This window comes from Suncus etruscus, chromosome 1, assembly GCF_024139225.1.
Source record: "Suncus etruscus isolate mSunEtr1 chromosome 1, mSunEtr1.pri.cur, whole genome shotgun sequence".
In the NCBI taxonomy this organism is placed as follows: Eukaryota; Metazoa; Chordata; class Mammalia; order Eulipotyphla; family Soricidae; genus Suncus; species Suncus etruscus.
The window spans coordinates 176428302-176493257 of NC_064848.1; the positions used below are offsets into that span (position 1 = coordinate 176428302).

The following is a 64956-nucleotide window of genomic DNA, read 5'->3' on the forward strand; positions in this document are numbered from 1 at the left end:
TGCCTTGCCAGCACTAGCCTAGGACAGATAGCAGTTCGATCCCCTGGCGTCCCATATGGTCCCCCAAGCCAGTAGCAATTTCTGAGCACATAGCTAGGAGTAATCCCTGAGTGTCACCAGGTGTGGCCCCCCAAAAAAGTATAATACAGGGGCCAGAGCAATTGCACAGTGGTAGGGCATTTGCCTTGCAAGTGACTGATCTAGGAAGGACCTTGGTTCAATTCTCAGCATCCCATATGGTCCCCTGAGCCTGCCAGGAGCGATTTTTGAGTGAAGAGCCAGGATCAATCCCTGAATGTCGCTGGGTGTGCTTCCCCCCCTAAAATAATTTCAGGATGGATAAGGTACTTGCCCTACATATCCTCGACCCAGGTTCAATCCCCAATATCCCATATAGTCCTTCAAGAACTGCCACAAGTAATTCTTGTTTTTAGTGTTTTTGTTTTGTTTTGTTTTGTTTTGTTTTGGGGCCACACTTGACAACGCTCAGGGATGGGTTACTCCTGGCTTTGCACTCAGACATCGCTCCTGGCAGGCTCGGATGCTGGGAATAGAACCCAGGTCAGCTGCATGCAAAGCCTCCCACTGTGCTATCACTCCAGCCCTTGCCATGCGTAATTTTTTTTTTTTTTGGTTTTTGGGCCACACCCGGCGTGCTCAGGGGTTAGTCCTGCTGTCTGGCTCAGAAATAGCTCCTGGCAGGCACGGGGGACCATATGGGACACCGGGATTCGAACCAACCACCTTTGGTCCTGGATCGGCTGCTTGCAAGCAAGGACAACGCTGCTGTGCTATCTCTCCGGGTCCACCATGCGTAATTTTAAAGTGCAAAGCCAAGAGCAATCCCTGAGTACTGCTGGGTGTGACCCAAAGATAAAAACAAAATTTTTATTCAGGGTTGCCCTTCAAGCCTGTGTTCTCCCTTGAACACATATCTTGCTTGCTTTTCTCTAATTTCTTTGCTTGCTTCTTTCTACTCCGAAGAAGCCTGTGTCCTCTCTTGAACACATATTTCCCCTCTATCTCTTCCCTCACAACTTTTTTTTTTGGGGGGGGCCACACCCTGTGACACTCAGGGGTTACTCCTGGCTATGTGCTCAGAAATCACTCCTGGCTCTGAGAAACATATGGGATGCCGGGGGTTCGAAACAAGGTCCGTCCTGGATCAACCGTGTGCAAGATAAATGCCCTACCACTGTGCTATTGCTCTGCCCCCCCCACCTTTCTAAGCAAGTTTCATTCAATAAAGCAACCTTGCTTCATTAAAATATGTTAATTAAATGTCCTTTACGTACCACCCACCTGAAAATCGAAAGAAAAAAATCAAAGGAAGCAGGAATAAAATGAAGCAATATATATATATATATGGATGGATAAGGTATTTTATATATATATCAGGTACTTTATAATGATAAGAAAATACCATCTGCCTTTTTGGGTTTCCAAAAAAATAACATATATTGAATACTAAAGAAGCTGATAAGAACAGGAAAACATAACAATGCAGAATCATGTAATGTACTGTCGAGATGAACAGACAATACTAAAGAGTGCAGAGGGAGAAGTAAAGAAAGTAGATCTGAATAATCTAGAGTTGGGTTTTATAAATCACACACAATTCTATACCAAACATCATTGTGCATTTTCTAAAATGCCAATGAAATTATAAAGATTAGATTCTCAAAACATTCATCAATTTCACCTAGAAAAATAAATCCAGAGGGGGGCCGGGCGGTGGCGTGAGGCGCTGAGTAAGGTGCCTGCCTTGCCTTGCACTAGGCCTAGGACGGACCGCGGTTCGATCCCCCGGCTTCCCATATGGTCCCCCAAGAAGGCCAGGAGCAACTTCTGAGCGCATAGCCAGGAGTAACCCTTGAGCGTCACAGGGGTTGTGGCCCAAAAACCAAAAAAAAAAAAAAAAAAAAATCCAGAATAAGAAGACATTTATCTGTAAGCAGTAATATTGGTATGACAGTAACTCAAGGAATGATTTAGTCTCCTACTCTCCAGACACAGACCACCCATGGCTACTGAGTTACAATTAGTTTCAAAAGACAGACTGTGGGGCTGGAGCTCTATCTAGTACAGAGACTAGGGTTTTTACCTTATATTTAATTGATTGGGGTTCGATCCCTAGCATCCCATATGGTCCCGACACCCGCCAGGAATAATAATTCCTGAATGCAAATCCAGGAGTAAGCCCTGAACATCACTGCATGTATGACCACCATCCCCCCCCCAATAAAAACTGAAAGAGGGAAATAAACGAACACCAGAGACCAAATAAGATTCAGTATGAAAAACTATAAATTATACCACTAAGGTTTCCAAATCCCCTTACATTTGAAACTATACTGGGTTGCAAGCAATTTAAAAATTAATCTTTCTTTTTCCTTTTATGAATCCTAAAAATATAAATTAAGCATGTGGCTTACAATGCTTTTTTTTTTTTTTTTTTTTTTTTTTTTTTGGTTTTTGGGTCACACCCAGCAGTGCTCAGGGGTTACTCCTGGCTCAGAAATTGCTCCTGGCAGGCTCGGGGGAGACCATATGGGATGCCAGGATTCAAACCACTGTCCTTCTGCATTCAAGGCAAACGCCTTACTTCCATGCTATCTCTCCAGCCCCTTACAATGCATTTCTACTGGACAGTATTGGTATAGAAATAGATTGAGTCTCTATTTCCTATTCTTTCTGACATTTTCCAGTGAAGACATAGTTTTCCTCTTAGATCATGGTCCTCATAGATTATAAATGTTAATACTTTGTAGGAAAAAAAAGCTACAAGCTTCAGGACAGATAAGACAATATTAATAGGTTAAAAACATGCTTTGCAATTCGCCAATCCAGCTTTGATTCCCAGAACCACATATAGTTCCCTGAGACCCACCAGCAGTGATTCCTGAGCATAAAGCCAGGAGTAAACAATGAGCAGCCCAAAAAACCAGAACAAGAAAAAAATAAAAGATGCTACAGTGGGCCAGAGAGATGGCATGGAGGTAGAGCGTTTGCCTTGCATGTAGAAGGACATCAGTTCCAATCCCGGCGTCCCATATGGTCCCCCGAGCCTGCCAGGAGCAATTTCTGAGCCTAGAGCCAGGAGTAACCCCTGTGCACTGCTAGGTGTGACCCAAAAACAAAAACAAAATCAAAAACAAAAAATAAATAAAAAAGCTACAAATTTCTCCTGGCTTCATTTATATTACTTAAAACTTGATTTTTCATATAAGTAAAAGAACTAGTACTCCTATCATAGTATGTTTTTCACTTTATTTTTTCTTTTCTTTTTTTTTTTTTTTTTTTTTTTTTTGGTTTTTGGGCCACACCCGGTTGACGCTCAGGGGTTACTCCTGGCTATGTGTTCAGAAATCGCCCCTGGCTTGGGGGGGACCATATGGGACGCCGGGGGGATCGAACCGCGGTCCTTCCTTGGCTAGCGCTTGCAAGGCAGACACCTTACCTCCAGCGCCACCTACCCGGCCCCATGTTTTTCACTTTAAATTCCAAAAATCTCTGTGAGCTGATCTATTTAACTCAGGGGTCCTCAAACTTTTTAAACTGTCCTTCAGAATGTTGGAGGGCCAGATTATAGTAAAAACAAAAATTATGAACAAATCTCTATGCACACTGCATATATCTTATTTAGAAGTGAAGAAACAAAATGGGAATAAATACAGTATGTGGCCCACGGGCCATAGTTTGAAGACCCCTGCTTTAACTGATATGGCATTTATTTGGAAATATGAATAGAGTTTCAACCAATTCTCATATTGTTCAGAGGCAGTGGTTAAGATAACTTAGCCTGGAACAATAGTTTTTTTTTTTTAACTCATTAATTCCTATCTCTGGGATAGATCAAGCCTGCCTCACTGGGCTGTCATGAGGCCCAAGCACTATCTATTGTATTAATTAGTCCAGTTTCTGACAGCTCTCCACAACTCTTAATTATAAAGCTTGCTTTATCACAAGTCTAAGAGGGCTATGTGATGCCCATGTATAGCTAGTGAGAAAAAGTAATGCAATAAATCCAATCTCCTGCCTCCATGCTGAGCCCTCTCTACCCTGCAGGATTCCGGGGCACAAGGGAAACTAGTCACAAAACAAATACCTCCAGCCTCCTGCCCCAGCATCTCCCCTCCCTTCAGAAGCACATCAAGCAAATTGTCAAATCTGCAGCATCTGCTTCTCTGGCAAATTTCAAACTTGCTCTTGTTCCATGTCCCAGAAGTAATTCAAAGAATATGTTTAAAATTTACCTGCTGTATTACAGACATCTGGAAAGCTGGTGCTAGGTTTCTAAATCCTCTTTCCCATAAAAGCAATAAGATTAACAGTAAAGACTAGGGAATGTTGGCTCAGCAGGAGAGCACCTGCCTTCCAAGTCTAAGGCCCTGGGACTCTTGGTCTCTGTGCTCAGGTCCTGGCAGGCTTGGGAGACCATATGGGATGCTGGAAATTGAACCCAGATCTGCCCTGCGTGCAAGGCAAATGCCCTATGACTGTACCATCTCTCTGGCCCCAACAAAAAATTTTAACATTCAAGAGTTTGTAAAAGATCAACACTAAAATGGTCAAAATAGACTTTTTCAAGGTCAGGAATATGGTTAATGCAAAGTTTCAGTTTAAGCTCTGCTCACATATGGTCACTAGCATTGTCAGATTGTAACCTCACAATTAAAAAAAAAAAAACCTCAAAAATCTTATGTTGAGGCCAGAGAGAAGGTAGTGGATAGGGCACTTGCTTTGCATGCAGCCAGCCAGATTTGATTGCCAGCATCTCATGATACTCTGAGCCCTGACAGAAGTAATATCTCAGAGTAACTGCTTTGCATCTCCAGGTCCCAAAACAAACAAGCAAAAAAAAAAAAAAAAATCTAGGGCCCGGAGAGATAGCACAGCGGTGTTTTCCTTGCAAGCAGCAGATCCAGGACCTAAGGTGGATGGTTTGAATCCTGGTGTCCCATATGGTCCCCCGTGCCTGCCAGGAGCTATTTCTAAGCAGACAGCCAGGAGTAACCCCTGAGCATCGTGGGGTGTGGCCCAAAAACCCAAAAAAAAAAAAAATCTACTTTTCAGCATAAGTAATCCACAGCTAGATCCACAGTCACCTGAGAAGCATGTATTCAGGCAACTTCCAATGTGCCTTCCTGACATGCTCCCAACCTCTCATCTCTTCCCTAAAGGTGCTGACTAACCCAAGCTCTTGTTAACCTTTGTTGATAAATTCTCAAAAATAAAATTGTGAAAAAATAAAGGCCTGAGACACCAGGAAAGCCCCAAAAAGTTTCTCATCTCCCGCCCAAATTCAAAGATTCTGAACTGCTGCTTGTCATGTCTTGAGGACCACCTCTTCAAACCTCCTTCCTACAACCAGAATCTCCTGATTTCCACTTTTTTTTTTGTTTTGGGGCCACACCCGGCAGCCCTCAGGGGTTATTCCTGGCTCTGGCTCCTGGCAGGCTCAGGGACCATATTGGATGCCAGGAACCAATCCTGGGTCAGTCATGGTTGGCTGCATGCAATGCAAACACCCTGCTGCTGTGCTATATGGCTCCACCTTCCTGATTCCCACTTTTAAAATCCCTCAGCAGGGGGCCCGGGGAGATAGCACAGCGGGTGTTTGCCTTGCAAGCAGCCGATCCAGGACCAAAGGTGGTTGGTTCAAATCCCGGTGTCCCATATAGTTCCCCTGTGCCTGCCAGGAGCTATTTTTGAGCAGACAGCCAGGAGTAACCCCTGAGCATCGCCGGGTGTGGCCCAAAAACAAAAAAACAAACAAACAATCTCTCAGCAGGGACCAAAACTATAGTATAGTCAGTAGAGTGCTTACCTTGTACACAGCTGGCCTGGGTTTGATTTCCCACATTCCATCCACTAGGAGTGGATCCCTGAGCATTCCCAGGTGTGGCTCAAAAACAAAACAAAAACAAAACAAAAACAAAAACTTCAGCAGCTTTGTGAACACTCTGCCCCAAAGTTAGCTCTGTCCCGAAAGAGGAAAACAGGACCTCGGTGTTATGGCTTCTATTATCTTTTAACAAGTGCTATACCCCTTTGTCACTGAGAATATGAGGGCAGAGAGCACTGTGGGCTGAGCCACACTCTGGATAAGCTAGAGCCTTTCCAGAACCTTGTCTCACTGCTGTGCTTTGGTAAAACTGCCTGACCTGATGTGGAGGAAAATAGGAATAAGGTGTATTTCCATCTCCTCAACTGCACCTATGCAAGGATAATGGGTGCCTGTAAGGTTCAGTGAGCTCAAAGGCAACATGAGTGGGACTTGGGGGATGATCCTCTATAGGGGAGAACTCCACCTCTTCAGGATAAAGGGGCCCTGAGCCACCCAGTCACCCAGAGTGAGAAGGGTTCATCTCGGCCCTGAAATCAGCATTCGGGCATGTTTGAGTGGGCATTTCTTGGAATTGGTTTCTTTGGCAATGGTCAGGAGACTCTCCCTACACAGGGTGGGACTAGATGGGGACAGCCACATGCAAGGCTTCAGCCCAGCATTTCATTCTCATCACTGACCATCATGTTACTTTCTAGACGTCCAGCACCACCACCACCTCCATTTGTCTGCTGTGAGGATCCAACAATAGAAACTGCCCACAAATGTAAATGACATCAGGACAGTGCAGGACTGTGAATGGGGCTGCAGGTTCAGAAGTGACTGTGGGCAATAACAATAGCCTCATGTCAATATCACCCTTGTGGGGAGGATCCAGTATCGGCTCTTTCACCAGCATCCCATTCTCAGGCACTGGTGCTACCATTGACTCCACTTCCCAGGGCACCAGGCTCAGGCTCACAAGGGAGAGGGGTGACTGGGGGCACGGCTTGGGTACGAACCCTGCAGTGTGCATCCAGGACTGCGTAGTGAGCTGCTCAAGCATGGCTTACTCCAGTCATTCCATTGCCCCTCCCTTCACAGCCTGCATACTGCTCACCTGCCCTTGTAGCAGGAAGTACCTCTGGGCAGCCCAGATCCCCTCACATCGCCTGACATCACTGTGCATGAGCTGGCCCCTTCCACACCACCCCCTGCAACCCTGCATGAGACCAAGACCGGAAGTGTGGTCCAGTGGGCCCTGGCTCCCAGGTCCAGCAGCCCCAGGCAGTTGGAAGTGGGGGCTGTGACTTAAATAAATGTAGACTACTCATACAGGCTAGGCAAAAGACCTCAATTTTCATATTGAATATATTGAAATTATATTGGTTTTCAGTTATCTTTTTTTTTTACCCCCTTCAGTTATCTTTTGAAATGAAAAAGAAAAGGGAATGAACAAAAAGGAATTTATCAAATTGATTCTTGAAATAAAACTCAAGACATTCAAATATCTCAATAGAAGGAAGTCCAGCTGCCACCATGAACAGCAAAAAGAGGGATGAGGGCCCGGAGAGATAGCACAGCGGCGTTTGCCTTGCAAGCAGCCGATCCAGGACCAAAGGTGGTTGGTTCGAATCCCGGTGTCCCATATGGTCCCCCGAGCCTGCCAGGAGCTATTTCTGAGCAGACAGCCAGGAGTAACCCCTGAGCACCGCTGGGTGTGGCCCAAAAACCAAAAAAAAAAAAAAAAAAAAAAAAAAGGAAAAAAAAAAAAAGAGGGATGAGACGCCAGATGGAAATTTCCACAGATCTCCTTTGGCTGAAATCCCCTGCCCCCGATCCCCACCCCACACCCAATTTTTTCACCATAGAAAAAAACGGACTCAAAGCTATAGTGTATACAAGTTGAAGATTTATATAAGTTTTAAATTACTTATTTTAAATAGCACAATGCTGAAGCCAGTCTAAAAAAGAATCAGACACACCACTGCAAGGTAATTCAACAAGTTGCCTTTTTTTTTTTTTTTAAACAAATTTGTACAGGAGGGGGGAGAAAAAAAAGAAAGAAAAGAAAACAAAAAAACCCAAAACCCACCCTGGATCACAAGTTATAACCACATGGCAACCCTATTCAGTCAGCAGGACGGGCTGGGCTGAGCTGGGAAGCTGCATGCTGCAGAAATCACTTCTGCTCAGGATGACATGTGCTATGAAGTCTTTGAGTTCCCTTTGTTTTCCAGTGTATCTTGTACAAAATATTACATTTTTTAAAATATATTTACAGTTTGCACAAATAGAAAATGGTTACAAATTACAACCTATCAGGCTTGGCAAGATAATAGTTTCCCTTCCCCATGGACCAAGGCCAGAGGTGTGATTAAAAGGCCGGCCTTCTTAGAGACCTTGATGAAGTTTATAAAAACTGGTTAAATACTATGAATTCATTTTTTGTAAGTTCAACAGGAAATCAATACCAGTCACTAATCTTGTCTTGCTCCTTGAGGAAAGATTTTTCAAGTAAAAGAAATACTTTCAAGCAAGCAACATATTCCTTGGCCTATTTGTTAATTGATCTATTTTGAATGGGGAAGAAAGTTGGAAGGGAGGGAAGACTGGGTTACATGGGGAAATGGAACACCTAACTGGGTGGGAGTTTTTCTTCCACTCAACAGCTTAGAACCACTTTAAACCCACTGGTTTGTAATACCAGGAAAGCCCTCTGGCTTATAATACACCATCCCTTGTTCCTTCCTTGTCTCATAGACAGTTTCTCCACATCACTACAATATACTATTGTTCTTTTTTCTTTTAAAAAAAAAAAAAGGACTTTCTGGGGAGGACAACGTTTGTTATTATGATGTAAATTCTTTGCCTTGAGTGCCAAGCCCAATTTCAACAGTGCAAAAAAGACAAGAATTGGCTGTGAAGGACCAGGAGTCAAAGGCTTGCATAGTAGCTGTCTACCCATTGGGCAAGTCCTCGCTCCACCAGTGACCGGTTTATCAACACCACCTAGAAAAGAAAAGTCCTTTGAGAGCTTTGTTCATGGCATGGAGGGACTATTTCTCAATCCAATGTGTGTTCTCCCTCTTACAATCCCAAGTGCCATCCCAGCCAACAGTACTAACCCAAAGGTAAAAATATGACACCTAAGACTTCCACTTAATTGTCCAGTTGGCATGAGGAAAAGCTTGTCAAGAGCATGAAGAAATATAAGCCTCAATACCATGAAATGGAAAAAGAAAATCTAACAAGTATAAGTTGAGGAAGATCTACAGAAGATGCACTAACATTGTGGGCGTCTGTCTTGTATAATGTAGAGTGTCTAGCAGCACCCCTAGACTCTAGCCCCCTGGGTTATGACAACATCACCACCCACAAATGTGAACAGACACCTTTAAGTGTCCCCTGGAATGCACTGGCTCATAGCTTTTTCCTTTCGTTTTTGTTTTTGTTTTTGGGTCACACCCGGCGGTGCTCAGGGGTTACTCCTGGCTGTCTGCTCAGAAATAGCTCCTGGCAGGCACGGGGGACCATATAGGACACCGGGAAGCGAACCAACCACCTTTGGTCCTGGATCGGCTGCTTGCAAGGCAAACACAGCTGTGCTATCTCTTCGGGCCCGCTTTTTCCTTTCTTTCATTAGCTCAAGACAAAAAAATGTCAGAACCAGCTACAAATCAATGTATTACTGCCAATCAGGAGCCTAGGAGGAAAGGGACAGAACTTACTTCATCTCCAACCACACTCCATAGCTGAATCAGAGGAAGACCAGTTGCACTGTAATTTGTCACCTGGAAAATAAAAACCACCAAGCATGTTTATTAGCTACTCCTTCTTCAAAAGCTACCACAAGCCAAGTGAAGGCCTAGCTCCAGGAAGGCATTCAGAAAGCCCAGATTCTGACTGATAAGGTAAGCGCTTCCTCTGAAAGGTCCTGTGTCAAGCTTCCCCCAACCTTCCCTGTCAAGCCTTCCCTGACCTCCTATCCACCAGGCACATACCTGAGCTAGCAGTGCTGTGTTTCCCGTCATCTCACTCATAGCTGCATCAGCTTCCGGTGAAAAGTGGTCATCATCTTAGGGAGGACAAACAGCCATTAGACCCTCACCAAAGCCAGCCATCTTGTCACTTATACAGTTTTATAAGATTACAACTGCTGATGTTTCAGGGGCAACATCATTTGGGAGACCCTCCAATGACAAGTCACAGCCCTGGACTCCCCAAGACTCCAAGCAGATACAGTCAGGTCCCTGTGCCACATATTGCTCACTGGAGAAGAGAAGACCAAATGGACAGATTCTGCCTTCAATGAAGACGTCTCCTATCTAAGTGAGAGCTGATTGCACTGTAGGTGCTTCATTGAATTGGCAGCACCTTAAGAGAGTGCAGGTGTTGTGAAACACAAGAGGAAAATGCTGAGGGCTGAAGGGCTCAGGGGCTTCCAGGGCTGGCCACAGAGCCACTCTCTGGTGGACAGGGCACTGAGGCAGCACTCTTGGTCAGAATATAATAGTCATGTACAAAACACATCCATAGCAAGCAGTGGGAGAAGCAGGTTTACAAAGATCTTATAAAGGAAGTAACACTTCAACTGGGTCTGATCAAATTATCACAGAAATGGAGAGGAAGGTTAGACAAGAGTAGTAAAAGAAAACAAAGCCAAGACCTTTGCCCACTGTCCCAGGGCATGACTCCAACTAAATATGCTCCTCTGCATTTCGCCAGACTAGTAAGAAGGGTAAGACAGGAAGAAGCATGGAGAAGCAGGGAGTGGATGGACTGGTGTCTAACCAGAGTAGTAGCCATGTGCTTAGCACTGGGTTCAAATAACTCCCTCACCTACTCTGAAAAACAAGTCCTACACCAGAGAGGGAGGCTGGGATGAAGGCTCAGGAACTTTTCCAGGATTAGATACCAATTCCCATCCCTCTGATAATGTACTCACAACCTCCAACATCAGGGTCAGAGTGACTGATCCCTTGTTTCCATCATGTTCAGGAAAGCTAAGGCCCAGTTGAGCAGTGCCAAGGGTCTCAAAGCCTGTCCCAATCTCAGCTGTGAAGATCTGGCCTTTACAACTATATGGGAAGAGCTTGGGTATAGTGTCGTACTATGGACCTACAAGCACAGCCCAAGGACCAGCAAGCTGGATAACAGCTGAGTTATAAAAAGAGCAGAAATTGTGGTCTGCCCCCCAGATCCATTCAGTCAGCAATCTACATTTGCTTAAGTCCTCTAAGGAAGAAGAGAAGTTCCCACATAGCAAAGCCTAGTCTAAACAACTGCTCCCTGCCAAGTTCCCCATTTGTTACCTGACAGGGGCATCACACTGTCCAGAAGGACTTCAGCTCCCTGGAATGGCAGGGTCACAAAGTCAGACCTAGAAGGGCCAAAAGGGAACAAGCTTAACCTGGGCCTGAAGGCTAACTGCACTTTAGGCTGCTATTTACCTCTGGCTTAGCTCCCTGACCCAACACCCAGGTTGAGGCCTGATACTTGAGAGGTCTAGGGATGGGCAAACAGGCCACAGAGCCAGATGTGCCTAAATGCAGGCAGCCCAGCCAGCCACACCTGCCATGCCCCCGCCCTGAGAGGCCTCCTGTATCCAGCTCCCACAGCAGCTTCATTCTGGCCATATGACACTTCCATGCAACAGGCCTTCTCTCTGGTTCACTTTGGCTGAGACAAGGCAGGGAGTTTGTTCCTATGAGACTCTTCTAAAACAGAGTAGGCAGCAACAGGAAACATTAACCCACATGCCAAGCTTGGGAAAACTGAGCCAGCCAAGCTGAAATCGCAGTCTCCTGCTCAGCAGGTGTGTGCAGGGTGTATGTGTGGTGGGGTGTGGGAGTGTGTGTATATGTGTGTAGTCCTGACTCACCGGATCTGCCGGAGCACATCGACTTTCACTCTCTTATAGCCACCATAGTCCACATAACGAATCTCAACCTCGTTGGTCTCCTCATAGGAGGCCACCACTTGGGCTCGCCACCAGGCACCATCCACGCCAGGAGCCGCACAGATGACTGTTACTGCAGGGAGAAAAGTGAGAGGCCAATAATAAGCAATAAATGGTAAGTCCTGCCCAATATCATCCGTCTCCTTGTTGAACCTCAGAGGCAAAGGTCAACAGTTCCCAAAGCTTCTGCACAGGTGGACTGGACCAAGAGGCTGGCACATACTGGGCATGGGCTCATATTTCTTTTGTTTGTTTGTGTTTGTTTTTGGGTCATACCTGGCAGCGTTCAGGGGTTACTCCTGGCTCTATGCTCAGAAATCGCTCCTGGCAGGCTCAGGGGACCACATGGGATGGTGGGATTGGAACCACCATCCTTTTGCTTGCAAGGCAAATGCCCTACCTCCATACTATCTCTCCAGCCCCGGGCTCATATTCCTGGTCCGAGGTTCTGAGAATACTCTCCAATACTCTCCCCTGGGCAGCCTACAGGGCCATAGAGCAGGTGCCCGGTGACTACTAATGACACGCTAGGACAACAGTAAGAGGAGCAGGTAGAACCACTGGATAAGGTGACCCAGCGGCTCTCTTAGTAGTTATACCAGACAAGGTGGTATAAGGCCCTGCACTCAATAGGCCCCTGTGCCCTGACCTGTCACTGCTATCTTGTAGCCTACAGTATGGTCTTTTTTGATGAACTGGGGCAAAATACAAGTGAACTCCTCTGAGGAAAAAAAAAATAAAAAAAAGGGCCCGGAGAGATAGCACAGTAGTGTTTGCCTTGCAAGCAGCCCATCCAGGACCAAAGGTGGTTGGTTCAAATCCCGGTGTCCCATATGGTCCCCTGTGCCTGCCAGGAGCTATTTCTGAGCAGACAGCCAGGAGTAACCCATGAGCAATGCCGGGTGTGGCCCAAAAACCAAAAAAATAAATAAAATAAAATAAATTAAAACAAAACAAAACAAAAACAAAAACAAAAAACCCATGCAAAAGGCTACAATAATGTCAAAGGTTTCCTATCTGCCTAAAAGTTAGTTAACTTTGTATGAGGGAGTGGGTGAGTAGAAATGGAGCTCGGGTCAGAAAGTCCTTAAGTGGGTGAAGACGGGGGAGATGTTTTGACCTTGGATACCCACTAACAAGTCCAATAAGTTAATAGTAACAAAGGACAAGCTCTAGAGAGTGATTGGGGTTGGTTCCCAGCTCCTATCTGGAGGTCACTGGGCAGATCACCTGGACTTAATGGAGATGAACTCAACTACCATAAAGGTCTGATACACTTAGTGCCATGGCATTGGCTATCTGGCACACACAGAACTTGAATTCATGGGACAAGTGAACAGTGAACTCATTCAGCACATAAATGGTAGAGCGACACCTGAATCTGTGTCCAAACATTCCAACTCCATCCCTCCTGGATCAACGGGCAGACAAAATGGCACCCTGCACTTGCTAGGAAACAGCCCAGAACAACTCAGGGATGCTGTCCAGGGATGCTGTTCACTGGAGGCACTCAGAATACACTTCTCTGGTCAAGACCCCCAACCCCCAATCCCGAGCTTCTCTCTCCACTCCCAGGGCGCGCACTCACTTTCCACCGGGGTAGGCAAGGTGGGAATGCCGGGTTGAGAGTAGCAGTGGTACATCTGCTGGTCCAGATTGCGCAGGGCGTGGAAGGTCGGGTGTGTGTGCTGCTGTACAAACAGGTGCCCGGCATTGACCTGGTTGACTACAATGACCTCCACCATGATGCCATCGGGGAGCATCAGCTGCAGAGAAGGCAAAGAAGAAATAGGCCCATTGAATGCTCAGGAGGAGCCCTGGGGCTTGTGTCCCCCCTCCCCCTACATGGTGCTGATCTGCTCAAAGTGCTGAACCCACTGTGGCCCTCAACCTGCATCATCTCCAGTAATGACCAGTAATGAGGTGTCTCAACCCCTGCCTGGGCACAAAGTCTCTTCAGAGCCATGTGGGAATGAAGCACCTGGTTTTGAGCAAGCCAGGGCCGGTCCATCTCCCAGAATTCACCTCCCCAACCCCAGGTCTTCCCAAAACCCAAGACCTAGGGATAAAAATGGGAATAAAACCTCTAAAAACAAGGAAGCCCAAATTTAGAAGGAAGCAGGCCCCAAGCCCCCAACAGTTCCTTGGATCTCCCACTGACTAGTCCTAGCCACAATGATATGACAGCTCTCCCCCGACTCTCTCTACAATAGCAGCCTGAAGTCAAGTCCATTGTCAAGGTAAAGGTCTGCTGTTGCCTGCGCCCTATTCACTCCTCCCTACACTCACAAGGCAGGTGTCTTCCCAAATTACCCTACTCTGAAGTTTGGATATAGTGTTGCTCAGCGGGCAGATCTCCATGAAGGCCTGAAAAAGGTAAGACTCCCTATTTTGGTGGCTTCGAAAAGACATCTAGGTAGTTTGGATACTGCAGGCAATCTATTTATACCCATACCTGCCCAAAAGCCTCTACCAGTGAGACAAAGCATAGACTTCCACCCCTGGCACTGACATTTGAGACATCTGGAATCAGCTCGAGTCCCAGAGTTCAAAAGAGTCCAACAGAAGAAAGCGAGTCAAAGTATTCTGTCCACACTACAATTCATAGCTCCTTGGTACCAACACAGAGGACAGGTCACCGGTAGTGCTCAATGAAGGTATAGCCAGACAAAGGTCATAGTGGAGCCAAGTAACTTAAAGCATTTTTCTTTTAATTAAAAAATAAATACAGGCCAGAGAGATAGCATGGAGGTAAGGCATTTGCCTTTCATGCAGAAGGTCATTGGTTTGAATCCCAGCATCCCATATGGTCCCCCGAACCTGCCAGGAGCGATTTCTGAGCATAGAGCCAGGAGAAATCCCTGAGTGATGCCGGGTGTGACCCAAAAACCAAAATAAATAAATAAATAAATAAATAAATAAATAATAATAATGATAAATAAATAAATACAGGGGATGGGAGTAGAGAGAACACAGCAGGTATGGCACTTGCACTGGCCAACCCAATCAGGTTTATCCCTGGTATAGTCTCCTGAACACCACCAGTAGTGATTGCTGACTGCAGAGCCAGGAATAACCCCTGATCATAGCCAAGTATAAACCAAAACCAAAATAAAAAAAATTTTTTTTTTTTTTTTGCTTTTTGGGTCACACCCGATAGCACTCAGGGGTTACTCCTGGCTCTAAGATCAGAAATTGTTCCTGTCAGGCTCAGGAGACCATATGGGATGCTAGGATTCGAACCATCATCTTTTTGCATGCAAGGCAAATGCCCTACCTCCATGTTATCTCCCTGGCCCTAAAACTATATTTTTAGATAAAAAATACAGGCCAGATGGGGCTGGAGAGATAGCATGGACGTAAGGTGTTTATCTCGCATGCAGAAGGTTGGTGGTTCAAATCTCAGCATCCCTGAGCCTGCCAGGAGTCATCTCTGAGTAGAGAGCCAGGAGTAACCCCTGAGCACTGTCAGGTGTGACCCAAAAACCAAAAAAAAAAAAAAAGAATACAGGCCAGAGAGAACAGAGCAGATAAGGTGCTCACCTGTGGTAGATACAACCAATATTTTCACTGAGCCCTCCAGGAGTAATAATCCCTGAGCACAGAGCCTTAACCTGCATCAATGGAATATAGGCCAAAACCCAGTAAGAATAAGGGTAGGGGCCGGGCGGTGGCGCTAAAGGTAAGGTGCCTGCCTTGCCTGCGCTAGCCTTGGACGGACCGCGGTTCGATCCCCCGGTGTCCCATATGGTCCCCCAAGCCAGGAGCAACTTCTGAGCACATAGCCAGGAGTAACCCCTGAGCGTTACCGGGTGTAGCCCAAAAACCAAAAAAAAAAAAAAAGAATAAGGGTAAGGGATGTGAATCAGCATTGAAGAGCTTTCCTTTCATGCATAAAACCTGGGTTCAATCAACACACACACACACACACACACACACACACACACACACACACACACACACACACACACACACTGGGTTCAATCAACACACACACACACTCCATTCCTACCCCTAAAGGTAGAAGAATTTGGAGGGGTTGGGGGGTAGCAAGGGAGTCCTATGGGAAGAAAAACTAAAACCAAGAAGCCATTCCAAATAATAACTGGGGATGAAATTCTCTCCCCAATTGATCTTGCTTTATACTAGGAGCCTCCTGCCCAAGAGCTAAGGAAAGAGAATCCTACATGAGGCCCTACTAGATCAGCAAAGATCAAGAAACACTCTGACCAATTACAGCCCCAGACCAGCCCAGTGATGGTCCCCACATGCTATCTGAGGTGGCAGCTATAACCCTGGATTCAGATCCAGCTTGAATGCCCTGCCAATGTAGATAGAAAGATAAGACAGACAGACAGACAGACAGACAGACACACACACACACACACACACACACACACACACACACACACACACACACACACACACACACACAAAATCTTCTGGATTATGACCTTCTCTAGACAGAAGCTTTTTTTTTTGTTTTTTGTTTTTTGTTTTTTTGTTTTTTGAGCCATACCCGGCGGTGCTCAGGGGTTACTCCTGGCTGTCTGCTCAGATATAGCTCCTGGCAGGCACGGGGGACCATATGGGACACCGGGATTCGAACCAACCACCTTTGGTCCTGGATTGGCTGCTTGCAAGGCAAACGCCACTGTGCTATCTCTCCGGGCCCTAGACAGAAGCTTTGAAAAGACAAAGGCTGCTCATGAGATGCGAGCAGGGAAAGAACAGTCCTTTCAGGAGAGGCTGTTGGCTTCTTCCCAGCACTCCAGCCCCACCCTATAAAACATAGCCACAGAGGTCAGCTTCTGTTATAGGACAGTTTAGGGGAAAAGCAGCACCAAAAAGCCTTGGTACTCACCCAGGAAGTCATGGGGAGAGAAGGCAGTGGCAGTGAAGGCAGTGGGGGGGCATAGATATTGGTGAGGTTCAGTTCCTTAAACTTCTTCCCAATCAAGTTCAGCGCTTTGTCTACATGGTGCTGAGAGCCTAAAACAGGGCAGAGAAACAGGCACTGTCATTGTGTATATTATAAACAAATTAAAACCTAGACTTCATTCTACATGCCATGTTCTGACCTCAAATGCATCTTTCATGTGCTTACATGCTAAGTTTGGCCTTGGAAAGGAAGGCACTTAAGTCTGAGATATTCAACCTTTGGGAAGATGACTCCTCCCAATGATCTCTATTTTGGATGCAGAAGGAAGCTGGCAGATGTGAAAAGATCAGAGGGGACCCATATTCATGCTCTGAAGGGGCCCATGTAGACAGAAGGCACTGGAAATGCATCTCCCTTCTCCTGGTTACGTGTGGGTCTAGAGGCAGCCTTATAAAGGATTTTCTCTCATTCACAGGACACAGAGATTCTCCAAGCACCACAACAGGAGATGAAGGCTCACAGAAAGATACTCAATACTGTATGTTTTGTTTTGCTTTGGCTACATTCAGTGCTTCCTTCTGGCTCTATGCTAAGGTCACTCCTGGCAATTCTCATGGTGACTATATGTGATGCTGTGGACTGTACCAGGGTTGGCTACATGCAAGGCAAATGTCTTAACCCCTGTACTATATTCGCAGACCTCAATGTTACCTTGAGATAAAAGGGGTTTCTAATAGATGTAGGTTACAAAAGGAATGCAATTAAGACTTAAAAGTCAACAACAAAAGTGTTTCAATTTTAGGGAAGACATAACAACATCAGCTGCCACTGACCTTCTATATGGCAGATCTGGACATTCTGCGTGTACGGCAGGGTTGAGATGTAGATCTTGGCACCCGATGTTTGCTTCAGAAAACTCACATAGCGACCCTGCTTGCCAATTAGTCGACCAACTAGGTGCTTCCAAAAAAAAAAAAAATGTTAACAGGACTTACCTACAGGTGAGGTCAAGCTCAGACAGTCAACATATTACTGTATGGCATACAACTGCAACTCACTTGCCAGACTGTTTTTCAACTATAGTATTCACTTATTGTATCTAGAAAATGGTTAACAACATTATAGCATCGTACAAAGCGTTAACTAGCCAGAGTCACACAGTTACAGAGCAGATGAAATGGATACTCAGAGGGGCCGGGCGGTGGCGCTGGAGGTAAGGTGCCTGCCTTGCCTGTGCTAGCCTAGGACGGACCGCGGTTCGATCCCCCAGCGTCCCATATGGTCCCCCAAGAAGCCAGGAGCAACTTCTGAGCGCATAGCCAGGAGTAACCCCTGAGCGTCACAGGGTGTGGCCCAAAAACCAAAAAAAAAAAAAAAAAAAAAAAAAAGAAATGGATACTCAGAGGCTCTGCAACTCAGCCGTTCCCATTTCAGCCCTGACCGTGTGGCCAGCATCCAGAAAGCTGCCAAGAGAGCATCTTCTCCAAATACTGGCTCTAAATTTCATCTTGGGTCAATTAGGTCTACAATTCCATCCTCTCGTGTTGGAGAGGGCTGGTTTTGATCCACACCCAGCTCTGTGCTCAGGGATCACTCCTGGTTGGCTCAGGGGACCATAGGGGATGCCAGAAATCCAACCAAGGTCAGCTACATGCAAGGGAAGCACCATACCTGCTGTACTATTGCTCTGGCCCCACCATTCTCTACTCTGTTCTCCTAAGGTCTGAAGACTAAGGGCTGAAGTTTGAAAATTAAGGTCTGGAAAAGAACTTGCAGGCTCGGCTGCCAATGAACAGCATCCAAGCATGAGGCCAGCAGACGTGTCCAGCATGCCAGAATTCACAACACAAAACAGCTGCCAAATTTAGCCATGATGTAAGATAAGCCCTGAAACAATCCTAATGGACTCCACCTTAGCAATTATGGAAGACTAGGTCTCTCTATACCAGAGCTGCCTGGATGTGCCCTTTGCAAAAAAAACAACAACAACAAAGGGGGGGGGGGGACACTAAAAAAGAGGGCAGAAGAGAGAACAGGGTCATCAGGGGGAGGAAGTAACCAAGGGGGCGAACCAGGGGGTCAAAGCAGACCACCTGACCCGGAGCTCAAAGCCAGCCAAAGGCTCCATCCTCCACAGAGAGTTCCATGCCCTAGGAGAATGTAGTGGGCCAATTATTTCTAAGCCCCAGAGATAAACATCAAGATCAAACTAATAAGTTTTAAGTTATAACAGCAAGAAGCTCAAAACCACTTAAGCACCCTAGAACTGAGGACCAGTGAAGTAAACTGACACTCACACAATGAATAATGCAGTTAAAATTACACTTTCAAAGAATAATAGAGGAAAATTAAATTGTTAAATATTTAAAAGCATTAATTAAAGCAACATAATCTCAGTTTTGTTTAAAAAACCACAGGGTGCAAGATGAGAAGGAAATAAAAGTCTTCCTAGTCATTCTCTAGGGTAGCATTAGAGATGGTTTTCATTTTCTTCATATATTCCCATTCCTCAAGTTCTCTGAAATGGACTGATTTTCGCTCAGTTTTACTTGGCACTGGAGGGCATGGATGGAATATGACAAAGGAATTCCTGTGGGGCCCTACCCACAGTTCTTGTTTAGCGATCTGGGACTCAAACCTGAACCTCCAAAGCAATAGTACAGCAGGAAGGCCAATTACCTTGCATGCAGCTATCCAGGTTTCAATCCCTGGCATGCCATATGGTCCTTTGAGCATTCCCAGAGTGGTTCCTGAGCACGATGAATGTGGCCCAAAAAATCATAAAGATAGGTAATAATAAAAAATAAATTCAGGGTGATAGAACATTGGGATGGCTGTTTGCTTTGCATGCAGCCAACCCTCATTCAATCCTCAGCATAACATGTGGTTCCCTCACACAAAACCAGGAGTGATTCCTGAGCATAAAGCCAACACTAAGATCTGAGCTCCACTGGGCATGGACCCAAAACAAAAACAAACGAAGAAAAAAACCTCTTGGCCTTGGTAATTTTTTGGACACACACCCCCTTGACCACTAAGCCATTCCCAGTTCATTGGGTGTTTTAGCATCTTCAAACAGCATATACAAGGAATGTATATATGATGTATATATAAAGATGAGGAGGAAGATAAAAAGAGGTTACTCTGAAGATCCATTTCCAAAGTAGAGTTTCCTTCCTTTCCTTTCATCTTGGCTCACGGGGTTATTTTTTTACCTGATTGACAATTCCTACCCTAAAGTTCCTCCTCCCAAAAGCAATGACCTAGGCCTGAAGGAAACCGTAAGCTTGCAAGCTTACCTTTGGCACCTCAATCTCCCAGATGATGAGGTCGACTTTCTGTGGGCTAGTGTCAGCCTGGGCGCTCTGGAAGACCTCGGTCTTCCTGTGGCCACAGCAACCATCCACCGAGTCCATGCTATTCCCGTCTGAGCCTGCAGGGGAAGAAGCAGCACAGACAGACACACAGACACTGGCTCAGAGCAGCTAGTTGACACTGATTTCCCAAACTCACATCCCCCAGGGAGGCCCTGCCCCACACTGCCCTCAGACTTGGAAGGTGATGGTCAACTGGCTGTAGAGAAGGCTCAGAAAGGGCTGGGATGTAGATACACCTAATTTTAGCCTGTTGCTTACAGCCCCATTTGCTTCATGGGCAGCCCCGCCCCACCACAGCTGCTGGAGCAGAGACAAGTGGTGAATGGGAGAGCAGACACTGGCCCAAGAGGGGTGTCCATGGAAGGGTGTGGGGGTGAGCAAGAGGTTCACGTGGTCCCAAGGGTCAGGTATGAGAAGGCTGTCCTCTATTGGAACTGACCAGTCACTGCTGGCCTGGGTAGGGACCCCACATTGATTCAGCCTAGCAGACTCCTCCAACCTGCTGGCACAGACCTGCTGGACCAAGAAAGGAGAATGGGCCTTTCCGCTACTCAGGCCTCCCTTCTGCAACTCTTAAGGTGAAGCATACTCCTAAGAGAGCAGAGTAGGAAGCAGGAGCCCGACACCAACTTGGGTTGTTCTTTACTCTGGCTATAATTAAAACAGGGGTCCAGATCAGCTTCAGAGAAAAAGTTCTGGCTTTTAAATATGGGCAACTCAATTGCCAAAAATAAATCACTCCTGAGATTCCACTAATTAGGTTATTTTCCACATGGTTTCTCAAAACACTAGACATATTCCTTTGCCAAGTATGTATGTGCTATCTGAATGCAGAAGAGTTAAAGCTGAAGAGAATTTGGGCTCACAGTCAGAATCACTCTTCTCCCTCTCTACTCCAGAGGCTCCAGGCTCTGCACCATCACTGGGACTAATCAGTGTCTCTCACCTATGGACCCCAGGACATGAGACCCTTGGTATGTCCCTGCTGTCCCTCCACCTCTTCGCCTGAGGGAGCACATGCAAAGAAACAGGGCCTTGTGCTAGGGCCTACCCCACCCTCTGCTTCCATCAAAGATCAGAGAGACCTGAACACAGAACTTGCCACATAGCTGAGTAATCCAATTCGTCTAGAGCTGGTGAGCTGAAGGTAGTAGGGGAAAGCAGCTTTATTTGCTGGGGGATGGAGTCATCCATCTAGGTGCCTTCTATTTGTTTTTGAGAGGGGGGTGATGGTTCTGTCTTAGGTATGGTTTTGGGGGATTGGGTTTTGAGATGTTTATTATCTTTAGTTTTGGGGCCACATCCAGAAATGTTTAGGAATGACTCCTCGCTCTGCACTCAGAGATCACTCCTGGAGGGTTTGATGAACAATATGGGTTGCTCAGGATTGAACCCAAGCTGGCCAAGTGCAAGGCAAATGCCCTTCCTGCTGTACTCTCTCTCCGGCCCCAAGAGATGTTTTTGAAAAAAAAAAACCATTCAACAAAACATAAACAATTTGACACCCCTGAAGTTCAGGATGCAGCAAACAGCATCTGGCTTCCCACAATCGTGAGTGAGAAAGAGAGCATCACCCCTGCCTCCTGCTACTTTAGAGGCACACAACAGTAGTTGACTACAATGCATGTGTGGGGCACACTAGATGCTGGCTGGAAACACGGAAATTTGGGCAAGTGTCCCCGCCTTCTAGGAGCTGGCATGGGGACGGGACGAGGCTCCAGACCCCTGCGGGGGTCCAGCCTCATTCTAGAACTCAACAGAAGGAAACACCGGGTGGGGGAAGCTGCCAAGGCAGGGTCCGGAGCTGCTGACCTGTGTGTTAGCGATCTGAACTGTCTACGCGGGGCTCAGCACTCGGAAAACCCAGTGGACACTTCGTTAGAAAAGTACCCCCTTTCCCAGGGTGGGTAGAGCTGCAGCTGCACAGAAAGAAAAGGGCTAAGGCTCTCGGCAAAGGTGACAGCAGCCCCGCAGCAAAGCACCAGCCTCCCCACGGCGCTCACCAGTGGCACTTACCCTGAGAGAGCTCCAGAAGAAAGAAAGCAGGTGAAGACGAACAAGCACACAAGGACACAGAGCTGAAAGGCCCCTCAGCCTTACTTGTTACTCAAGGGGAATCAAGCTAAGGAGATCTCTCTGGTTTCTGAGTTTTGTTTGCCCTTTTTCTTTTTTTAGTTTTGGAGCCACACCCGGCAGCACTCAGGGGTTACTCCTGGCTTCATGCTCAGATATTGCTCCTGGCAGGCTAGGGACTATATGGAATGCCAGGAGTTGAACCCGGGTCCATCCTGGGTTGTCCACGTGCAAGGAAAATGCCCTAATGCTGTGCTATCTGTCCGGCCCTGTCTTTTTTATCTTTTAATGGTGATTTTATCAAGGAGAAGGGCACACGTAGGCTAACTGGTGGCAAGGCTGGGCTTCAATTGGGTTCTTTCGTCAGGGCTGAGGCAGGTCACTGACGACCAAACCAATCACAGACTCTGTGATTCAAAGCAGCCCAGAGGCAACTCACTGGGTCCCCCAGATATCCAGACTGCATCCTAGCTGTCTGCAGACCCTTTGGGGAGGCAGCGTTGACGACCACCATTGTGGAGGAAGCACCTGTGGTGTGAGGCAGGCCGTATGGCTTTACTCCCCAAAGAAAGGGAGACCCGCCCATTACATGAGCAGCCCAAGAGCCTCCTACCTCCCGAGTGATCTGCCTCGGCATCTGGCGGCCATCCATCCTCAGTCCCCAGGTCTGACAGGCCCTTCAGCACCCCATTGCTGAAGGGCACAGTCCTTTCTGGCAGCAGCGGTGGAGTGTTGGCCTTGTCCCTGGGGCTGGAGCTGGTCTCTGCGTAAGAGTCTTCCAGCCCCGAGGTGCTGGCAGAATCTGAGAACTGCCCAGAGGCCACGGAGGGGACACCATGGCTGTTGTCAGAAGTGCAAGTGACACAGCCAGAATCTTCGTTGGGCAACTCTCCCAGGGGGGTGGCTGAGGGAGTCAGGGAGATGTGGTGCACAGAGGTCTTTGGCTTCTTGTCCTTGGTGGGGCTACCCAGAGGGCTGGTCAGGCAGCTCACGTAGGTCTTTGGTAGTAGAGCAGCCTCGGCCTCCAGGGCTGGTGAGGGCAAGGCCTGAAGGGCTGGGTCTGCTAGGCTGGCGGCTGCCTCCTGCAGAGCAGGTGTTTGCTGGCCCATAAGGGCGCATCTCTCCTCCAGCCCCGAAAGCTGGCCAGTAGTCACCTGACCTGTGATCTTGCCCACGGTAGTGGCCAGCACTTCCTCAGTGGCTTCCAAGATCACTTTGGAGATTAACTGGAAAGCAGCCTGTTCAATCGCTTCATTTTTATCCAAGGTCTTCTCAAGGCCCGGCTTCCCTGCCAGGTCTCTGTCCCGGGTTCTGCCTCCTGTAGTGAGCAGTGCAGGGACCTCAGCCTTGCGCAGCTCCGGGTGTGCTGACTCATCGTCCTTCCCCAACTGCGTGTGGGCTGACTCCAGGAAGCTGCTCAACAACTTCCCTGCAGCATCCTCCTCTGTAAGTGGGTGGCTCTGCCCCTTCTCTCCCCCGCCTCTGCCTCCCGAGGGGGCCAGGCCTGATACCCTGATGCTCTGCGACTCCTGGTTCAACATCCCTTCTTCCATCACATTCTCTCCCGGCGGCACGGCATCACCCGTCCCTTCAGTGCCGACCCTCTCGCGTGCCTTCTCCCCAGGGCCATGCTTCTCTGTTGGGGCCCCAGGCTGGCTTTGCTGGCCCTGCCCTGGTGTCCTGCTCAGCAGGGACTCTCGCTTACACATCTCTGCTGCTTCGTGGGGAAACGAGACAGCCTTGGAGGCTGGAAGGTGACATTCTCGAGGAATCGATTTGGCCTCATCACCTGTCAGGACCAGTTCCACCTGCGCGCTGTCGTCTTTCCGGATTCCTGGGCGACATCTCGTGTCAGTGGTGCTAGGAAGGCTGCCCGAAGACTCAGACCTGCGGCAAACCGGCTGTGCCCGCAGCAGGGCAGGGGCTTCCACCAAAGGCTTGCTTGCCTGGGACAGCTCCTTCTCTGGTAGTGTGACACTCAGGGGCATGGACACCACTGGAGCATCCATGTCACCCCCTGGGGACGTTTCTTTCTCAGTGACATGGGTGGCCCCCAACGCTTTGGCATCAGCTTTCACTTGTATGTTGGAGGTGCTGCTGTGTTCTTTCTTACGAGAGAAGAACCACCACCAGCCGAGGAGTGCCAGCATGCCAGGCACTGCCAAGGGGAAGAGAGAGCGGAGTTGGATGGCCATCCTGGAGGCTGGATACAACTACACCTGGAAAAGGAGGAGATGAGAGAGGAAGCGGTGAGCCAGGTGAAGAGATCCCAAGAACCACAGGCTGCTCCCTCCTTGTCCCTACCCACCTGAAGGACACCTCCCTTCACCCACACCCTCACAGGTAGGGGTGACCCCTGTAAAATCAGGAGGTCTTCTCTCATTTCACTACTTCAATGCTCACAAATGCTCCCCTGCAACAAGGCCCTTCTGGAACAAAGCCCTGTCCCTTCTTTCATTTCTGGACACCAAATTTCCCAAGTTTGGATTCCTAATCTCTCAATACACTTTCATCTGTTCCTTGGTGGGGTGGGGGTGGGGGTGGAGACAGTTAAGACCTTATGAAATTTATATGTCCATATGCCTGGCAGGTACCATGGGTTATGGGTCAATGGAACAGTAGTGGGAAGGTGAGAACACTCCAAATGACAGAGGGGCATGCTTGAGGGTGAGGTACAGGAGTAGGATGGGCTATTTGGGATCCACGTATTGAGGGAGTCTCAGGGCCTCCAATTCAGAGTTTGGACTTTACCCTCGAGGCAAAAGAGAACCATTACTGGCACACACCAAACTACTTCCAGGAGGTTCTAAGAGCAAGATAAACAGTGTGCATCAAACAAAAGGAATCAGGAGACCCAAGTAGTTCTCTCCCAGAAAGGAGAAAAGAGGACCTGAAAGAGAGTAAACATGTACAGAGACAAGAAACTCAATCAGGGGCCAGAGAGATAGCATGGAGGTAAGGCGTTTGCCTTGCATGCAGAAGGATGGTGGTTCAAATCCCGGCATCCCATATGGTCCCCCAAGCCTGGCAGGAGTGATTTCTGAGCTTAGAGCGAGAAGGAACCCCTGAGTACTGCCAGGTGTGACCCAAAAATCAAAAAAAAAAAAAAAAAGAAACTCAAACTCAATCACCAGTGCCCAACCCACCCATATCCATATGGACACAACACGCTTTATACCTAATGTCTCCTGTGGCAGAAAATTTTACTTTAAAGCTAAATCTTTCTTAAAACCAAAGGTATGGTTCATAGCTTCTTGACTAATCTCTCAGGAGAGATGTCAAACCATTAAAACTTACAGGTACACCAGTCTTTTTTTTTTTTTTTTGGTCACACCCAGGGCTGTCTCTGGTTTGGCTGCGTGCAAAGCAAATGCCCTATTGCTCTGCTGCTCTCTCTCCAGCCCCAGGTACACCAGTCATCAAGCTGAAAACTCTGGAACTCTTGGGAAAGGGGTGGCTGAGTCCCCCATTCTGCTGACGCCCCGTAGCCACACCTACACACCACAGCTGCTGCCACTGCCATACATGAGGCCCAATTTCACTGCTTCACAAATAAACTCTGCAGGTGCTAAGCCAACGAAACTCCCAGGTAAACAGATACTGGAGTTCCTGGAGAGTGAGCATGTAACATCTCCAAATTCCACAATACTAACAGTCCAGTAGGAGCACAGCAAATTAGATGGGAAAGGCAGCATAGAAGCCAACTAAATCTCAGTAAACAAAAACAAAAACACAGAAGGCTCAGCTAGCAAAATAATTCAGTAAAATCCTCAATACCTTTAATAACCCCTTTGTAAAATGGGGGGAAAAATAACCCCTTTGTGAGAAATAACAATTCTCAGAAACTTTCTTTTTTTTTTCTTCCTTCCTTCCTTCCTTCCTTCCTTCCTTCCTTCCTTCCTTCCTTCCTTCCTTCCTTCCACTCCCCTCTCTCCTTCTTCCTTCCTTCCTTCCTTCCTTCCTTCCTTCCTTCCTTCCTTCCTTCCTTCCTTCCTTCCTTCCTTCCTTCCTTCCTTCCTTCCTTCCTTCCTTCCTTCCTTCCTTCCTTTCTTTCTTTCTTTCTTTTTTGGCTTTTGGGCCACACCCGGGCATGTTCAGGGATTATTCCTGGCTTTGCGCTCAGAAATCGCTCCTGGCTTGGAGGACCATATGGAACACCAGGATCGAACCACGGTTCGTCCTAGGTTAGCACATGCAAGGCAAATGCCCTACTGCTTCGCCACCACTCTGGCCCCTCACAAACTTTCTTTAACTGAACTGTTTTTTGGTAATCCCACTTAACATTTCACCATAACAAGCAATATAAAATAAAATATTTTGTGCCTACCAAGGGGTAGGAAGGAAGTAGGGCAGTAGGTAGGAAACTGGGGGCAAAGGTGGTGGAAAGGTCACCCTTTTGGTAGGATTGGTGTTAGAACATCAAATATCTCAAACAACTTTGTGAACAACTTCATAGACCATGGTGTTTAAAGGAGGGGAAAAGTTGCGGGCAGAAGAGAAAGTACTTAAGGGGAAGATGCACTTATCTTGCATGTGGTCAACCTGAGTTCAGCCAGGAGTGATCTCTAAGCACTGCTAGGTGGGGCCCAGTAACAAAACAAGGATGAATCACTGACACTGAATTATATCCTATGATGGGCTTGGGATTTATGCAGACATAAATGAAAAGGCCTTGACATCTCTTGGTCATTGAATCTGCTTATATGCATAATCTCTAACAAGACCAGAGATGACAGCTCCCTGGCAGGTGCCCACCTCCAGTTGAGGCTGAGGCTGGGTACTGCGACTAAGTACTGCTGAGGCTGGTATTTCAGAGTGCAGTCTAGGGGCACTCTATGTTGGCAGTTATTTAAAAACCTCCAAGAAATAAGGGAGCCCAGCGGTAACCCAGCCCTATCAATCCCAGAGCAGTGGCTTTCAATCCTCTTCCATCTAGCCCAGAAAAGGGCAGGTTTGGGCAATACCAGTCTGCTATTAAAATCCAAGGTCATTGGACTGGCCAGTTGCTCAATACGCTGAATGTTGCCATGCCCAAGTTCAAACCTATGCACCACCTTACATGGAGAAACACTGATTATAGATAAGTTATAGATTATTATATTATTATATTATATTAGTATAGATAAGTGATTACTTATCTATTTTCAATTTTCAATTACTTATCTATTTTCAAGCATAATTTTCATAATGTCCACATTTAGTTATACCACTGGATGGTAATCCCTATCTGAAGATGCTAGGTCCATGAAGGGCCACATGCACTTTAGTGTCTAAAGGAACACTAGGGAATGGGTCCTGACCCCAAGTAAGGGAGATGGGGTTATTATCTCTAGAAAGGTCCTTCCCCCTTAAAGGTTGGGGCCGGAGAGATAGCATGGAGGTAGGGCGTTTGCCTTGCATGCAGAAGGTCGGTGGTTCGAATCTCAGCATCCCATATGGTCCCCTGAGCCTGCCAGGAGTGATTTCTGAGCATAGAGCCAGGAGTAACCCTTGAGCGCTGCCGGGTGTGACCCAAAAACAAAACAAAAAAAGGTAAGCCAGGTTGGTAACATTTGGGGGAGCAATGGTTTTGAAGACAGGAGGAGCTGAGCAATGTCAGGACTTAGAAGATTTTGTCTGCATCCTTCCAAGGAGAAAACTTCAGTGATGCTACTTTAACACTTTAGGTTCAAGCATATAACATCAGGAACACTGCTGGGTGTAACACCCACTCCCTCAAAAAAAAAAAAGTAATAAGAGTAGGCATCATTTTTCTTGGAGAAGCTGATTGATACAAAAAGTACAATCAGTAGGACTTCCATGTGTGATATCAATATCTATCGACTTCCAAGAAAAAAAACTAGCCAGGAATATGAACACCAAATAAGGCCATTTTCGCACATGAATCCTGTGTTCTCATTTATTGTATCTAATGGTTTCTTTCTAGTAGACGCCTTGGAAATTATCCTAAAATTATCTTGCTTCTTCCTTTTAGAAATAGAGATAATTTCTCCAACAATGGTGATACTACAACTCAACAGCATTATTAGCATCGTTTTGGGAAGATTTTAAATCCTAATCCTAATGCAGCAGCCAGATCAAGTAAATCAGAATCTCCAAAGTAAAGATCCGGGACACACCGGGTATTTTCAACCAATGTGCACCCTAGTTGAAAAAAACTACTATTCTGGGGCCGGAGAGATAGCATGGAGGTAAGGCGTTTACCTTTCATGCAGAAGGTCATCAGTTCGAATCCCGGCGTCCCATATGGTCCCCTGTGCATGCCAGGAGCAATTTCTGAGCACGAAGCCAGGAAAAACCCCTGAGCACTGCCAGGTGTGACCCAAAAACCACAAAAAAAAAAAAAAAAGAAAAAAACTACTATTCTATGGCAAAGGACACACACTCCAAAGGTAACAGACCACAGGAGCTTTGGTGAGTGTTCAGTATCCCTTACATAAAATTCTGAGAAGGAAAAAGGCCGAGAGAGGGGCCCGGAGAGATAGCACAGTGGTGTTTGCCTTGCAAGCAGCCGATCCAGGACCAAAGGTGGCTGGTTTGAATCCCGGTGTCCCATATGGTCCCCCGTGCCTGCCAGGAACTATTTCTGAGCAGAAAGCCAGGAGTAACGCCTGAGCAATGCCCAGTGTGGCCCAAAAACCAAAAAAAAAAAAAGGCCGAGAGAGGGATGATGAACTTGGAACACAGCAGCAGGCAGTACAGTGTGCCCAGGCTTCCTGCCAGGGCCCACATCCTATTCAGCAGGTTCCATGCAGCAGACAGTGGGAAGTTGGGATCTGAGCCAAGGTCATCTTCCCAACAGTAAATGGAGATTCCAAGTCAATATTAAATGAATAATTCCATTTCAGAGGAGTTCATAGTTGCAATTTTCATATATTCGACAGTTCTCCAGGAAAAAGATTAAATGGGGACAGGAAGGGGGAAGAGGAATAAAAGCCCTCTTGACAACTCACAGGGGCAGCCTCCACCTTTATCACACCAAAAGTCAGCAGCCACACTCAAACTGTGTTGGGAAAGGGGGGTGGGGGGGAGGGAGTATGCATGTGCTTCCCAAAACACACATTGCCCCTCTTAAATTGCAAGATGTGGAGCTTCTGGAAATACTAGGCGGCCCTAGGAACCAGCAAGTTAACTCACCCCACACATACTATGAAAGACTGAGGTCCACATTCAAACAACTTTTCAGTCTAGCTTTGGTCCTGCACCCCAGGTCTAAACCAGCAGCCAGATCCTGACCCACCCCACTTGCACTCTGCTGTTCTCAAGTCTTCACATGTGCTGAAAAACTGAACCACCTGAACCAAGACATGCCATCCCAGTATACAGCTGTGATGTCACCAAGCGCTCACCCAGTTAGCCTCCCCACCCAAATGTTCCCCAGATCTGCCTAACCTTCCTGCCCAGATATTCCCCAGACCCACCTAACCTTCCCAACCAGATGTTCCCCAGACTCACCAATCTGAGTCAGCCATGTCCACCAGCAAGTTACAACTCAAAACAACAACAAAGAAAAAACCTCAGGAAACACTGTCTGCTCCATTTCCAAGCGAGAGGCCCCATACTGTTGGACTAGGAAGGACCTCAGAAGTCGAGGGGTGGGACACACAAGTATATCAGTAGAGGCCAAATCCAGCAGTGCTGGGAGCAGAGGCATGTGGTGATAGGAACCAAACTCAGGGTCTCACACTCAATCCACCATTTGAGCCACATCCCTGATCCACCAAAAATATTTCTTACACCAATAACCCCAGTTCACAATATCCTGAATGGTCTACCTGATCAATCCCCAGTAGCCATCATTCAATTCACTCAGAGACTAAGGAACTTTGCTATAGACCCAGAAACTAGTATCTCTGCTTCTCTGGGTGAACTTCAGGACTATCTAACAAGGATGGAAAATACCAAATGTTTAAATGAAATGTTCCAGGCACTTAAGAGATAGGAAACTCCCAGATAAAGGGAAAACCTGTTCTGTTTTTTCCTTCACTGCAGGGGTTTGTGTTTATAAACATGACCCATCTCTCCACCTAGAATAGATGGATGCCCTAGGTAGCAGTCGCCCAGAAGTGCTGAGAGCCTGGAGATTCCTCACATGTAGCTAGCTCCTGGTACCCTGAACTCCCATTTCTTTTTTTTTTTTTTTGGTTTTTGGGCCACACCTGTGACGCTCAGGGGTTACTCCTGGCTATGCGCTCAGAAGTTGCTCCTGGCTTCTTGGGGGACCATATGGGACGCCAGGGGATCGAACCACGGTCCGTCCTAGGCTAGCGCAGGCAAGGCAGGCACCTTACCTCCAGCGCCACCGCCCGGCCCCATGAACTCCCATTTCTTATCAGTCAAGATAAGCCTCTTCAGTGCTGTACAATACAGTAGGTAGAATGCTTGCCACGCTGGGGCCGGGAAGGTGGCGCTAGAGGTAAGGTGTCTGCCTTGCAAGTGCTAGCGTAGGATGGACCTCGGTTCGATCCAGACCCCCCAGCGCCCCATATGGTACCCCCAAACCAGGAGCGATTTCTGAGCGCATAGCCAGGAGTAACCCCTGAGCGTCAAACGGGTGTGGCCAAAAAACCAAAAAAAAAAAAAAAAAAAAAAAAAAAAAGAATGCTTGCCATGCACATGGCCAACACAGATTCAATTGCCGTGTGGTCCAAGCACCCCAGGTGTGATTCCTGAACTTGAGCATGAGAAACCCCTAAGGACTACCAAGTATGCCTTCCCCACAAAAAAAGACAAGCAAGCCCCTTCCTTGACCCTTCACACTCAAGAATGCAATCTCACCTCCAATAGAATTGTCATTTCCTGTGTCCCATGGTCTGAGAGGCTCAGATATGTGTGAAGGATGCACTAACCATCCTGAATTTCAGCTATGACCACCTTTATATCTGTCTTCAGACACACAACTCAGCTCAACAAAGTTCTTTGCTGTCCTTCCTTCCCAGACACGCTCTTTGAGGGACTGCTCACCCAAACTGGGTTCTGCTATGGTTTGTTTTGTCTTCTTGGGTTTAATACTGAACAGGTGAAGTGGCACTTCTAACACTGTGGATCTAAAATCTCTCACAAGTAGAGGAAAGGCTGAGGCCCCTGCCAGGACCTCCCACCCCTAGACTAGGCCACACAGGCAGGCCACTGAGGAATCCAGAGGCAGCCCTGCCTGAAGCCTGGGTGGGGAGGAGACTTGGCTATTTTCAATCTCTTGGAATTAAATAGCTGAGAGCTTATTTTTAGCAGGTTCATTTGCGCTGTGAGTAGATGCCTGTTGGCCGGCTGCCAAGTGGTCACAGCACTGAGGCCACGTGAGGCAGACACACAGGCTCAGGAGGTCTGAGCACGCATCGCAGGCAGGCTCGGGAGATTCGGCTCCACCTGCTCATTCCAGGTTCCAGAGGATTCCGTTTCTCCCAGAGATTCAAGCTGCTTCTCAGGACAGCTGATTTCTGGAGAAGTAAAGGCTTCACACTCCCAACCCAGTCGTCACAGTTGAGAGAATTCTGCAACACAGCAAACAAATGCTGGGAATGGTCACCGAGTGTTGGTCCCTGTGACTAAGCCAAACTGGCGGCAGCTATTGTAGAAAAATAGCTGCATGTCATTAATTGATGAAAAAGTCAATCATGAAAGCAACCATGGCGGTGCCAACAGCCTGCCAGGTTCCACCCCGTCTGTGAAACCACAGCCACTTAATGCCCTCAGCAGGCACCCACAAACTCTCACAGAGTGGAAACCCAAACGTGTCTCCTATCATTAACAGAACTTAGCTGTAACCAACAGGACAGACACCCATCTCTGGAGAGTTAACTAACAAGTTCTTGCTAAGGATCTTCTCCCCTTCCACAAGCTACTTGATTAAGTAACAAGAGTCAACTCTTGTGGCCACTGCATTTAGAGAATAACCACATGCTGTGGTGCCAGGCCAGGCACCAGGCCTTTCTCTCTCCTACTGCAAAGCCCTAGTCTACTAGAAGACCAACCACAGACATCTTTGTGAAATTACAAGAGTTCCTCTAGGTTATTATCAGATACATTTACCTAATTCCTCCTCAGGTAAGATGATCTCACACATGAGGATCTGACACATAGTGCAGTGAGAAGGGAGCTTATGGTACCACATATGATACCTACAGAGCCTGAGTACAAACCCAGAGCACAATCAGGAGGGTTAACATCAAGACACACACACACACACACACACACACACACACACACACACACACATGGCAGGGTTAAGGTGCTTGCCTTTATACATAGTTCAATGAGCAGCACCGATTATAGTCCCCCAAAGACTGCAAGAAGTTCTGAGCAGGAGTAAGCCCTGAGCACTGATCCAAAAAGGAAAAAAAAATTTTTAAGCATATACATTCAAATATTCCCAGATTTTTGTGTGGGAGCCACACCTGGAAGCATGTGGCTGGGATGTGAAGTGTCGAACCCAAGCCTCCTGCACACAAAGCATGCACTCAGTCCAATGAGCTAGTCTCTAGCCCAAACACTTTTTGTTTATTTGTTTTGGGTCACATCTGGCAGCACTCAGGGGCTACTCCTGGCTCTACACTCAGAAATCGCTCCTGGAAGGCTCGGGGACCATATGGGATGCATGCAAGGCAAATGCCCTACTGCCACACTATCTCTCTGGCCCTAGCCCAAACACTTTTAAACTTGTATGGTAACAAATTTCAGGAGGCTGCAGTATTCAATGTACAGTGTTAAGCTTTGCCTGGAGTAGTGCTGGGTTTGATCTCTGGCACTGCCCGGTCTCTTGAACACTATAAGGAAAGACCTATAGTCACAGAGTGGGGAATGACCTCCAAGCACAGCCAAGTATAACTTCCTGCCCTGTCCCCAAGAAAAAAATTAAATTGACCCTACCTCCTGAAAAAAAAAAAAAGGAAGTGTCTATATCTACCAAATGCTCACAGTTCAAAGAGAAGAATTGAAATACATGACAGACATACAACTGTGCTGAGCTAAACCCACATTCAGAAGCAGGCAGGGTGGGACAGGAGAGTTAGCATGGAGATAAAGTGTTTGCCTTGCATGCAGAAGGGTTGGTGGTTCAAACCCCGGCATCCCATATAGTCTCCCAAGCCTGCCAGGAGCAATTTCTGAGCGTAGAGCCAGGAGTAACCCATGAGCACTGCCGGGTGTGACCCAAAAACCAAAAACAAAAACAAAAAAAAACAGAAGCAGGCAGGGAACCCAGAAAAGGCTTTCGCTCTCACCAAGGCCAGATTGTCCCAAAGCTTGCAATGGTGGGTTAATGACAAGAATCTCTGGTCAATAAAACTTGCTTTGAAATGGGAGCAAGTCTCAGAGTAGATCAGAACAAGTCCTAGGAGCTGTGATAAAAGCCAGAGCGAAAGTTTGACCTTAACTGTCAAAGCAATGAGAACCATAAAGAGGCACAGCAATTGCAACATGGTTAAAAAGCAGAGCAGGTCACAGGAGGCAAAGGCCTGGGTGATCCCCAAGTGGCAACTGCTGTCCAACACTGGCAGCCACGAAGTCCCGGGAGACAACTGAGCGAGCACTTGAAATGTGACGAGTGTAACTAGGGGACTGAATCTTATATTTTAGTTAATGGAAATTAAAGTGTAAAAACCCCTACGCAGCCAGTGTAGTGCTGACAGAGCAAGCACAAAGAAGCTGGAGAGCCAATATCAATGCCCAGCCTACCTTGCTGGGCAGCGCTGGGTCCTGCCGCTGAGAGTAGGGGTAAACTGATGGTACGCTGGGCACCTCACCCTCAACAGCATGGCTGAGGCCCAGGAATCAGACCGCCAGAGCCATGACTCAGGTGTACTGGTCTCAGTCCAGCCCCGGTGTTCACAGGGTTGTTACCTTCATCCTTAGGGGGCCTGGATGAGCTGGGACTTGTGCTGGCACCCTAAGATTCCACGCTAGCTCACAGTGGGGCTGTGAAGTACAGCTCAGGAACCCCCACACCCTCCATTATGATGGTCCTAAGGGCTAGACTAGCCAGGCCCTGAGCCTGAGCTTGCCTCCTTCGGCAAACCAGTTCTCCAAAAGTCACACCATTTTCAGGACCTGCTTCCCAGGAAGAGGCTTGCCAGGTTGGGCCACGAACATCTGGGTGAGGAGGTGGATACTTCTCAGTGAAGCCCTTGCCAGCCAAAATGGAAACCCAGACTCAGGCTCCGGGTAAAGAGCCAGGAGTGGAAACTCAAGTCTCTGGACATGGTCTCACATTAGGTGCTCTTCCTCCTCTTGAATTCAATTAAAAGTTTAACTTCATGGGGCCGGAGAGATAGCATGGAGGTAAGGCGTTTGCCTTTCATGCAGAAGGTCATCAGTTCGAATCCCGGAGTCCCATATGGTCCCCCGTGCCTGCCAGGAGCAATTTCTGAGCATGGAGCCAGGAATAACCCCTGAGCACCGCCGGGTGTGACCCAAAAACCAAAAAAAAAAAAAAAAAAAAAAGTTTAACTTCATATAAATGACACAGGAGGAAAAACTTTATACCCCTTCTTTCTCTGCTTAGAAAAACCTATGACAGGACCAGTCTTTACATGATGAAGGAAAAAGTTGTCAGCACTTTCTAGACAAGTCATCCCATTATTAATTTGGGCTTAGGGATATCATTTCATTTCATTTCATTTTTTTTTAATTTTGCTTTTTGGGCCACACCTGGCAATGCTCAGGAATTAAATCCTAGATCTGTGCTTCAGTAATCACTCCTGGTGGAGCTCTGGGGAATCATATGGGATGCTGGAGATTGAATCCAGGTCAGACACATGCTAAGGCAAATACAACACCTGCTATACTATTATTGTTCAGAACCTGGGATATGGTTTCTAAAACACCAATGAGTATGCCGCCTTTATCCTGTCCCTCATCCTTGCTCTTGGCAACCATCTTGCTTTATAAGTGATTTTGAAGGGCTTCTAAAGAAAATGAAGCAGGTGCCAGGAAAGTTTTCCAAGGTACACAGAGTTCTCGCCTATGACCAGAGACAAGAATAATGCTCAGAAGGCAAATGGTAGTTTGAGAAAGAGGGGAGATAACCCATGCCTTCAAGGCCTCCAAAAATGTCATTAAAGGGGCAGTGATGGGAGGCAAAGTCCCAGACTTAATCTACCACCTCAGGTGGGTACCGCAAAGGGGCCAAATGCTTTCCCAATGGCAGACTGTGCAATACAACCGACCACAAGAATCTTGGAAAGCTCCTTTCCATTCATCTACAGGGAGACACTAAAATGAATCTAAATAACACTCCATTCTAAAGGCCGTTACGAGTCTTCTGGTTTCTTTAAAAGGAAAACAAAACAAAACAAAAAAACAGTGACCTCTTCTCTAGTGGGCTTTGTTACTGTTGACAATCAACAAATTTAGTCCAAGAGTCAGGCAAGAGTTCTTTACTAATAGAGAGACAGCCAGTTTACCTAGGATAGAGCCTTCAAACACTCTGGGGGCTAAGAGATGAAAGGATGGATGGCAGCCTGAATGCCCATAGTACAGGAGCCCCAAGGGGGAGTGGGCCCCCATGTTCACCCCTAACGTGGTACCAGAATCCAGATCCCATCTTTGAAATATCCCAAAGGTAACTGGTGTGTCAGGATCTGGGGGCCTGCTGATTCAGCCAGCTTTCCACCAGCCAGTCTCTTTCTGGCCACATGCCACAACCCCGACCTTCAAAGGGGCTGGATCTGCATGCACCTGGGCTGCACACCTTCCCACACGCTGGACAAGATACTGGAAACACTACCCAGAAAGGAATAAGAGGGGCCAAAGTGAAAGCATAATAGGTAGGGTGTTTGTCTCACATGTGGCCAACCTGGATTCAATTCAAACCCATATGGTCACCTGGACCTGCCAGGAATGACTCCATAGGTAGAGCTAGGAGTAACACCTAAGCACAGCTAGGTATGACCTAAAAGCCAAAAAAAAAAAATAAGAAAGGAAAGAAGGGAGGGAGGGAGGGAGGGTGGATGGAGGGGGAAGTGAGTGAGGGAAGAAAGGGGAGGGAGGGAGGAAGGAAGGAAGGAATGGAAGAAAAGGAAGGAAAGAAGAAGAGTCCTGGGGCCGGGTAGGTGGCGCTGGAGGTAAGGTGTCTGCCTTGCAAGCGCTAGCCAAGGAAGGACCGCGGTTCGATCCCCCGGTGTCCCATATGGTCCCCCCAAGCCAGGGGCGATTTCTGAGCACATAGACAGGAGTAACCCCTGAGCGTCAAACGGGTGTGGCCCAAAAACCCAAAAAAAAAAAAAAAAAAAAGAAGAAGAGTCCTGGTCCAGAAGCAAAATAAAAGGAGAAAAGGGGATTCCCAGGATAGGAAGAAGCAGAGTAAGGGAGTTGTTGAGCATCAAGGATGTTCAGAGACAATAAGGGGAGACTAGTGATTTGGGGGATGGGGAGGAGGGAGGGTCACACCTGGCTAAATTCAGGGCTTACTCTGAGCTCTGCATTCAGGAATTACTCCTGATGGTTCTTAGGGGACCATATAGAATGCCAGGGATCAAAGGTAGGTTGGCTGTGTGTACAAGGCAAGTAAGTGCCCTATCTGCTGCTCCAGTAACTAGTGATTTCTAAGTTTAAGGAGAAAGAGGATATAAGCAGAGAAGGGGATGAGTGAGGGAAGAAACAAGGAAATATGAAAGACTAAAAACTTTGTAACCGGGCCAGAGAGATAGCATGGAGGTAGAGCCTTTGCCTTGCATGCAGAAGAACAGTGGTTTGAATCCCAGCATCCCATATGGTCCCCCGGCCTGCCAGGAGTGATTTCTGAGTAGAGAGCCAGGAGTAACCCCTAAGTGCTGCCGTGTGACCCAAAACACAGAAACAAAACAAAACAAAAAAGCAGTCCTTGTGGGGCCGGAGAGATAGCATGGAGGTAAGGCGTTTGCCTCTCATGCAGAAGGTCATCGGTTCGAATCCCGGCGTCCCATATGGTCCCCCGTGCTTGCCAGGAGCGACTTCTGAGCGTGGAGCCAGGAGTAACCCCTGAGCACTGCCGGGTGAGACCCAAAAACCAAAAAAAAAAGCAGTACTTGCTTAGAGGGAACATACATATTTGGGGCCGGAGAGATAGCATGGAGATAGGGCATTTGCCTTGCATGCAGAAGGACAGTGGTTCGAATTCCAGCATCCCATATGGTCCCTCAACGCTGCCAGGAGCAATTTCTGAGCGCATAGCCAGGAGTAAGCCCTTAGTGTCAAATGGGTGTGGTCCAAAACAAGAAATAAAAACTTTGTAACCATAGCAATACTTAGCCTAGACTTAAAACTGTTTCCTTGGAGGCCAGAGTGAAAGCATAGTAGGTCAGCAGCTTGTCTTGCATGTGGCTGACCCAGGTTCAAGCCCTGGCATTCCATGTAGTCCCCTGAGCACTGTCAGGAGTGATTCTTGAGTATAGAGTAAGGAGGAAGGCCTGAGAGCACCACTTGGTAAAAGAAAAGAAAAAGAAAAAATAACACTCTGCTTCCCGATATCCTGAGAGGATGAGGGAAGAAAAATATGAAGCCTTAACTTCTATAGCAGTAAAGAATATACTGTGTTTCTTTGTGTGTATATGTTGGCATAAACATTGGGTCTCACACATGCAAAAGTACATGCAATTGTACAGTACAGTTACTCTATCTTGAGTCCGAGGGTTAGTATCACTTGCTTTGAGTATACTCAGGTTCAATCTTTGGTACCTCATATGGCTCCTTCACCAGGCATCACTGAGCACAGAGCTAGAAGCAAGCCCTAGAGCACTGCTAGGTGTGGTCGAAGTGGCCCCTCCTGCCAAATGTACTCTAAAACTAAGCTACTTCTGGTTTGTACAGAGTACTTTTTTTTGTTTTGTTTTGTTTCTGGGCCACACCCAGTTACACTCAGGGGTTACTCCTGGCTATGTGCTCAGAAACCACTCCTGGCTTGTGGGACCATACGGGATGCCGGGGGTTCAAACCATGGTCCATCCTAGATCAGCCGCGTGCAAGGCAAATGCCCTACTGCTGTGCCACCGCTCCAGCCCCCAAAGCACATATTTTTAAAAGGAGAGAGAGCAGAGCACAGCAGATACGGCATGCTATGGCTCAGCTCTTTCCTTTCTAAAAGCACAAAGCCGGGGCCAGTAAGGTGGCGCTAGAGATAAGGTGTCTGCCTTGCAAGTGCTAGCCAAGGAAAGATCTCGACTGCAGTTCAATCCCCCGGTATCCCATATGGTCCCCCCAAGCCAGGGGCAATTTCTGAGCACTTAGCCAGGAGTAACCCCTGAGCATCAAACGGGTGTAGCCCGAAAAACCAAAATAAATTAAAATAAAATAAAATAAAATAAAAGCATGAAGCCAACCTGAGTTGATACCAGCATTCCAGATGGTGTCCAGGGCACTGCCAGAGTGATTCTTGTGTTCAGAGTCAGGAGTAAGTCCTGACCACCACTGCTGGGTGTGTCCAATAAAAGGGAAAAAGTGGGGCTGGCGAGGTGGCGCTAGAGGTAAGGTGTCTGCCTTGCAAGCGCTAGCCAAGGATCAGGACCGCGGTTCGATCCCCCGGCGTCCCATATGGTCCCCCCAAGCCAGGGGCAATTTCTGAGTGCTTAGCCAGGAGTAACCCCTGAGCATCAAATGGTGTGGCCCGAAAAACCAAAAAAAAAAAGGGAAAAAGTAAAAAAAAAAAAAAAGAAAGAAACAACTCTAGTATACAATCTAGGATAGAACTGATAGTGCTTGGGAAAGAGAAGAGAGCAGGTGGGAGGAGCCCTAGGAACAGACGGCTGCTCTCTCCAACCTCTAGTAGTCAAGAGTCAGATCTTCCTATAAACAAAGCTTTGATAAAAAGCAAATTCATCCCTAAGTTACCTAAGTATCAATATGTGCTCTATTACCTTGCAGCTTTGTTTCTAACTATGTATCAGAGTCAACATACTTACAATGCTTTCTTTTTCTTTGCTAATTAACGCATTGCCAATTTTGCTTCAGAAAATCAACTACCGCTGATGACATATAGAGACTGTCAAAAAATATGTTGAAGCTGGAGCAGTAGCACAGCAGGTAAGGTGCATGTGGCCGACCTGGGTTCAATCCCTGACATCCTCTATTGTCCCCGGCATTACATATGATCCCCTAAGCCCCTCACAGAAGTGATTCCTGAGCACAGAGCCAGAAGTAACAACCCCTGAGCATTGCTGGGTGTTGCTCAACAACAAAAACAACAACAAAAAGTAAAGAAAGAAGCTGGGCCAGAGCACAGCAAGTAAGGCATTTGCCTTGTAAGCAGCTAACCCAGCGTCAATCCCAGGCATCCAATATGGTTTCCCAACTCTGCCAGAAGTAACCCCAGAGGGCACTGGATGTGGCCTCAAAACCAAAAAAAAAAAAAAAAGAAAAACAAAGGGCAGGTCAGGAGGATGTTGGGACCCCAACATCTATTTTTCTAGGAAGTGATTAAGGAGACAATGTTACTATACCACACCTATCCAGAATCTCCAACCTTCTGGGGAGGGGGGGCTCTCACACATACCCCTCCTCACCCTTAGGACTGACAACTCGGGGCCGAGTGCGATGGTGCTAGAGGTAAGGTGTCTGCCTTGCCAGCGCTAGCCTAGGACAGACTGCGGTTCCCGGAGTCCCATATGGTCCCCCAAGCCAGGAGCAACTTCTGAGCTCATAGCCAGGAGTAACCCCTGAGCATTACCGGGTGTGGCCCAAAAACCAAAAAAAAATAAAGAAGGACTGACAACTCAATAAAGATGTCAACAGCCTGCTGAGGCAGGTTCTGCTGGAGAGGCAAAGAAAGAGCCCTTGGGGAAGCATAGGTGGAGAGAAGGGCAGGAGCCACATTTCAAAGACCCATCAAGGCAGCAGAGAAGTAGTCCTCAGGCACTCACTGGTAATGACCCCTCCTGGGTCTGGGTTTTCCTCTAAGTCTGTGATTTGATTTTCTCTGGGGTTCTCTAGTTCCTCCCACAGACTAAACACCTGCATCACAGAGTGCATGTCTGGTGGGTCTGAACTGCCCTAAACTAAGTGGGATCATAGTGAACCAAAAGAAGCCTTCTATCCAGTACTGGCCTAGCCCTGAGCTGACTGAAAAGCCCCAGGGAACCTGAACTGAGATAAGCAGACTTATAAAGAATAAAAGGAAGAAATGACTAGACTGGATGGTTTAATATTAGAAGACACTACTTCAGAATTTTATTCCATGTGAGTGTTCTGTAGGCATTCAACCTGTTTCTATCAATTACCAGAGGTGAAATAGGTTTCATTATATGTCATTTTGTTTACAGTTACTGATCTAGGGTCTGGAGTGTTAGTTAACATAGCAGTAGGGCAATTGCCTTACACTCGGCTGTCCCAGGATGGACATGGATTCAATACCCAGCATCTCATATGGTCCCCAAGCCAAGAGTGATTTCTGAGTGCAGAGCCAGGAGTAAACCCTGGCCCAAAAAACAAAAAGAAAGTTACTGATCTAGAGAACCTGGAGGTGTAAAGTGATGACTTACTAATGCATAAAGCTGGTGCTAGCAGAGACAGGTACACATTAAAAAAAAAAAAAAAAAAAAAAGAACAACCAGTTCTGGCATAGATACAGAGAGTACAGTGAGAAGGAACTTTCATTCACTGCTGGTAGGAATGTAAACAGTTCCAGCCTCTTGGAAAACAATAGGGATGTTCCTCAAAACTGGAAAATGACACCCACAAATGCAATCATGTCTACATCTAGCCAGCTCCATAGACTCTTCTCAAAAAGAGATGTAAACCAAGCTGTAACAAATTCTGGGTACACACACGGGCCTGCAGCTGAAGATGGCAATTTCAGGAGGAGATAGTGGGCCGAGTCCCCACCCTGCCAAAGCCACACCTGCTACACCCATCACAAACAATTGCTGTTTCACCACTCTTCTAAAACTCTGCAGAGACATCAATCTGACCAAAACTCCAGGTATGCCGGTATTTGGACTGATACCATCAGAACTATTTTTGTAGTAAGTGCGGGTACTCATTCCCTCCTCCCCCCTTCACATACTTCTGAAAGCCTTGTAGCCTTTTTGAGCCACAAAAGCCACAGTACCAGCAATAGTGCTTGAAAATCCTGGGCCTTCAGGCCGCATTCACCCCATACAACTCCATTTTTGTTTCATATAGTCATCCCCGTAGGAATAGAACAATTTTAGAAGCCAATGTATATCTGAAGCCACCTACTATTCAGAAACATATGAAATAACAGAATGGTCAATTAGCAACAAGAGCTTACTAAACCTTCTGACAATGACTTTATGACTTTATTGGAAACAAAAATTTTCACAAATTTGCTTGTTGCTGTATTCTATTTTTCTCTTCTTTTGTTTCTATAATTTCTCTCCAACTTATCTGAAAACAAATGTATTATGATCAACTTTGTCAACTATGTAATACATGCTATTTAAATAAATTTTTTAAAAAAATATAGAACTTGGGGCCAGAGAGATAGCATGAAGGTAAGGTATTTGTCTTGCATGCAGAAGGACGGTGGTTCGAATCCCGGCATCCCATATGGTCTCCCGAGTCAACCAGGAACAATTTCTGAGCATAGAGCCAGGAGTAACCCCTGAGCACTGCTGGATGTGACCAAAAATAAATAAATAAAGTGGGGCCGGAGTGATAGCATGGAGGTAAGGCATTTGCCTTTCATGCAGAAGGTCACTGGTTCGAATCCCGGCATCCCATTTGGTATCCCCCCCACCCCCCTACTCTTTACCCACCCCCACCCCCGTGCCTGCCAGGGGCGATTTCTGAGCACAGAGCCAGGAGTAACCCCTGAGCACTGCCAGGTGTGACCCCAAAAAAATACCAAAAACAAAAAACTATATAGAGAACTTGAATTCCCATAATACCCACCAATACCTCTCTTGGAATATACCCTAGGGGCCCAAATAACACAATGCAGAAAAGACATCTGCATGCCTATGTTCATTGCAACACTACTCACAATAGCTAGAATCTGGAAACATCCCAGGTGCCAGAGAACAAATGAGTAGATAAAGAAACTGTTGTACATCTACATACTACGCAGCTGTTAGGAAAAATGAAGTCATGAAATTTGCTTATACATGGGTATATATGTAGAGTAGTATGCTGAGTGAAATAGTCAGAGGGAGAGGGACACATAGAATGGTATCACTCATTTGAGGGGTATTTTAAAAGTGATAGTATTTAATTAATAATAATATCCAAAGACACAGAGATGAGGGCCAGGACTAGTCTGAGGTAGCAAGCTTGCCACAAAGGGGGAAGAGACATGGTAGTGCAGCTAGAGCAGAGAAGGGACCACCACAATGCCGTAACACTTGGAAAAGATCACTCAACACAAGAACTGGGTGCTGGGGCCCGGAGAGATAGCACAGAGGCGTTTGCCTTGCAAGCAGCCGATCCAGGACCAAAGGTGGTTGGTTCGAATCCCGGTGTCCCATATGGTCCCCCGTGCCTGCCAGGAGCTATTTCTGAGCACACAGCCAGGACTAACCCCTGAGCACCACCCGGTGTGGCCCAAAAACCAAAAAAAAAAAAAAAAAAAAGAACTGGGTGCTGAGAGGAGGTAAAGTGATATGTACAATACCACCTGTTACAATACTGCAAAAAAAAAAAAATCACAATATCTAGGGGCCGGGAAGGTGGCGCTAGAGGTAAGGTGTCTGCCTTACAAGCGCTAGCCAAGGAACGACCGCGGTTCGATCCCCCGGCGTCCCATATGGTCCCCCCAAACCAGGGGCAATTTCTGAGCACATAGCCAGGAGTAACCCCTGAGCATCAAACGGGTGTGGCCCAAAAACAAAAAACAAAAAACAAAAAAAAAATCACAATATCTAAAAAGAAAAATGAGGAGAAAAGGGGTGGAAGAAAAAGGAGAGGGAGAGAAGGAGGGAGGGAGAGAGAGAGAGAGTGGGGATGGGGGAGAGAAGAATGTCTGACATAAAGGCAGGGGCTTGAGGGATGGAGGGAAATCTGGGGACACTGCAAACAAAAATATGCATTGGTGAAGAGATGAGTGTTGGAACATTGTAGTACAAACTCAATCACGAGCAACTTTGAAACTATCCGATTAAACTTTGTTCTATTAAAATGGATTAACTAGGGCAGGTACAATAATAGTACAGGGGGTAGGGCTTTGCCTTGCACACAGCTAACCCAGGTTCGATTCCCCCATCCCATATGTTCCTCTGAGTCCTTCAGGGGTGATTCCTGAGTACAGAGCCAGGAGTAATCTCTGAGCACTGCTGCATGGGGCCCAAATACCAAAAAAAGTTTTTTTTTTTTTTAATTTAAAAAATTAAATTTTGGGGCCGGGCGGTGGCGCTAAAGGTAAGGTGCCTGCCTTGCCTGCGCTAGCCTTGGACGGACCGTGGTTCGATCCCCCGGTGTCCCATATGGTCCCCCAAGCCAGGAGCAACTTCTGAGCACATAGCCAGGAGTAACCCCTGAGTGTTACCGGGTGTGGCCCAAAAATCAAAAAAAAAAAAAAAAAATTTAAATTTTAAAAAATGATGCCAGTTGGGAGAAAAGAGGCACAGCCCACACAGTCAACCTAAGTTCTGACTTTTTTTTTTTTTTTTTTTTTTGGTTTATGGGTCACACCTGGCAGCGCTCAGGGTTTACTCCTAGCTTTATGCTCAGAAATCGCTCCTGGCAGGCTCGGGGGACCATGGGATGCCAGGATTCGAACCACCGTCCTTGTGCTTGCAAGGCAAAGGCCCTACCTCCTTACTATCTCTCCAGCCCCTAAATTCTAATTTTTTTTTTTTTTTTTTTTGGTTTTTGGTTTTTGGGCCACACCCGGCATTGCTCAGGGGTTACTCCTGGCTGTCTGCTCAGAAATTGCTCCTGGCAGGCACGGGGGACCATATGAGACACCGAGATTCGAACCAAACACCTTTGGTCCTGGATCGGCTGCTTGTAAGGCAAACACCGCTGTGCTATATCTCCGGGCCCAAGTTCTGACTTTTAATGAGAAAAGGTTGGACAAAGTATCTCCAAGATGGGCAGAGAGACAATACAACTGTTAAGACACTTTGTCTTGCATGCAGCTGACCATAGATTGAAGATCTCCATCAATCACCCCATATGGTCCCAAAACCACTATCAGGAGTAAACCCTGAGCATAGCCAGGTGTGACCCAGAAAATAACAAAACAAAACAAATAAAAAGCAGGAACAGGACTGGAGAGAGTACAGCTTGTAGTGTACTTGCTTTGCAGCTACAGACCTGAGTTCTACCCCCAACACCCCAAAGAGACCCTGAGCCCCACTAGGATTAAGCTTCTAAACAAGCCAAGTACAGGAGGAGGCAGACTAAGCAGGGGTTTTAGACAGATCAGGGATTGCCTATCCCTGGAGGTAGCACCAGAGCTTGGACAGTGAGAACAGCTCGCCAAGAAAAGAAGAGGGGAAGAGAGTTCCAAGTAGGGAGAACATATCAAGTTCTCACGCAGGAACAAGTGTGGCTGACTTGGGATGGGGGTTTGTCCAGCAAGAGGTGGGTGAGCTGGGAGAAAAAGGGTTCCATCCAGAGAAAGTCCCTCCCAAGAGGTGAGAAAGTGTGTACCAAGAGCCAGTTGAACAGTAGTTTTGGAACTGACAAGCTGGTTCCAGAATCCAGTTCAGAAAAAATAGCACCAGCATACACTGTAGTAAACTGGGGCTCACTATTACCTCCACTTTTCAGCACAGTCTAGGAAGCCTGGGGCCGATACCACATAGAACCAGCAGAGAAGCCTTAGGGACAGCCCACAGACTTGCAGCCCCCATATAAGTCCTGGCAATTTCTTTGATTCAGACTTTGTGCAAGCAGCCTCAATTTTTAGCCAACATAAACCATAAGTCACAGTGGACCTTATATGGTTTGAAGCTCGCTTCATTAGAGAGATGGGCTGGAGTTGGCAGCTCCAAGTTTTAAAAGGAAAGAGAAACAAACCAGAGAGGAGGAGAGAAGGAAGAAAAGGAGAGGGAGAAAAGGTCAATGACAGAAACACAATTTTTGTTTGAACTCATTTTCCTCCCTCTTCCTGCCTGCCCATTAAGATTCCCAACCAGGTCTTGTGGCTTTGAATCCTCTCTTCAATGTGGTTTAAATCAGAGCACATGGGTGACCAGGCTGCTAGCAGATTCAGGATAAAGAGTGGCCTGCCCAGGCCCAGAATACCCGTGAAACTGGGGACAAATAGTATCCTGGGGCAACAAGGAGTCCCCCATATACCAGGCCAGAAACCCTGTATTCACTAGGCAGGCTGCCAGGGTCCCCTTTAGACTCACCTGGCAGGAGCAAGAGCTGGTTCCCTGCCAGAGATCCAGAATAGGAATAGAAATGGTAGTCAGCTGCCCTCACCCTACACATGCTCATGACCACTTCTAGAGTGGCTTTCCCCTGCCGCCCCCCCCCCCAATTAGGATGCAGCAGTTAGCAGACCCAGGACCTGCCCTTAGACTAAAGCCACATGCACTTGGCTCTATGCTAAAGGATGCCCCTGACCAAATATAGACACACAGCAGATGCTTTGGTTGGGTAGGCTAACCAAAGTCAAAGGACAGAGCAAGGAGACTAGTCTCACATGGCCTCTCACAAGAGACAGAGCTCAAAGAAACTAAGCCAAAAGCACAAGGCAGGTTGCTGGCTCCTTTCTCTTTACAGAGACACTTCAGGAGGAGCTCGATGGGGGAGGGCAAGGAGGGACCAGAAGGAGAAATACAGCAAAGACAGAACCAGCCTTTAGCTCCTCAGGCCAAGACTGGGGCGGGGGCCAGCAGTATAAGGCTGGCAGCTGAACCTAGAACTGCTGCCTCCAACAGAGACCAACCTCCACCTAGGTGTCAGCCTATTGAGGGCCTGGGAATGGTCTTGCAACCCCTATATGAAGTCTATGAAGTCACATTATTATTAGCAAGTAATAATGAGTGATTTGAGGCATGTCTTTCCAAAGAGGCAATGGAGGAACTAAACTGAACTTGGTCTTCAAGCAGGTTTGCAGGCCCCGAGGCACCTGAGCTATAGGCTTACTTACTCATATGCTGCATTTGCGCAGCTCAAGGGCACTGAATGGTTGCATAACCAAGAATAAAACAGAGCTTTTTTGGGTGGGAGAAGAGCATTTAAAAAGCAGGATCCTAAACTCCAGTTTCCTATAAAATGAGATTGGAGAATCTCCTTCAAAGGTGGTCATGAAGCTGAAATGACTCAAAACCCCAGACTGAGTCAGTTTGTGGGATAAATTATTTTAATCTTTTAAAAGCCCAGTTTAGTTTTGCAAATGCGGGTGGCAGTACTACCCACCTCCAAGCACAGAACAGGAGGCGCAGCAGTCCTGATCTTGGTGCAAAGGCAGATGGCTCCTCACACCCTCCTTCCCCAGACCTTGTTTTCTCAAATCTAACATCACTAAACAGAAGAGAACAGAAAGGGCCCAGAGCAGGGCAGGAGTGATAGTACTTCTGGTAGGGCACTTGCCTTGCATGTGGCTGCCAGCTGACCTGGTTCAATCCCTGGTATCCCATATGGTCTGCCAAACATGGCCAGTAGATAGGTGTTTGCCTTGCACGAGACCGAACCTGGGTTTGAACTCTAATATCCCATACGGTCCCCCAAACATCTCCAGTAGTATCAATTCCTGTGTGTAAAGCCAATAGTAACCCCTGAGCAATGCTGGATGTGGGGGGTAGGGAGGGTGGGAAGAAAAGAAGGGAGGGAGGGAGGGAGGGAAGGAGGGAGGGAGGGAGGAAGGAAGGAAGGAAGGAAGGAAGGAAGGAAGGAAGGAAGGAAGGAAGGAAGGAAGGAAGGAAGGAAGGAAGGAAGGAAGGAAGGAAGGAAGGGAGGGAGGGAGGGATATTTTAAGAAAAGTCGTTCAAAGATGCAAACAGCATCTAAATACAACTGCTTTCTGGTGCCAAGAAAAGATTCCATGTAGGCCAAAGTTCACTGTAGCAAGGCTCAAGCAAAGAACACACAGGCCCAGAGGAATTACACCTAGAAATAACACACACTGCAGACGTTCCGACACCTCCTGTGCAACAAACCCTCACATTAAGACTGGCAGGAGCAAGCATATGAGAAGCGTCCTTTTCTGTAAGGTTTGCTGCAGAGGGCTCTCACCGGGAGCGTCAGAGCCATAGGTAGGGTAAAGGACCAGACTGAAGACCAAGGACATTGAGCAGAGAGCTTCATGAAAAAGAATAGGCTCTCAAATCAAACAGGGGCTTACCAAGGGTTTAGCATGTGGCTTCTCAGCTTTATGCACTGTTCCCAGAACCTTCCCTACACCTCCTTCCAAACTGTTTTATAACTGATTTCGGTCCTCCAGAGTGGCAGGATCAGAACCTGCTGAAGATGCATGACGCGTAGAACAGACAGACACATAAGTAATTTGTCTACAATCTTCCTGTGAACTAAGGAAAACTAAGCCTTTGTGCTCTACAAAGTATGCCAATTAAGCTTTAGAAAGTAGGCAAAGAACTAAGACCAGAACACTCTTAAAGGAAGTTTTGGGCCAGATCCAGGGGACACCGTCTTGGCAGTACTCAGGAGAATATAACATGCCTGAAAGGGACTGAAACCAAACCATGTACTCCAACCTTCTAACCCATCTTCTCAGCCTCTAAGAGTTCTTTCTTTAGCCCTACCCCTTCCTTTTTCTGAACAAAGGCAGGAAAACTGGGCTTTAGTAGAAAGTTTGCCACTATATGGGGGATGAGGGACAAATCAGGGAAGGGATCTCTATGACAATGACCAGAGGGCCCGGAGAGTTAACACAGTGGTGTTTGCCTTGCAAGCAGCCAATCCAGGACCAAAGGTGGTTGGTTCCAATCCCGGTATCCCATATGGTCCCCAGTGCCTGCCAGGAGCTATTTCTGAGCAGACAGCCAGGAGTAACCCCTGAGCACCGCCGGGTGTGGCCCCCCAAAAAAACAAACAAACAAAAAAAGACAATGACCAGAGAAGTAGTTACTCTGGACAAGGACTGAGTGCTGAAAGGAGATAAAGTGACATGTAAGATACCCTTTTAGCAACAATATTGCAAAACAGGGGGCTAGGAAGATAAGTTCAACTGATATGTATACTTTGCATGTGGCCAACAGGTTCCATCCCCCTGCCAGGTCCTCTGGGCACCACTAGGAAGTAATTCCTGAGTGCAAAGACACTAGTTACTTACCCCTGAGCATCACCAGGTGTGGCCCCAAAATAAAAACAAATAAACAAATAGATATTGCACCACAGTGCCTCAAAGGAAAAAAGAAAAGGCTGGAGGGTGGGAGGGAAGCTGGGATATCCACGGAAAGAAGCAGACACCAGTGAAGATTGGTGTTCAAATACTTGTATCCTTGAAATGCAATCATGCATGAATAACTGTGATTCACTGTGATTTCATTTTTGTTTGTTTGTTTGGGGCTACACCCAGGATGCAAAGGGATTACTCCTGGCTCTGAGCTCAGGAATCACTGTTGGTGGGACCCGGGGCATCATAAGGGATACTGGGGATCAAACCCACATGGGCCATGTGCAAGGCAAAAGCCCACTGTACTATCATTTCAGCCTCTTAATTTTTTTTTAAGATTTTTTTTTTTTTTTTTTTGGCTTTTGGCCCACACCCAGCTGTGCTCAGGGTTCACTCCTGGCAAGATCAAGGGACCATATGGAGTACTGGGGATTGAACCTGGATCGGCAGAGTGTAGCCCTATTTGCTATACTGTATCTAACAGAAATTCTGATGCTAAAAATGTATTAGACCTACACTGTTCAGTACTGCAGCCTAGAAGTGGAAACAGGAAAGCACGGACATCTGAATTAGAATTGGGGTTGGGCCCGGAGAGATAGCACAGCGGGTTTGCCTTGCAAGCAGCCGATCCAGGACCAAAGGTGGTTGGTTCGAATCCCGGTGTCCCATATGGTCCCCCGTGCCTGCCAGGAGCAATTTCTGAGCACAGAGCCAGGAGTAACCCCTGAGCAACGCCGGGTGTGGCCCAAAAACCAAAAAAGAAATAAATAAATTAATTTAAAAAAAAAAAAAAAAGAATTGGGGTGAGGGGGCAATAGCACCTCGGAAAGGATGTTTGCCTTGCACAGGGCCAATCCGGGTTTGATCCTCAGCATATGGTCCCCGAGCCTGCCAGGAGTGACTCCTGAGTACAGAGCCAGGAGTAATCCCTGAGCACTGCTAGGTATGCTCTCTCCTCCCTCCTCCCTACACCCCCCTCCCCGCAAAATATAGGACTATGTAGTCAAGGAATTGATTTTTTGTTTTGTTTTGTTTTTTGTTTTTTTGGGCCATACCCGGCAGTGCCCAGGAGTCACTCCTGGCTGTCTGCTTAGAAATAGCTCCTGGCAGGCACGGGGACCATATGGGACACCGGGATTTGAACCAACCACCTTAGGACCTGGATCGGCTGCTTGCAAGGCAAACGCCGCTGTGCTATCTCTCTCCGGGCCCAAGGAATTGATTTTTTTTTTTTTTTTGGTTTTTTTTTTTTTTTTTTTGGGTCTCACCCGGCAGTGCTCAGGGGTTACTCCTGGCTCCATGCTCAGAAGTCGCTCCTGGCAAGCACAGGGGACCATATGGGACGCCGGGATTCGAACCGATGACCTTCTGCATGAGAGGCAAACGCCTTACCTCCATGCTATCTCTCCGGCCCCAGGAATTGATTTTTAAACTTGATGCTTTAGAAAATGAAATTTAGGGTCAGTGAGATAGTAGCTCAAAGGGTCAAGTTTATGCTTTGCTTACATGGAGCTGAGTTCACATGAATCCCCCAAGAAATTTGTGAGCAAAGAGTCAGGAATGGACCCCACATAAAAGTTAACGTTAACTACTCATATATGGCTCATAACCAGCTACAACCAAGAGAAAAATCTAACCCAGAGGTTCCCAAACTTATTTGGCATACTAACCTCCTTTTCAGAAGCAAAATTATGCTGTTCCCGTAGAAATCTGTATCCTATAAGTGAAATAGCAACTATGGCCCTCCTTTATTTTGTTTATTTTGTTCACACCCAGTAGTGCTCTAGGGTTACTCCTGGCTCTGCGCTCAGAAGTAGCTCCTGGTAGGCACAAGGGACCATATGGGATGTTGGAATTAAAACTACTCCTGGTAGGCACAAGGGACCATATGGGATGTTGGAATTAAAACTACTGTCCATCCTGGCTGCATGCAAGGCAAAGGCCCTTACCACTGTACTATCTCTCAGGCCCCAATGGCCCTCTTAATTACACCCGAAGCTACTACTGCCCCTCCTAAAGTGTTCCACTGGCCCCCACCATATCACCTACTCTGTGAAACACGGATCTAGACCAGGACTTTTTTTGAAGGGGAGTTTGGATCACACCAGTGGTAATCAGAAGCTATTCCTGGTTCAATGATTGGGGATAATTTCTTTCTAATGGTGCTGACAGTATGCAGTGCTGGCGATCATGAAGGGTCAGCTGCATGCAAGGCAAGTGCATTAATCTCTGTACTACCTCTATAGCCCAGGACTTAGTTTTTTCCTTTATTTTCTAAAAGTATCTTTTATTTATTCTTATTTAGAGTTTGGGGCCACACCCGGCAGCGCTCAGGTGTTACTCCTGGCTATGCACTCAAAAATGGCTCCTGGGGGGGGGAACCATATGAGATACCAGGAATCAAACCTGGGTCCATCTCAGGTTGGCCGAGCTCAAGGCGAATGTACTACCACTGTGCTATTATTCTATTATTGCTCAAGTCCCATGAGATTCCTTTCCTTTTTTTTTTTTTTTTTTTTTTTTTGGTTTTTGGACCACACCCAGTGACGCACAAGGGCTACTCCTGGCTATGTGCTCAGAAATCGCTCCTGGCTCTGGAAACCATATGGGATGCTGGAGATCAAACAAAGGTCCGTCTTGGGTCAGCACGTGCAAGGCAAACGCCCCTCCACTGCGCTATTACTCCAGCATCGAAGATTCCTTTTTTTGTTGTTGTTGTTGTTGTTGTTTGGTTGGTTGGTTTTTGGGCCACACCCGGTGACACTCAGAGGTTACTCCTGGCTATGCTCTTGGAAATAACTCCTGGCTTGGGGGATCAAATGGGATGCTAGGGGATCGACGCAGTCCATCCTAGGCTAGGGTGGGCAAGGCAGATATCTTACCACTTGTGCCACTTCTCCGGCCCCCCAAGATTCCTTTTTTGCCAGAAAATCACAACCTGGGTGAGTACTGCCAGATATCCCCAGATTCATTTATGTGGAGGGGAGGGGTAGGGGAGGGGAAGAGAAACATTGGCTGTTATACATTCAGAAACTTTTCCTATTGCCAAATTATTCATGACTCCCCACAACTAGTTAAGGTAGGCTCTGGCCAAAGCAGTAACACAGGATTGCCTTGCACACAGCTGACTGGGGTTCCATCAACAGCATCCCATATGATCCCCAAGCACTGACAGGAGTGATTCCTGAGTACAGAATAAGGAGCAACCACTCAACAATGCTAGATGTGGTCAATAAAAGGGAGGAGGGGCAAAGCTAGGCTTTAGACTTTCTCCTTTAAGAACTGATCTAGAAAGTGAGTTTATATGGGAGATGAGTGTGGCTCCCAATATTCAGGGACCCACGGGCCACTCTGGCAATACTCAGACAAATGCAATGCTCGGGCCAAACGGTGCAGTCCTGCTTGAGTCCTGTTGCCAAAGACTACCTGGCTCATCTGACAGTGCTCAGGTACCTCCAGAGATATACCTGTCACAGTATAATCAACCCAAGATTCTGCACTAGCAGAATCTATCCCTAACCCTCATGCTAACTCTTTAGCCCCAAGATAGTGTTTTTCTGTTTTTATTTACTTTGGTTTTTGGTTTTGGGGCCACACCCGGTGATGCTCAGTGGTTACTCTGCTATGCACTCAGAAATTGCTCCTCGCTTGGGGGACCATATGAGACACCAGGGATTGAACCCAGATCCGTCTATCCAGCTGCATGCAAGGCAAATGCCCTACCACCGCGCTATCGCTCCGGCCCCAAAATACAGTTTTATTAAGGTAAACTCTAGGATTCCAGGAGCTTGAACTGAGGCTGGCTAGTCCCTCCTTTGTAGGGAGGGGTATTGCCAAGAGTTCAACCAGGGCTCACACAGGCAAGGCATCCACTCTATCAGAGAAGTCCATCTTTGGCCTTTGACTAGCACTCTCTCAATAGATGAAGAAATGGAGATCCTGAGAGCTAACATGTCTCCCCAGAGTCCCTGCCAGATTTCTTCAGCTCTGAGCACTGGTGAGTCCTTATCCCAAATCCAGGGCTCCTATTAAGAGCCCAGAGGTGAAAAAACCCTCAGTGTAACACACACCCTCGTGTTCAGTACTCACCTGGACAGAGAGGCATGAGTTACACCTGGCTAGGTGAAGGCAGCCAGCTGGTGGGACAGGCTGCATACAGAGCATTTACTGCTGACCTATCAAACCAAGTCACAGAAATGCCCAGAGGGCAAGGACCTAAGCAGACCATTAGTTAGTAGGAAGAAAAGTGAAGAAAAAGAAAATCTGAAAGCTATTTCTACTCATCAGAATGCCAAAGAGTAACATGGTCCTTCACGGCAAACAGTCTGCTCAAAAGCAAGAAAATGGTTAGGAAAAGTCCCACAGATTTAGTACCAGTCCTTAGTTTGCAGAGAAAAAGAAAAGGCCTTCCTGGAGCCTAACTAGGTCCCAAACCACACTTGTACGTTTCTCTAACCCTCAATGTATATTTTTATCAATCATTGAAATACCAAATGACTTTCAGTTTCACCTTCCTGAACGGAATTTAGAGATGCAAGGATAAAAAAGATTAGGGAGGTGTTTGCCTATAACTCACCTAGCTCAGGAATTACCAAGGAAAAGGCATCCTAAATTTTTCATTCCACTCCAGCTGTACTCTATCCTACCTTCTCAGTGATCCCTGTTTTCCCCAAGCCAAGTTTATAATTAGGTATGTGGGGGGGAGGCCCTTGGGAGTAAGACTCAAGTGGTGGAGTGTATGCCTTACATGTGCTAGGCCTGGACTCAATCCTCAGCACCACATGCCCCTGCTCCGATAGTCCCTGTAAACCATCAAGAACAGTGCCCCTCCCAAAAATAATTAAAAATTAAGTTAGAGATCAGGGCCAACAGGTTTGCTTTATGGCAGGTCACAAAACAATTGAGTGCTTGTTAAATGTTAAATGGCCGAAAAAGGTAAAACTTGTGTGAGTTTCACCAAAGAGGTGTGGATTAAACAGAAGTGTCCAAAAAGGAAGGGTTTAGGATTAACAGACACCTCTCACACAGCAGCAGCTCAATGGGCCCACAAATTCTTCTACCTTGTGGTAGCAGAGGGCAACACGGAATGGCTTACTATAGGCACTGACTCATCTCACAGAACAACAAACCCACAATGACACAACAGACAAGCTGCTGAGAAACTCATTCAACGGCTAGTATTAGTAGAAGCAGATAGGGCGCTTGCCTTGCACATGGCCAACCTGACTGGATCCCTGACACCCCTTATGGGTCCCTCAGGATTGATCTCTGAACCAGAGCCAGGAGTAAACACTGAGCACTACCAGGTGTGACCCCAAAACAGGAAATCCATTCTAGACCCATAGGGACAGTGAGGAAGAAAGGTCTGGGGCAAATGGAGTAGAAGGCTGAGGCTCACTAAGGGACACGGTGTATCCCCTCTACAAAGCCCTGAACCCCTGCATACAGTCAGGTTGTAGCAAACAGAAGACCAATCGCCAACTATGGGGAAGCCCATTTGATTTTCTTCCAATCAAGTCTCCAGGTGGGAGTCTGAGAGGGATGTCTTGAACAGAATTTAAAACTCAAATGATTTTAGGGAAATTTAACAATTCTCAGAGATTCACTGAGGGTGGAAGAAAATCTTGTCACATAACCAGGTGTCTGTCATGTAACCTGTCATGTAACCAGGTGGCATCTCCCATCTGACAAATCACTTCACTTTTTCCTCAAGGAGAAAGAAAGGGAATACAATGAAGGCTGAAACAGCCCCTGCCTACACATCATAGTGAAGACTCAGCCTAGGACTAAGGCCCAAAAATATTTAGGTTACCAGGTAGCTGGACAAATTGCATTAAGGTATTGATGCCCAGCAACCCTACACTGAAGGCAGACTTTGGCAGGTGAGCAAGTCATTTAAAAGAGACACCTCCACTGTCACAGTGTGAAGGTAATTCCAAGAAGCAGGAGGAAGTAGTATTCCTATGAAAGGGATTCCAACTAGACACAAAGCGACCATATTTGTGTCTTAAAGGCAAGAGCAGTCCCCAAGAGGTCAATTGTGCACCATCTGTGAGACTGAACAACATGTGTGATGAGAGTCTTTTTAATCCAAGTAGGCAATAAATAAAGCTTCAACGATTTGCATAGCTATAAGGTCAGTGACCTCCTCTAGCTCCAGGCCATGATTCTGAAAATATGCCCAGGAATTATTACCCAGAACCCACCAAACGAGTTAATAAGTGAAAGAAGAAAGGGTCAAGGCGAGCCAAAGAGCTCCCCAAAACATCATTTCCCTATGAAGAAATTAAGTGGCCAGTGCTCAGAAAGTGAACACATCTGCAAAAAAAAAAAAGCCTAAAATACAGCATAGGCGGGCTGCTCTAGCTTTCAGAGACGCTCTGCTCTGTCTGTACCTTTAAGAGCAAAGGGACTGGGTGGTGCCTACTGGTGAGTTCAAGCTTGGCTTTCGTCCTAAATTGTTTGGTTTTGTTTTTAAACGTGGGAAGGACACGCAAGCTCCCAACTGCAAGCAGCCAGGAGGAGCCTGGGTTTCCCAGTGTGTTGAACGCGGGCTGCGATTGCGATGAGGGGGTGAAGTGAGATGGGGATTGGGTGTTGGGGGGGGGGGAGGCAGAGTAAAAGCGATTGTACAGGAGCCCAGATTTCCCTGGCGAGTTAAATTTAAACACAAAGTAGCCGGCGGTGCCTCGATAAGGACAACAATGTATACTATAAGCTCGCTGCTCAACGCTCTGCCCTGCCCGTACCCTCTTACCCTGCTAGAGAGGCCCGCAGCTGGAGTCAAGTTCACCCACCGGGTTTGCGTTAGCGCCAGGGAGGGGGGCCGGGAGTGTCCCCCAAAGCCCCGGACCTGTCCCCTTCTAGTTCCAGGAAGACTCAGCAGTACCCCCTCTACCTCCACCACCACCCCCAGGCTCGGCCCGGTTGGAGAAATAACGGAGAAACATAGTGCCTGGGGACATAAAATTTGTCTTTTAAGTGCTGGAAGCCCAAGCCGATGGGGTCCAAGGTGGGGGGGCAGAGTAGGTAAGTGGACGGCACGTGACCCACAGCAACCCCCAAGGGAGAGCCACCTAGAATGGACTACAAAAAGAAAACTGCTCCAACACCCCCAGAATCGAAACCCTAACTCCCCATCCTCAACCCCACACACACCCCAGATAGGGCCCATCCCAACCACACACACACACACACACACACACACACACAAATCAAAACTGGTCTCTGAGCTCATCAACACCCTCATAACCTGCTTCCTCGGTTGCCCCCCAAAATCTGGGTTGCTACTTGCTTAGGCTGTGGACCCCCTTGGGGCCTAGGTGTGTGGGGCTTTGGAGAAGTTGGACAAAGCTTCCCGAGTGGCCAGATAGAGCATGCCCAGCCAGCCCGTGAGGATGGGGGGGGGGGGGAAGAAACGGGGGTCTCCTCTGGAGCTTTCGGGGGGACGTGCTTCCCTCTTGCCTCCCTCCCTTCCTCCTGCCCAACGGGCACGCCCGCCCCGCCTTGGCCCACACCGGGTACACACGACCTTTGGAAAGTAAACGGGTGCGGGGCCGGGCGACCTTGGGGGCGACGTGCCCCCGCGCGCTCCCACAAAGTTCCAGCTGCGGCGGGGAGTCCCGGGGGCCGGCGGGGGGCTGAGCCGCAATCCCCCCACAAATCTCGCACATGCGATCTATCTGTCAGGAGCCCCAAGCAAGCAAGCAGGCAGGCGATGATGGAGCGAGCGGCGAGGAGGGCCGGGCCTGGCCGACTTGACAGCGAGCAGCGGGCCGCAGCTCGGCGACACCTGTCAGTGGAGGGACGCCCACCACCTGCACCCCAGAAGGCTCCCCCATCTCCGGACAGCGTCGCCCTGGAGGGAGGTAGGTGCGTGCAGCCCAGCCAGGCCAGCGGGGGCACCCCATCGGGCAACGCCAACTTACCCCCTTCAGCTCAGCAGCGCCCGTCGGGATGCAGAGCCCTCGGCCGCACCGCCACCACCCTCCCCGGCCTCCCGCCAGAGCCCGGCCGCCGGGCCCCCCCCACACGCGCGCCACTCCGCCGGCTCTCCCACGTGCTCGCCCGGGCCGGGGGAACACAGAGACGTTAAATACTAAGGGACGCGCAGCGACGTGCCCGCGGCGCGGCGGCGCGACGCGAGGCCACGCCCCCGCCCCGGGCCCGCCCCGCCCCGCTCGCCTGCGCGTGCGCGTTGCGCTCGCCTGCGCTGCTCCTCTTCTCTCCCCCCCCCCCCCACATTGGTTCCCTGAGTGGGGCGTGGCCCGGAAAGCTTCACCGCCCGTACCCGGCAGGCCCCGCGCGCTCTCTCTGTGTCTTTCTCTCGCGAGATAAAGCGATGATCCTGCTGTCCATCAGGGAAAAAGCCCCAGGGCTTTCGGGTCCCCGAGCAGTCTCTGAGTCTTCTGCCCAACGGTTGCAGGGCGGTTTCCTTCTCTTCCTGGTAGAGTTTTTTTGGGTGCATCTCGCAGGATCTGAGGTTTACGTCTGGTCTGAGAAGTTCCTGGGGGGGGGGGGCAGAGAGATGGCACGGAGGTAGGGCGTTTGCCTTGCATGCAGAAGGACAGGATGGTGGTTCGAATCCCGGCATCCCATATGGTCCCCCGAGCCTGCCAGGAGCTATTTGAGAGACAGAGACAGAGACAGAGACAGAGAAAGAGAAGAGAGAGGAGAGAGAGAGAAGAAGAGAAGAGAAAGAGAGATCTCTCTGGCCCCACAACTTTCTTTTTTTATTTTATTTTTATGTTTTAGTGTTTTTAGTTTTGGGGTCACACCCAGCAGCACTCAGGGCTCTCAGAAATCGCTCCTGGCAGGCTCAGGGGACCATCTGGGATGCTGGGATTCTAACCACCATCCTAGTGCATGCAAGGCAAACGCTCTGCCTCCATGCTATCTCTCCTGACCCTCTTTTATTTTTTTAAATAATTATCTTTATTTAAACACCGTGATTACAAATATGATTGTAGTTGGGTTTCAGTCATGTAAAGAACACTCCCCTTCACCAGTGCAACATTCCCATCACTGATGTCCCAAATCTCGGTCCTCCCCCCCACCACCACCACCTGCACTGGAGACTGGCTTTCTACTTCCCTCATTCATTCACATTGTTGTGATAGTTCTCAATGTAGTTACTTCTCTAACTGCACTCATCATTCTTTGTGGTGAGCTTCATGTCATGAACTGCACCTTCCAGCCTCATCTCTTTTGTCTCTGAGAATTTTTGCAAAAACGGTCCCTCTTTTTAATTTTTTATTTATTTTTGGGGTTTTTGTTTTTTTGGGTTTTTGTTTTGTTTTGGTTTTGGTTTTTTATGGTTTTGGGCCACACCCCATGATTCTCAGGAGTTACTCTTGGCTCTCTGCTCAGAAATTGCTCCTGGCTTGGGGAAACCCTTGCTTGAGGCCAATGGAAAGGAAGGGACCTATCTGCTGCATCCCTGATGGTCCCCTGAGGCTGTTAGGAGTAACCCCCTGAGTGCCACCGGGTGTGGCCCAAGAAACAAAAAAGAAAAATAAAATTAGCCCTGAGGGACTTGGAGAGGTAATACAGTAGATAGGAAGCTTGTTTTGCACGTAGTGGTCTTGGGTTCAATCCCTGGTGTCATACATGCTCACACAGGTGCGCACACACACATACAAAGGCAGGCTCTTGTTGGCCAAACCTGCTCTTAGTCCTAAACTTTAGAGTGTTGTTTTGGGGGGAGGGTCACACCCGGCAGGGTTCAGGGGTTACTACTACTCTGTGCTCAGAAATCACTCCTGTCAGGCACGGGGGACCATATGAGATGCTGGGATTCGAACCATCATTCGTCCTGGATCAGCTGCGTGCAAGGCAAATGTCCTACCTCCTGCTATCTCTCTGGCAAATTTAGTGTCTTTAAATGAAAGTTAATATTGGACAAAATACAGACACGAGGTCATGTCAAAAGTGAAACATGAGGGGCCAGAGAGATAGCATGGAGGTAAGGCGTTTGCCTTTCATGCAGGAGGTCATCAGTTCAAATCCCGGCGCCCCATATGGTCAACTGTGCCTGCCAGGAGCAATTTCTGAGCCTGGAGCCAGAAATAACCCCTGAGCACTGCCGGGTGTGACCCAAAAACCACAAAAAAAAAAAAAAAGTGAAACATGAAACTCAACGGCAAAGCGCACACCTGAGACCTGAGTCTCTTCCCCAGGCGCCTGCTTGGGAGTTTTGTCAGGGGAATTGGAAAGTGGCCTTTGAGGTTCTGGAGCGGGAGCACAGTCCTTATCATTCACTTTGAGTGTGAGGACAAAACTGCAGTGATGTGAAGGAAACGGAAAAGATTATGACTTGAAAAGCTCTGCATTGCAACTTAAACCTAATTGATGAGATTATTGCAAATAGTCTCTGGGAGGATTCTCAAGGGGCAGTACAGGTAATAGCAAGTAATCATTTCTGGAGAACTTAAAAGATTGTTGTAAATCTTGAACGTTTCAGGTGAATGGGTGGAGTGAGAACAGGAAATGGAAAAAGAGGTTGGAAGAACAGGGGGAGGAGGTGCTGAGGAAACAGATAAATGATGCTTAGATTTTATTCTACTGTGCTTAGCCCCAAGACCAGGAATTCTTCCACCTATAGGGCCTTGTACCTGTTTCTTCCAAGTAAAATATTTTGCAGATTTCTGGACAGTCTTTCTCTCCTCTCTCTCTCTCTTTCTCTCTTTCTCTCTCTCTCACTTTGTCTCTCCATCTCTCTCTCTCACTTTGTCTCTCCCTCTCTCCTTTCCTCCCTCCCTCCCTCCTTCTCTCTCTCTTTCTCTTTCTCTCTCTCTCTTTCTCTCTCTTTCCCTCTCTCTCTCTCACTCTGTCTCTCCCTCTCTCTCTCACTTTGTCTCTCCCTCTCTCTCTCCTTTCCTCCCTCCCTCCCTCCTTCTCTCTCTCTCTCTCTCTCTCTCTCTCTCTCTCTCTCTCTCTCTCTCTCTGGAGGCTTTAGTTTTTTTGGTTTGTTTGTTTATGGGCCACACTCAGCAGTGGGGTTATGCCTAGTTCAGCACTCAGAAATCAGTCACTCTTCGAAGGCTGAAGGACCATATGGGATACCAGGGATCAAAGCCAGGTGGGCTGCATGCAAGGCAAAGGCCCTACCCACTGTGTTATCGCTCAGGTCCATCCTCACTTCTTTCAGATCCATTGTTCAAAGGTGACAGGGCATGCAGCATGCATGTCTCCATTATCAAGGGAGGCACTGCTCCGGGCCACTGAGACAGGGTTTTATCCAAAGCAGTCTGACTTGATGTTCACCAAGTGAAGAGCACCAAGTGCTCTTCTGGAGGTAGAACCTAAGATCCAGGAAAGAGTCTGATACGAAAATGTCTTTCTGGGGCTGAAGAGATGGTAGGTACAGCAAGCTGAATACTTGCCTTGCATTCGCCCAACCAGGATTTGATCCCCAACACCCCATATGGTTCCCAGAGCACTGCCCAGAGTAATTTCTGAGTGCAGAGCAAGGAGTAACCCCAGAGCATCACCAGATATGGACCAAAACAAAATAAACCAACAAAAAACTATTGAAGTCCTAATCCCAAAATGTGACCTTGCTTAACAGCAGGACCATTACAGATATAATTAGTTAAATAGAGATGACACTATTAGATTGAGTATCCCAGGTGGCCCTGTGAAAGCAAGTAAGCAGGGTGTAGGTTGCATAATGAAAGAGAATTAGATTTGTGCTTCAGCACACACACACACACACACAAACACACACACACACACACACACACACACACACACACACACACGTGCACTTGGGTGTAGCCATAACACAGCAGGAAGGTCATTTATCTTGCAAGAAACCAACCCAGATTCGCTATCATCCCATATAGTCTACCAGGAGTAATTTGAGTATGGAGCCAGGAGTAACACTTGAGCACCATTAAATGTAGCCCCAAAACAAGCAAACAAACAAACAACAAGAATATCCTTAAATCGGGGCCGGGCGGTGGCGCTGGAGGTAAGGTGCCTGCCTTGCCTGCGCTAGCCTAGGACGGACCGCGGTTCGATCCCCCAGGAGTAACCCCTGAGCGTCACAGGGTGTGGCCCAAAAAACAAAAAAAAAAAAAAAAAAAAAAAAAGAATATCCTTAAATCAAAAGAAACAAAGAAGCAAGAAAGATTTTCTCTCAGACATTTTTTCTTTTTTTGGGGGGGGGGGTTCACACCCGGCGATGCTCAGGGGCGACTCCTGGCTATCTGCTCAGAAATAGCCCCTGGCAGACACGGGGGACCATATGGGACACCGGGATTCGAACCAACCACTTGGATCGGCTGCTTGCAAGGCAAATGCCACTGTACTATCTCTCCAGCCCCAGACATCTTTTCTTGCTACTGGAAAACAATGGATTTTTGTTGCTGTGGGCATCAGGTAATTCTTTGGCACTATAGCACTCTTTCCAAAATCCATGTTTAGGGGCTGGAGCAGTGGTGCAAGCGCTAACCTAGGATGGACCGTGGTTCGATCCCCTTGGTGTCCCATATGGTCCCCCCAAACTAGGGGCGATTTATGAGTGCATAGCCAGGAATAATCCTTGAGCATCAATGAGTATGGCCCAAAAATAAAAACAAAAACTCCACGGTTACCTGGTTAAGAGGGGTGGTGTCCCTTTCTCTCCTGAACGTGCAGGGTACTCCTCACAGAACAGAGGCGGATGCTAGTAATCTGATAAAGTCCTCTAATTGACCATACCCCATCATCACAGATATGTTGAGAATTTTCTAGCGACATATTTAAATTTATAATTCAGCTTCCTTTTGGTGGGTGTCTGTCAGGGACCTGAATGGCTATTCCCAGAGCCGACTTCATTTTTTACATTTCTCCCTCCCTCCCTCTGTTTCTCCTTCCTTCCTTCCTTCCTCCCTCCCTCCCTCCCTCCCTCCCTCCCTCTCTTCCTTCCTTCCTCCCTCCCTCCCTCCCTCCCTCCCTCCTTCCCTCCCTCCCTCCCTCCCTCCCTCCCTTCCTTCCTTCCTTCCTTCCTTCCTTCCTTCCTTTCTTCCTTCCTTCCTTCCTTCCTTCCTTCCTTCCTTCCTTCCTTCCTTCCTTCCTTCCTTTCTTCCTATGGTTTTTGGGCCACAGTGGGTAATGCTCAGAGCATGCTCCTAGATCTGTGTTTACAGATCAATTCTGGTGATGTTCAGGGACCATATGTGATATTGTGAGTGCTGAATCATGTGCAAGTTTGCCCTGTGCTAGGTAAGTGCCCTAGGCACTGTATTATCTCTCCAGTTTCTAGCCCCATTTCTTTCCAGTTTCCTCCTCCCTTTTTCCTTGGGGGGTAGATGAGCCACACTCAGCAGTACTCAGGATTCATCCTATGTGGTAAGGGGGCTTGAACCTGGATTGGCCACACCCTCTACCAGGGGTCTCAAACTCAATTTACCTGGGGGCCGCAGGAGGCAATATCGGGGTGAGGCAGGGCCGCAATAAGGGATTTCGCTTACCGAATATTCGCAATAAAAAAAATCGCATTAGTAAGAAAAAAATCGCAAAAAATCGCATTGAACATTTGCATACCCCGAACGGAACTGCTCGGGGTATGCAAATGTTTAATGTGAGTTTTTCTTTTTTTTTTTTTTTTTTGGTTTTTGGGCCACACCCATTTGACACTCAGGGGTTACTCCTGGCTATGCGCTCAGAAATTGCTCCTGGCTTGGGGGGACCATATGGGACACCTGGGGATCGAACTGCGGTCCGTCCTACGCTAGCTAGCGCTTGCAAGGCAGACACCTTACCTCTAGCGCCACCTTCCCGGCCCCTGCGATTTTTTTTTCTTACTAATGCGATTTTTATTGCGATTATTGGGTAAGCGAATAATCGCGAATACTGCGATATTTGAAGGCCGGCCGCGGGCCACAAAATGTTGTACGGAGGGCTGCAAACGGCCCGCGGGCCGCAAGTTTGAGACCTCTAATCTACACTATAATATCCCTCTAGCCCTCTTTCCAGTTTCTAAACTTAAGTAACTCTAAAAACAGGGGCCAGAGTGGTAGCACAGTGGTAGGGCATTTGTCTTGCATATGGCTTACCCAGAACAGACCCAGGTTCGATTCCCAGCGTTCCATATGGTCCACTGAGCCTGCTAGGAGGGATTTCTGAGTGTAGAGTCAAGAGTAACCCCTGAGTGCTGCCGGATGTGGCCAAAGAATAAATAAACTTCATTATTATTATTATTATTATTAATTATTATTATTTGGTTTTTTAGGCCACACCTTTTAGATGCTCAGGGGTTACTCTGGCTAAGAGCTCAGAAATTGCCCCTGGCTTGGGGGACCATATGGGACGCCGGGGGATCTAACCTAGGTTGTTCCTTGGCTAGCGCTTGCAAGGCAGATGCCTTACCTCTAGCACCACCTCGCCAATAAATAAACTTTATTAAAACTACATCAGGCAGGGGCCAGCGAGGTGGCGCTAGAGGTAAAGAAGGACCTCGGTTCAATCCCCAGGTGTCCCATACGGTCCCCCCCCAAGCAATTTCTTTCTTTTTTTTTTTTTTTTTTTTTTTTGGTTTTTGGGCCACACCCTGCGGTGCTCAGGGGTTACTCCTGGCTGTCTGCTCAGAAATAGCCCCTGGCAGGCACGAGGGACCATATGGGACACCCGGATTTGAACCAATCATCTTCTGCATGAAAGGCAAACGCCTTACCTCCATGCTATCTCTCCGACCCCTGGGGGCAATTTCTGAGCGCTTAGCCAGGAGTAACCCCTGAGCATCAAACAGGTGTGGCCCGAAAAACAAAAACAAACAAACAAAAAAACTACATCAGGCAGAATAAAGCTCTATTCAAAACCAATTTAGATCCTTCAACTACAGTCAACTCATGCATGGAGGAAAATAATTAAATCATCTGAAATGGTTGGCTTTCTCATTTTATTTTCTGGCAACTAACATCTGCCCCAGTTGTTGGAGTCCTCCCAGGCAGCTGCCTGACACCGCTGGGTGCCTGTGCATGGAGGTTTGAATTGCTATAACTATAAAAAATCGATCTCTGGTGCACCCAGTCTGTTGAGGGTTATACTCTACTGTGCAGTGTTTAGTTCATTCATTTGCATACCTTTCCACACACCAGTGCAGCTGAGATGGTCCAAAATGGCTGACTCAAAGATCTCAACTCTCAAATGACTGCAGGGAGAGTCATAAAATATTTGACATATAATATTTGACATAAGATATTTGACCAGGGCCGGGAAGGTGGCGCTAGAGGTAAGGTGTCTGCCTTGCAAGCGCTAGCGTAGGATGGACCACGGTTTGATCCCCCGGCGTCCCATATGGTCCCCCCAAGCCAGGGGCGATTTCTGAGCGTATAGCCAGGAGTTTGACCCTGAGCGTCAAATGGGTGTGGCCCAAAAACCAAAAAAACAAAAAAGATATTTGACCAAGGTGACCTACTTCTAGTAGGGATAAGGCAGATGAGAACAAAGCAAGAGCTGGGGTACTATACCTCAAATTTCCATAGTGCCTAGGCCAGGAAGATAGCTTAAACTGCTAGAACAGGGGTCTTCAAACTTTTTAAAGTGGGGGCCGGATTACGGTCCTTTAGAGAGTTGGAGGGCCAGATTACGGTCCCTTAGAGAGCTGGAGGGCCGGACTATATGAGCTACTAATTCCTACTCACACTGCACATATCTTATATAAGTAAAATGAAAACCATTTTTAAATAAACAGATCACGCGCCAGTATTTCAATGGGAACTGTGGCCTGCTTTTGGCTAATGAGATGGTCAATATCCGGTTCCATATTTATCACTGCCAGCCATAACAAGTGATGCAAGTGGGCATCAGTTAATCTTGATCTGGTTGGAGATTTCAGATGTTTCATTCTTGAAAAAGTCTGTTCACAGGCATATGTGCTACCAAAGATGGTTACCATTTTGAGTGCATAGTTCCTGATAATGGAATATAAACTGAGTGTATATGCTGGCAGGTATCTTGGCAACCAAACAGCGTTCACTGCCGCATGTGGCCCGCGGGCCATAGTTTGAAGACCCCTGTGCTAGAATATATGCTTTGTATAAGAGAATATGTGCTAGGGATTGAATCCTAGTCAGCCCCATGCAAAGCAAATGCCCTAACCCCTGTACTATCTCTCTGGCCCTAAGGAAACAACTTTGGGGGGAAGGGGTTAGACCACACCTGGTGGTACTCTGGGTTTATTTCTGGATCTGCACTCAGGAATCACTCCTGATAGGCTCAGGGTACCATATGGGATGCCAGGGATCAAACTCGAGTCAGTCCTGGGTTGACTGCATGCAAGACAAATGTCCTGCCACTGTGCTATCGCTCTGGCCCCCAGGAAACAACTTTTTATACACTATTTTGGCAAGTTTCTTAGCAAGTTTCTGGTAAGTTTCTGATTGTTCTCTGATTGATTGTTCTGTTTGATTAGGCAATCCAGTTTCCCACAGACTAACATGTCTAACCCAATACTGCCACCAACCCACTCAGAAGCATTGTGCAAATTAGGCCACAGCTATCACCTCTCCCAGAAAGACTCAAGTTGTAGGACACTGAATAGAGTGCCTGGAAGGCTGGATTACAGCCTCATTTGCCCTTGGGGCTGTAATCAGATACAGGACAGGACCTGCACTACCCTCCACAGCATGACTGTATGTGGGAACAAGTCCTAACAAAGCTTATGCTGCC

The 64956-nt window shown here is 47.5% G+C and overlaps 1 protein-coding gene across 1 annotated transcript; it reads right to left on the bottom strand.

Annotated features, from left to right (window-relative positions):
• Positions 1–7719: 7719 nt before the first annotated feature.
• Positions 7720–56440, bottom strand: AKAP1 (A-kinase anchoring protein 1). The gene is made up of 11 exons (XM_049771485.1): positions 56229–56440; positions 22735–24340; positions 19971–20104; positions 17505–17631; positions 16654–16781; positions 13378–13555; positions 11712–11862; positions 11143–11210; positions 9832–9905; positions 9559–9621; positions 7720–8839 (listed from the first exon to the last, which is right to left on the bottom strand). The coding sequence occupies exons 2-11, from the start codon at positions 24314–24316 to the stop codon at positions 8765–8767; spliced, it is 2580 nt and encodes an 859-aa protein (XP_049627442.1). The 5' UTR covers positions 24317–24340; positions 56229–56440; the 3' UTR covers positions 7720–8764.
• Positions 56441–64956: the final 8516 nt, after the last annotated feature.

What these genes read in the sequence shown, in the direction of transcription:
- AKAP1 (XM_049771485.1), bottom strand. Translation starts at nt 24,316, where the DNA reads ATGGCCATCCAACTCCGCTCTCTCTTCCCCTTGGCAGTGCCTGGCATG. An exon ending in CGAGGCAGATCACTCGGGAG is followed by an intron (nt 20,105 to 22,734) that starts GTAGGAGGCTCT and finishes CTTCCCCTGCAG; the next exon opens with GCTCAGACGGGAATAGCATG. An exon ending in CTTGCCTACCCCGGTGGAAA is followed by an intron (nt 11,863 to 13,377) that starts GTGAGTGCGCGC and finishes TTCTCCCTGCAG; the next exon opens with TAACAGTCATCTGTGCGGCT.